This window comes from Zootoca vivipara, chromosome 3, assembly GCF_963506605.1.
Source record: "Zootoca vivipara chromosome 3, rZooViv1.1, whole genome shotgun sequence".
Taxonomy (NCBI): Eukaryota; Metazoa; Chordata; class Lepidosauria; order Squamata; family Lacertidae; genus Zootoca; species Zootoca vivipara.
In genome coordinates this window covers 15,601,105-15,673,193 of record NC_083278.1, presented here as the reverse complement: position 1 = coordinate 15,673,193, position 72,089 = coordinate 15,601,105, and the positions used below count along the sequence as shown (strand labels likewise).

General features: G+C 43.8%; 1 protein-coding gene across 1 annotated transcript; it reads right to left on the bottom strand.

Moving 5' to 3' along the window:
* Nucleotides 1-65,190: 65,190 nt before the first annotated feature.
* Nucleotides 65,191-71,464, bottom strand: LOC118081777 (prokineticin receptor 2-like). Its single transcript, XM_035108196.2, has 2 exons — nt 70,971-71,464; nt 65,191-65,884 (listed from the first exon to the last, which is right to left on the bottom strand). The coding sequence occupies exons 1-2, from the start codon at nt 71,462-71,464 to the stop codon at nt 65,191-65,193; spliced, it is 1,188 nt and encodes a 395-aa protein (XP_034964087.1).
* Nucleotides 71,465-72,089: the final 625 nt, after the last annotated feature.

Genomic DNA, 72,089 nt, shown 5'->3' with positions numbered 1-72,089 from the left:
ACGAAAATAATTAGTTCAATGGGTCACTTCGTCTAGCGAGATTTTCGTCTTGCAGAAACAAACAGCAGACGGCAAAAAAAAGCGGCAAAAAAAATCCATAGAAAGCTTTGTCTTGCGAGGCAACAAAGAATCGCTAGACGCTTTTGTCTAGCGCGTTTTTCATTGCGCAAGGCATTTGTCTTGCGAGGTACCACTTTAGCTGCTCCGTTTAAAATACAGATTGCCTCTTCAAAAGCTTCTGATTGTCTACGCACAAGATACATGTGATTTTTCCACGGGGTAGAGATATACGAGGAGGAAATTGTGTCTGGTGTGAAGTGGCTGCCAATGTATTTTTTTAAAAAAACGTTATGGATTTCGGAATTCATGAACAACAATTTAAACAAGTGTGGCTTTAGAGAAAGGTGTGTTTACATTGTTCCTTGTAACCTGATTCAATATGCTAGTTTGGGGACATTTAACCAGCTGTTGACTTGATGATCTGTGACTGCACTGAGTGAGCAGTAGAACAATTCCTTGCTGATACTAAGCAAAAGAGAAATTCCTCTGGAAGCATCTGGCAAGTTGTGAGAAGGTTACATAACAGAGAACTGCCTCAGGTCATACATACTGAATTTCCATTTCATTACATAAAAAGCAAAGGATCATCCACCACTGTGATTTGCAGGTCCTCCTGGGCCATTGTCCTTGTTTGGAAACATTTAGGTCTCTCTTCTACTTATTTTTTAAAAGCATGTTTGAGGGAGTCTGAGGTTTGCATCTCAGAAAGTCATTGGCACAGTAAACATGCTTTATAGCTTTCGGCAGGCACTGGGCTACTTTCAGCCATGATCTGTTTTAAGCCATAGGAAAAGAGCTTGGAAAGAGATGTTGTGCTTCGTAAAATAATTTTAGTAGTCCTGGTTTTGCTGTATCTCCTCCAGTTGACATAGGTTTGTGCTTAACTCTGCCTCTGAAATCCAAATACATTTGGGCTGCCATATGTCTGCAATTTTCTGGACATACCTGGAATACAGCAGTCGGAAGCAGTGTCCGATCAGAAATCGGCAAAATGTCCAAGAAAATCTGGACATATGGCAACCCATGTTGGCAATGTAGTTTTTGCCGATTTCCCTCAAGAAGTCAAGTTCTTTTTTTGTGATTTTGCCAAAAAAAGCTCAACAAAAAACTTTTTGCAATATGACAACCCCAATTTCTGACTGACGGTCGAATAAAATCTGATTGATTGATTGATTGACAACCCCAAAGTATATAGATTTTTCTTATTAGTCTTAGGCGCGTGTTTTTAATAAGGCTGAAATATGCACATTACCATTTTAATAAGAAATTACATGCCCTGATTGCTTGAGAGCTGGCTTAATCTGCTTCTTCTTTAAGAACAGAACAACAAAAGGCCCGGAGCATATTGCAAATACTTTAGCTTTGTTCTATACACAAGCTCTCCAGTGGCAAAGTAGAAAGAAAAACTGAGCAACTAAGAAGATATGCTAACTAGGCTATAAGGAATTTTTCCCTCTTCCAGTACTGTGTGGATCTCATGGGGCTCTGAGCAGAAACAGGCAAAACGAAACAAGCATTATGTTAGCAACAACAACAACAAAAATGAACTAAGCTTGGGAAAAACATAGAGAATCGATTCAGGGGGGAAATCAGCTTCCAGTATTTAAAAATGAGCGCTCTCTCTCTCTCTCTCTCTCTCTCTCTCTGGTCTCACCTTAAAAGGTATCATTTTCAACTAGGGATGGAAGAATCCTCACCTTAAAAGGTATCATTTTCAACTAGGGATGGAAGAATCCTTCTATTTCCAAGTTGGTTTTCCACCCAGCCAGTCCGGGGGCTACATTTCCTGTTCTTGTCTTGGTGTCGCTGCAATCTTCACCACTCTATTTTCATTCCTTCTGGGACCTGATTCCCCCCAAGAGTTCCCTTCAGGTAACATGTTGTTGAAATAGGACCCTGCAGCCTGCAGGATTGCACCTTCTGCTCACCAGCTATTCTCAACAGGAACCATCATGCAAAACGGGGCAATCTGCATGCATGTCTAAATCAGCGACGTTTGCAATGGTTTGCTCCAGTATCCTGATTCAAAATGGTGCCCAGTGGTATTGTGAAAGAAACAAACTTCACTCTGTATCAATCTATCAGCTCAGAGCCAATGAGGGAGAAATTGCAAGGAGGAGGGGGAAAAAAAAACCCAAACCAACAGGGTTTCCCCTGACAGAGTTTTCTGTTAATCCACCAATACAGCTGTAATTTATAGTACATCAAGGCTGTGAAACATCTGCTCCTTCCTGATTAGACAGAAATGAGAAAAATGAAGAGATGCACAAAGAAATATGGTTATCAGCTTGAAATTCACTCCTCTCTCTCCCTGCTCCCCTCACCCATTGTCACATACGCAATATTCATTCATTGCGGAAGGACTTGGGTTCGCCCTCTTCCACAGTATTAAGTATAGACCAAAAAACACTCCTCCATTCTAGGAACCATTGTGCCAAACTGTGCAAGGTTGCAAGGTGTGCCAATCTGTACAGTTTGGAATGGTTTGGCCCACCATCTTTGATCAAAACGGTGTTCAACAGTTCCCAAACATGGATCAAAACCAAATCTTGTAAGAGGGTAAAAGAGTATTGGGGAATAATTTACAATGAATCAGCAAATAAAGTTTAAAAGTACCATTCTAAAAAAAACCAGAGTCCTTTTTGTTGGGGATAATTCAGAAGGAAATTCCCAGGTGTCAAAAAAGATTATTTATGTATGCTACTAGTTCAGCCCGTGTTTTATTAGCACAACTATAGAAGAATGGCAACTTAAATAGATGGAATACGCGCAGCTCGCAGATTTGACATATAGAATAAGGGAACAAGAATAACATATGTTTAGAGAAGATTGGAAAACGTTTACTGAATATATGGGTGAAAATTGTGTTCATTTAAAAACGCTGATAGCATTAAGATAAATTCAACAGCCTAAATAAGTTTTGATGGATGCAACAATAGATTACTGAATGGTTTAGCTCATGTAAAATATGCAGGGGTTTATGGTATGCAAAATGAACTACAGAAAGAGAAGAATGGAAGTCATTGATTTAAGGATGTTTAAATGAATAGTTTGAAATGTAAATTAGAAAATTTAATAAAAATGATATTTAAAAAAAACCCACACCAAATCTTCACTCTCAATAACTATTATGCCAAATTGGGCAACAGTATCTCCAAAGGCATCTGATCTGGTACGATTTGGCATGTTTTGCTGTCTTGATTAAAAATGGGGTCCAACAGAATCCCGAAATGGGCCAAAACTGGCTTTTCCATCGTGCCGAACTGGGTGACATTACCTTGAGAACGCACTGAGAACAAACTTTCCAAAATCGATAGTAGTTTCTTACAATACAAGTTACATGAATGAGTAACAAAAAAGTGGCTTATGCTAATAAAATGATGTCATGTTGATTCGGGGGCTACCAAATTAATAAATGCTAGAGAATAGACATGGGTGACTGTTATTGATAAAGGAGTGGAAATAAGATTGAGCCATATATTAGGAGCCCATCCAGCATTCTGACTGCTATTTCATCTGACGTGTGACCATGCCCAAAGACTATTTCCGAAGCTTGAGGAAAAATCTGAGATGGATTTGTACAGAATGCAGTTAATAAGAACTGAAAGTGCTGCGCTTTCTTGACAAACCACTCAATAAATATTTCAGGAATTTAATGTATTTGGCAAGCAAAGCAGAGCTGTGGAATTTTATCAGTGGTGCCTGCAGACAGAGAACTCTTAATGGTTTTTTCAGCCTTTGCAAAAACAAGAGGAATTTAATATGACTAAACAAAAGTCTTTTGGACAGCCACTGCATAATTACATCCACCATCTCAATGATTCAGGGAGCTGGGGCAAGCTATAATTTGAAATATTGTGGCTGCTGTACACGAGGAAAGGCTTGTGGTGATAATCATTGGCTAGGTCTGGGCTTTGCTGTGTGGCAACTGAGGTCAAGTTTTTTTACCGTCTCTGGTTACATACCTTTCAACATTTCACAGGTAAAAACAGGGACATGTTTGAAGTTGTTAACACTGCTATTCTCTACTAAGGATTGCTCTCTCTCTCTCTCTCTCTCTCTCTCTCTCTCTCTCACACACACACACACACACACACACCCCTATTGAATTTATTTATTCTGCAATAGGGTTTCTGCAGTGTTTTAAAAGCCAGTAAGCTGAGGGTTTGCTGGATTTTTTTACATTAAATATATGCCAGAAAAATTGCCAGAAAACCTGTCAGAATCCATCTCCATCTGGCCCAGAGATGGAAAGAAGACAAAGTCCCGACCAGAGACGAATGGCTGATAAAGATGATGGAATACGCCGAAATGGAAAAAAGACTGGAAAGATTAGAAACCAAGAAGATAGAAGCTTTAACAAGGAATTGGGGGGGGGATATGTTGCCTAACAGAACACTATAAACAACTTAAAACTTTGGCAGAATTATAACATTTGTAATGTAACAAGAACTAAGGTAAGAATGGATTTTTAAGAAAAAAATGGAGAAACTATATGATGCAGTAGAAAAAGATTGGCAATAGAACCCATGGAGGGGTGGAGGGAAGTCTAAGGATTCAGGGAATCGTGGTTGTTCATGATTATGATTACAGTTTGAATCTAAATGTAAATTGTAAAACTGAATAAAAAAATTAAAAAGAGAAAAGAAAATCTGTCAGGCTCCAATAAAGACAACATGTCTGTAGTAAGTGGTCAGAGCTCTCCCTGACATTGAAACAAACGAGCAAGTTCCTCATTTCATGGGTTGCAGTGGATCTTGTTTGTTCTCAGAACAATCCTGAAAATCAGGTCACTATTATACCATTTTATTCATTATATACACATATATACATGTGTGTGGTTTGTGTGTGTGTGTGTGTGTGTGTGTGTGTGTGTGTGTGTGTGTGTGGTGCGGGTGGCTCTGTGGGTTAAACCACAGAGCCTAGGGCTTGCCAATCAGAAGGTCAGTGGTTCGAATCCCCACGACAGGGTGAGCTCCCACTGCTCGGTCCGTGCTCCTGCCAACCTAGCAGTTTGAAACCACATCAAAGTGCAAGCAGATAAATAGGTACCGCTCTGGCGGGAAGGTAAACGGCGTTTCTGTGGGCTGCTCTGGTTTGCCAGAAGTGGTTTAGTCATGCTGGCCACATGACCCAGAAGTTGTACGCTGGCTCCCTCGGCCAGTAAAGCGAGATGAGCGCTTCAACCCCAGAGTCGTCCGGGACTGGACCTAATGGTCAGGGGTCCCTTTACCTTTACCCAATTATGGTGTGTCCAGAGCCGCCTTGTGAGTGCACAGCTGAGGCACAGTCTTTTTTATATAATTACTTTTTATTGGGATTTTTCAGCGTAAGATGCAGTAAAAATTGAACTAATCTAAAGAAGAGAGTTAAGAAACAAACCGAGAGAAAAAAATAAAAAGAAAGAAAAGAGAGAAAGAAAAAAGATTGGGGGTCTCCCTTAAAAAAAAAAGCTGAACAATATGGCCAACCCTATCTTAAAATCATAATAAAAGTGCTCATTCTATGGCTGCTGCAGTGGATTTAATTGTTTGGTTTTAATTAAGGATCCTCATGCAACATTCTTTACCGGTTCCGCAGGCGTTGCCTGATGGCAACTTACATTGCTGTGTTACAGAACGATCCATCAAAAATTAATCTCCAGAAGCAGCAGATTAGAACAGCCAAATCAAATGAAAGTTGCTTGGGAGTCACTGCTATATATCAGCCATTGCAAAGAATGCCTGGTCCCACAAAAGGCTATTCCTTTTCTGAATGTTGTTGTTGTTGTTGTTAGTACAAACCGCCCCCCTCAAGGTGTCCAATTTGGCCTTGCGTAAAGATGCTTTACTATTTCATTCTTAAATATTACATGGTAAAGCTCAAGAGTCATTTACTTCAGATAATTCAGTAGTTTCCTACCGATTTTCCACTATGATCTAAGTACAGAACCCATTATACAGAAATGATATACCCTCCAACATTTCTCTGATGAAAATAGGGACATTTGGAGGGTATGATACTGTTTTAAATGTATAGGATAGTTGGAGCCTGTTTATTGAGCTAGGCCCGCACATTATCCTTAGGCATTTCTTTCTAGGGTAGCAGTCCTGTTAGTCTCTCTTGCTCCCAAAACAAAACAGTCTTGTGGCACCTTGAAGATTAATGCACTTTCCATCTAATGAAATGGATGGTAGTGTTTAGATTTGCAAGGGGGTAGGTGTGCATGGCAAACACAAGAAAGAAAGAAAAAGAATCTGACCTTTCTAACATCACCCATAGTGATCATTCATCTCAAGTGCATATGTTCCGTGGGGAGGCAAACCTCAATAAAAATTTGCAGGCCCTTCAAGTGTCCCTATTTTCCAGGGATGTCCCTGATTTGGAGAAGCCGTCCCAGTTTCTGATTTGATCCCAGAATGTCCCGTTTTCCCTTAGGATGTCCCTAATTTCACTGGAGAAAAGTTGGAGGGTATGGAGCAGTAGAGAACAGACCCTGGAGGTTCTTGGCTTGACCTCCAAGCGACTCACGAAGGATCCCAAATGACATTCGTATTTATGTTATGGATAAGGACTGACCGAACTATTGAGACTTTGCGTTTACAAGTCTCATTAGTTGCCCCTGTGCTTTTATTCGGATATTCTCGCTGCCATTCTCATACCGATATCTCCATTAATCCTGTGTGCATAAAGAAATGCTTCTGTGCAGACTTTTTTCTGGTTGTGTGTCTTCTAAATCACTGTCAAATTTGACGTCCTGTGGAAAACGGGCACTTTTAAATAAGATATGAGCAATGTTCGGTGGAGTTTAGGAGTCTCTCCGTGATGATAAAAGCTTATTCATTTGCTCAGGTCTCCTGCTGCTGATCTGAATAATTTACAAGAAATAATTTAGATGCATTATTTTAAAGAAGCTAAATTAACCACAAAAAGGCTTCATTAAATCCAAACATTATTGGGAGTGGGGGTGGGGAGCGTGGCTAGATGTGGCAGGCAAAATGCTAAGAAGAGATGTGGTCTCCCCTTCAGTTTTGTGTCTCCCTGAATAGCGATACCCATGACAAAGAGAGGACATAAGCCCAGCCCCCAACCTATGGAAAGCTGCCAATAATCACTATCCTAATTAAATTATACATGTGCATCATGAACAGCTTCTGAGAGGAAAATTACTTCGGATCCATTCACTGGGACTACAGCTGGCTCTTTTTTTGGATCATTCTGTATAGGAACCAGGAAGCTATTTCTGTTTTAGGATTGGAAATAATGAATTGTGTTGAATATTTAAACTCCAGTTCCCTTGCAGCTGAATATTTCAGAAAAGGGGAAGCTGTTGCGGCCATTCCCATTGTCCAGACCCATAAAAATATTACAGTGGAAGCTCTACCTGCGACCATAATCCATTCCGGAGGTCAGTCCAGAGGTTGAAATGGGTCGCTGGGAGAGGCGCTGTTGTGCGCAGCCGTGGGCGGTGACAGCCGCTCTTGCGCATGTGCGAAGGGTGGCAAACCCGCCGGTTACTTTTGCGTTTGCCGCAGACGTTGGGCACAATGGGCGCAAGTGGAGGCTGACGTAAGAAGAGGTTTGACTGTACAGTATTCAAATTTTACCACTAATTTCTCTTCAAAAACAGAACAAAATCATCACAGATACATCAATAACAATATCCATACAATGTATTGTGCTTTCCAGCACAGGATTAGCATCTTGGACATAAAAGATAATTCCAAAAATCCAAAGGGTGTTCAGAGAGACTAAAACAGGCAACTCCAATCAAAATGGAGAATTTGCAACTCAAGACCTTTGTTCACTCTCAGCACAGAGCAGAAAAACTACTTTGCTTTAAAAAAAAAAAAAAGCTCTCAATGACTTTTGTGTCCAGATTTTCACTTTTTTGAAATATGGCAACCTTTGGGTAACCACTGACGTTACAGCTCAGAGAAGAGCTCTTCTTGCTTTCAATATACAGAAAGTCACCAGGTTAAACCTTTACACCAATGCACATTTAGGCATTCTCATTTCAGTTAGAGAATGGTGCTGATGATGCCAAGGTTGCAGGTTCGATTCCTGTAAGGAACAGCTGCCTATTCTTGCATTGTGGGAGCTTGGGCGAGATATTCCCTAGGGTCCCTTTCTAACACTGTGATTCTCTGCTTCTAAGTTTTGAAATTGAACATACAGACTGAAATATAATGTGTGTGTTTTTTGGTTGTTGTTTTTTAAAAGCCATGTTTCTGAGCCAAATGATGTCATTGGGTATGCTCTTAAGGTTTTGAAGCCTGAGTGCAACGAGAAGGAAAATGGTCAGGAAAACAAATGTGCTTGTTTGATACTGTGTGCCCCTGCAGCTATCAGCTGGATGGAATGAAGAATCAAAGAAATGGTGCTTTGTCCGCACACTTGGACATCTGTATTTATTTTTAAATAAATCTTAAAGCTTGAGGGTATTCCGGGACACATCTTTGTCATGTGACCTCTGTAGTTAGGAATCCTTTTGCCAGCTTGCGTCTGGTATGCCAGTTACAACCGTATCTGAACTGTGGCCCATACATTGGTAACCTTGAGACCAGATTGCGGCAATGTGTTTTATGTGGGGTTGTCCTTGTGGCTGGTCTGGAAGCCCCAGCTAGTGCAGAAGGCAGCAACTAGCCTGCTGTTGGGGGGGGGCGCAGAAAGCTGCTAGCATGTAACATCTGGGCTGAAACATCTGCGCTGGCTTCCCACTGGCTAGGAGACCAGGTTTAAGGTTATCATATTAATAGACAAAGGTCTGAACAACTTGGGTCCAGGCTACCATAAGGACCACTTGACCCCTTACATCCCAACTCAATGACTGAGATCATCTGGAGGAGCAGCAAGTCCCCCCCCCCCGCCCCCATGTTTCATCTTCAGCAAAGCGAACATCACCTTGAGATTTTGTAGAGCCACTGCCAATCAAAATAGACAATACTGGGCTTATAATAAGTCAAAGTCAGCTTTGCCCAGGTCGAAGTCTTGTTGCTGAGCAGCAACATGCCCAGCTCAGCAGTGTGGGAGGCCAGGGAACCAGAAGAGTCTCTGATTTGTGTACCTGCCTGGAGGCAGACTCAGCATCCAAAGTCAGGTCCAGCCCTAGGGTTGGGCAAACAGCAATCTACATGGTCAGACAGTCCAGGGATCAGGGAATCAGATGGTCATGGGGTCAAGGGTCAAGATGAGCAGGAAGCAGCAAGGTAGTGCCAGGAATTACAGGCGTTGTTTCCAGCATCTGACTGCTGCTGCAAGCTCTGCTTAGGAAGGCTGAAGCCAGGTGGTTCTCACCAGCTCCTTCTCCTCTATTTCCTTGAAGGCTGATCAGCTGCCGGTGGAGTTCTCCTCCTTCAGGCTGTTGTTCAGCAGGCGAAGCTGTCTCCTGGTCTCATTTCCTCTTCCATTTACTTCCACTAACACCTCCTTCTCCTCGGTTTGATTGCCAGATCATCAATCATGCGGTAATGTGTAAGGCGCTGCTGAACACTTCGCCTCTTGTTCCAAGGTCTCAGGAGGACTGGAGTTGAGTAGGAGCCCACAAAGGGAATATCAGTCTTCTCATCTCCCTTGGGGCGTGTGTTTGGAAAAGAACATTTGAATTCCCTTGTGTCACACACTTGTGATCTCCTGCAAAAGAGAGTGTTTTGACACTCTTGTAGCGGGGAAAAAAAAGGCATATCATCCATCAAATACCAATACTTTCTGGATGTAGGTTTTGGTCTTTGGCTTGCCTATTCCTGTGGATCACGGAATTCTCCTTCAGTTTTGCATGTGCCATTTGTGAAGAAAATGTGCATGTCACATTGGCCCTGTTTCCCTTGCGACACATCATTCCTCAGTAGATGGTTCAAAGGCGCCTGTCATTTGCACTAAATGACACAGAATGTCAGAGCTTTCATGCCTCATCAGATACTGCTCTAATCTTTCCAGGCGCTGCGACAATCTATACGTACCATGGAAAGCATTTCACTCTGTGATTTGAGAGAAAGCAAAGGGGAAAGCGGGGGGAAGGGGGGGAAGAGGCACAGCAGAGCAGTTGGATGGCGATTGGGTTAAAAACCCCTCTCTTGATTAGTGTACAAGAGAGGAGAACGCTGTATGTTTGTTTCTTAAAACTATACCTCAGCTTTCCTCTGGAAAACCCAGAGCAGCTTACACAGTAATCCCTGCTTATCTTTAACCGTATAATAACAGTATCTGCCCTTAGGAGAACATTCTTACTTCATTGACAAAGCATCTTCTCTCTTTCTGTGCATTAAAAAAAAAAAACAAGACAAAACTGTGCTTTGGCCAAGGCTGAACAAGAATGCCTTTTTGGATTAAGGAAATGAAGTCCTTTCTTTCTTAACAGGAGTCTGTCTGATATATGCCACCTTAAATTCTAGGGATAAAGTGTCCTTTTAAAATTTATCCAATTCCTTATCAGTCTTGTCATGCCTATTTGATAACTCATTGTTTTCCAGTTTAAGTAACATCGTTGCATCGTGGTTGTTTTTGCTGCTGCTTATATTCAGAGAGTGTCTAATCTAAAATTTTAGCCAGCACCACAATTTTAGTTAAAATAGCTACCGGTACCACCTTGCCTTTAAATAAACTAGATACTTTAGGTCAGGGGTCCCCCAAACTAAGGCCCGGGGGCCGGATGTGGCCCAATCACCTTCTAAATCCGGCCCGCGGACGGTCCAGGAATCAGCATGTTTTTACATGAGTAGAATGTATCCTTTTATTTAAAATGCAATTCTGGGTTATTTGTGGGGCCTGCCTGGTGTTTTTACATGAGTATAAAATGTGTACTTTTATTTAAAATGCATCTCTGGGTTATTTGTGGGGCATAGGAATTCGTTCATTTTTTTCTTCAAAATATAGTCCGGCCTCCCACAAGGTCTAAGGGACAGTGGAAAAGTTTGCTGACCCCTGCTTTAGGCACTACCCCAAGAGATACAAATTCAAGGAGAGCTTCAACTAGGTGCAAAAACGCCAGTAACAAGCGTCTGGGTCAGATCCAGATGTTCCAATATGGATATGGGAGAGGTTACTAGTGGGTGTATCACTGCTAAGAATCATATTGTGGGAAGAATCTCATAGTAGATAGATATAATTGAAAGTTACCAGATTTTTTTTCAATGAATCCAGGGACACTTTTCAATTTCCTACTAAATAGATGGATTTTGTCAGGGGACTGATTTGTAAATCCGGGGACTGTCTCCGGGAAACGGGGATGTCTGGTAACCTTAATATAATTAGACATTTTGCAGAATGATTGAATGTAATGGCCAGTTTGTTGACTTGTTATACCAGCAACTATGTGATTACTGGTACAGGTTCACAAACCAAGGCATCAAGAAGGTGTTCTTGAGTGTTGCAGTCGGCTGTGCAACGCAGAAGGATTGTGGTTATGTATTGTGGCTTAACAGTGTGGTTCAACAACTAATCCCTCTTCCCAGGGAACTCTGATAATTGTTGTTTCATGAGGGGAATGGGGGTCTCCTAACAACTCTCAGCACTTCCAACAACCTATACGTCCAATAATTATTTGGGGGGAACCATTACTGCTGGTGAAAGGGGAGAGCGCAAAATATGGTCTGAAGCTCAACATCAAAAAAACCAAGATCATGGCCACTGGTCCCATCACCTCCTGACAAATAGAAGGGGAAGAAATGGAGGCAGTGAGATATTTTACTTTCTTGGGCTCCTTGATCACTGCAGATGGTGACAGCAGTCAGAAATTAAAAGACGCCTGCTTCTTGGGAGAAAAGCAATGACAAACCTAGACAGCATCTTAAAAAGCAGATACATCACCTTGCCGACAAAGGTCCGTATAGTTAAAGCTATGGTTTTCCCAGTAGTGATGTATGGAAGTGAGAGCTGGACCATAAAGAAGGCTGATCCCTGAAGAAATAATGCTTTTGAATTATGGTGAGGAGGCAAACTCTTGAGAGTCCCATGGACTGCAAGAAGATCAAACCTATCCATTCTGAAGGAATGCAGCCCTGAGTGCTCACTGGAAGGACAGACCTGAAGCTGAGGCTCCAATACTTTGGCCACCTCATGAGAAGACTCCCTGGAAAAGACCCTGATGTTGGGAAAGATGGAGGGCACAAGGAGAAGGGGACGACAGAGGACGAGATGGTTGGACAGTGTTCTCGAAGCTATGAACATGAGTTTGACCAAACTGCGGGAGGCAGTGGAAGACAGGAGTGCCTGGCGTGCTATGGTCCATGGGGTCACGAAGAGTCAGACATGACTAAACAACAAAACAACAACAACAATTACTGTTTCAAGTGGTATGACTCTGTGTGCCCTCCAACATTTCTCAGACAAAAATAGGGACGTCTCATTCCATAATAACTACTACTACCATACTACCAGTAGTAATTTGAAAGTGAGATGGCTTCTGTAAATCCATACCCACCAACATTTCTCTGATGAAAATATTTCTGATCTATTTACAGTGTCCTCCCCCCCCCATCCGTCTGTAGATCCACCTTCAGTGTAAGGTAGCATTTTATGTTGTATGCTTACAACAATCCTAAGAGGGTGTTTAGGCTGATATATATTGATTGACCGAGGATCTACTCCCTGAGCTTCATGACAGCATGGATTAGAACTCAGGATTTCCTTGTCCAACATTCTGGAAATGAAACTAGTTAGAAGAAGAGTTGTTTTTGTCTCTAACAATATTATATATAGCAGCGTTAAATCAGGCTCTTCAAGGCTTTCGAACGCCTCAGTGCACCAGTAAGTAAGATAATCGGTTTGTGGAGAAAAATAGGTTTGAACAACACAAAAAATGAGGTTAGCATTAATTAAAATTACTCTTAAGACACAGAGCGTGCCCTAGCCTTGCATGATAATAAATAGCATATTAACAGGATTAACTGAACATTGTAATTACCAAGCATTTTCTGCTCTAATGATCAAAGGGGGGTGGTGGCCCAGAGTTCTACATTTAATGAACTTTAAATGTCACAGAGAGAACATGATAAACATAGGGAGGCAATAATGCTTCCACTTCATGGTTTGGGAAAAGAAATAAGAACCCTAGAATGCAAAACATGTACCCTCAGATTGTCCCCATGTTTTTGATAACATTCAAAGATGCAGAATGGAAAGGGGTATATAATTCTGAATGGAACAATGCCAAGGCTCCCCTCATTTCCCGCTTGTGAAGCATTGTGCTGTGCTGTATATGGAAGAGATTGGTCTTCAGTGGAAGAAAGGCACCACAAAGAAGGATGCTCAGACCAGCTGAGTTGGTAGAGAACAAGACTCTTAACCCCAGGGTAGGGGCTTCAAGTCCCACATTGGGGAAAAGATTTCTGCATCACAGGGGATTGGATTGGATGATTCTCGTGGCCCCTTCCAACTCTATAATTCTATGATTCTAGTCTAACAACAGTCACCCAAACAACCAGCTTGGGAAAGGAAAATAGTTTGGTGATACAGCCCATGTTTTCTATGCAGAAGAAGGCCACAGAATCAACCCTCGGCATTGCTCCACAATAACTAACTAATTGCAGGTTGCAGAGTTGGGAAGGAGCCCTGCCTAAGCTCCTCAAGTGTTGTGTGGGGCAACCCAGCCAGAAGAGTGGGGTATAAATAATATAAACCACAGAGCCTGGGGTTTGCTGATCAGAAGGTCAGCGGTTCGAATCCCCGCGATGGGGTGAGCTCCCGTTGCTCGGTCCCTGCTACTGCCAACCTAGCAGTTCAAAAGCATGTCAAAGTGCAAGTAGATAAATAGGTACTGCTCCAGCGGGAAGGTAAACGGCATTTCCGTGCACTGCTCTGGTTCACCAGAAGCGGCTTTGTCATGCTGGCCACATGACCTGGAAGCTGTATGCCGGCTCCCTCGGCCAATAAAGCGAGATGAGCGCCGCAACCCCAGAGTCAGTCACAGCTGGACCTAATGGTCAGGGGTCCCTTTACATATACATATACATATATTCTGTTTTACAATTTAGAATGCTCACTTAAACATCCCGAAAATATCAATGACTGCCCTCCTTCTCTTTCCATGGTTCATTTTGCATATCATAAATTCCTGCATATTTTACACAAACCAAACCATTCAGTATTCCATTTTTACATCCATCAAAACTTGTTTACACTGTTGAATTTAACTTAATCCTGCCATTGTTTTCAGGTGTACACAATCCCCCCCATATATTCAATAAACACTTTCCAATCTTCTTTAAATGTATATTTTTTCTTGTTCTCTTGTTCTATAAGTTAAATCTACGAGCTGTGCATATTCCATCAGTTTAAGTTGCCATTCTTCTTTGGTTGGGACCTCGCTCATTTTCCATTTTGGGGCTAACAAAACACAGGCCGCAGCAGTGGCACCTTTTTTTCACATCTGGGAATTTCCATCTGAATTATCCCCAACAAAAATGACTGGGTTTTTTTATAAAAGTACTTTAAAACATTTTTTTTTCAATTCACTATGGATTATTTCCCAATACTCTTTTACAGGTCCATCACATATGAAGAACGTTCCCTCAACCTCTTTGCATCTCCAGCACTTATCTGATTCAGTCTTATACATCTTAGCATGCCTACTCAGAGTTAAATACCATCTGAAAACCATTTTCAAGTAGTTCTCCTTCAAAGAATAGCATGCTGTAAACTTCAAATTGCTTTTCTTAAGTTTCTCCCAGTTGTTTGTTTGTTATGTGAAACAAGTAAATAAATTCAATGGGGTAGCCATCTTAGTACAGTGGTAACTTCGTTCTCAAACTTAATCCATTCCAGAAGTTTGTTCCAAAACCTAGGCATGCTTTCCCATAGAAAATAATGCAAAATGGATTAATCCATTCCAGACTTTTAAAAACAACCCCTAAAACAGCAATTTAATATGAATTTTGCTATCTAACGAGACCATTGATCCATAAAATGAAAACAATAATCAATGTACTGTACTATAAAAGATATAAGACAGCATTGCAGATGATAAAAAGTAAAATTATTATTTTTTCTTACCTGCACTGATGATAGTCATTATTTGGATGGGCTTTTATCCATTTCCACAGTTACACAATGAATCAATCAATCAATCAGTAGCTGAACTGGGTTCCACACAGTCACAAAAACAAATTAACTGAAAAAGCCTCAAAAACAAAAATGCAAAATAAATAGCAAAAACAAAAGTGCCAAACTTAAACCGTTCCGGAAGTCCATTTGACTTCTGAAATGTTCGAAAAGTAAGGCGCAACTTCCGATTGGTGCAGGTGCCCCGGAAACAATAGCCGACAGCCGCATTGGATGTTTGGCTTCTGAAATCGTTCGAAAACTGGAACACTTACTTCTGGGTTTTCGTCATTTGAGTACCAAGGCTTTTGAGAACCAAGGTACCACAGTATGCAGAAAAATATAAATCTTGTGGCACACTTGGGAAAACACCCCAGAGATCTGATGAAGTGAACTCTGGTTGACAAAAGTTTATGCCATTGGTGGGTATCCTATGGCACTCTAGGATGCTGTTGGACTCCAGCTACCATCACCTCTAGCCAGCATGGCCAATGGTTAAGGATGATGGGAGTTGTAGTTGAGCAACCATCTGGTAGGACCTCTGCTCTATAATCTCTGTATCTAAATCTCCATCTCAAGGAAAATCAGCCTTTTTCTGCTGTTGTTCCTAGAAGATGAGAGAAATATGCTAGATGACGTTGGATCACTTTATTTCACTCGTATAAATTCTCTCCTCTGACACCAGAAATAGGTCTTTATTTCATATTGTTGTTGCGGTTAACGTTTGTTAGATTTGCTAGTCACTTTCTGTGCAAAGGTCTCCAAGCGACTCAGGAGGCAACTTTTCTTTCCCTGACACCAAACGATTGTTTGAGAGTCAATACTGTATTCCACATTTCTAATTCGAGATTTAAAAATGGAATGCAGAATTGGTTGCCTGGGAAACAGGATTTTGTGTAGGTTTAAATCCAAAACAGTCTAACCTGAAGTAGTGAACTGATTTGTGCCTCATTCTCTGGATACATTCTGCACTCTAAAGTAACATATTCACATTTCATTCATCTGTAATCCCGAGGTCAAACTCTGATTTCTTGAATTCTGAAAATTGAGAGATTTCAATTAATTGAGGCTATTATTAGCACGATTGCTCTGAGTGACTGAGCACTGGTCTTTTGGAGCAAGACTAAATCATTACCCATAGCTTTTGTTGCATACATAATTGATCTCGATATTACTCATCACTCCAAAAGTGTCTTTAGTTTCAAAATAGAAATGATCCTTAATGCCTACTACATCTCAGAGATATAAAATGAGCAGCGTTTCTTTGCAATGAAGTAGTTTACTCAACAGATCAAAGTAGGCAGTCCTTCTGATTGTTTGGCAGGATGGATCTGAAATATTAAACGATAACGGCTCCGGAGGGTATCTTGGATCCTGAATGGTAGGGATGGAATTTTGTCATGTGAGTTATGCCCTGTGCAAAGCCAAGATTTGGGGACATCCTATACAGTGGTACCTCTAGTTAAGAACTTAATTTGTTCCAGAGGTCTGTTCTTAACCTGAAACTGTTCTTAACTAGAGGCGTGCTTTCGCTAATGGGGCCTCTTGCTGCCGTTGCGCCATCGGCACACAATTTCCATTCAAATCTCAACTCGAGGTAACTCTTCCAGGTTAGCGGAGTTTGTAACCTGAAGCATTTGTAACCTGAGGTGTTTGTAACTCGAGGTACCACTGTACCATTTTAATATGTGGCTCTTTTTTTGGGAGGGAGGGGGGTGTTATTGGATTATTGTTTTTATTTTGATCTTATATATTGTGATCTTTTCTGTGAACCACCCTGAGACCTCTGGGTATAGGGTGGTATATAAATTCTAATAATAATAATAATAATAATAATAATAATAATAATAATAATAATAATTTGGGGGTACTCTGCATCTCTCACCCACTATTCTGCTCAATTCACTATTTCTAGGGCTGCCATATGTCCAGGTTTTCCCAGACACATCCAAGCTAAAAGGCGTCCGGGCAGATTTTTGCCAGGGAAACCTCAACCATTTCGCCCTGCCCCACCCCAAAAGAAGGCTCGACAACTTTTTTTCACTTTTGGAAATATGGCAGCCCTAACTATTTCATAGTTGTGATACCCTATGGCTTGGTGCCCAGTGCGGTGGAACCAGTCACGGTGCTCTAAATCGGCATTTAACCCAGGCAACCAGCCTGCAGAAGCTGGAGCAGAAGGTAAGTCAAACCAGCTTTTCACCTCTCCTAGGTTGCACTGATATATATAGTAATGATAGATATACAACAGGTGTGATCCTATGCTGTGTTTTTGCTACTATTACTTCAACGGGGCAGCTGTGGACCTCCATACTTGTTATATATATAATTTTTATTAAATTTTCTGTTTTACAATTTTGAATACTCACTTAAGCATCCTTAAATTATCAATGACTTCCCTTCTTCTCTTTCCATGGTTCATTTTGTATAACATACACCCTTGCTTATTTTACATAAACTAAACCCTTCAGTATTCCATTATTATATCCAACAAAACTTCTTCACTGTTGAACTTACCTTAATGCTGCCAACGTTTTCAAGTGAACACAATCACCCCCATATATTCAATAAACGTTTTCCAGTCTTCTTTAAACATATGTTCTTCTTGTTCTCTTATTCTATATGCTAAGCCTGCAAGTTGTGCATATTCCGTCAATTTAAGTTGCCATTCTTCTTTAGCTGGGACCTTGCTCGTGTTCCATTTTGGGGCTAACAAAATATGGGGTGCAGTAGTAGCATACATAAATAATCTTTTTTTGACACCTGGGAATTTCCGTCTGAATGACTGGTGGTTTTTTTTTTTTTTGAAAAGTACTTTTAAACATTTTTCCCCCAATTCATTATGGATTATTTCTCAATACTCTTTTGTGTGTTTAGACCTTTTTGGCAGAATTTAGGCCACAACTTTACTGATTACATCAGGTGAGCGGTTGCATAGGCTCTGGTTCGACTAGCTCCCTGCACCGTTGCAGGTAGCGCTGACCCACGGCACTAGCATAGGTCAGCCTAGGGTGAACACCTGAAATGGCGGAAAGCCAGGGACATGCTATGTCCACTACCCAGATGTCCCCCTGGACTCAGGCACGGGCACAACCACTCTCAGGGTTACCAAACCATTGAGTCCCTGGATTCCTTAACGGAAAATCCTTCACATAGGGATGGCGAGAACGTTTCCCCATCCCTATCACCTGAAGCAGAGCCTATCCGCAGCCTTACAAGTTGTGACTATTTGCTACCCGGCAGGCAAAACCCAAGTGGCACCAGCCAACCAGCCAAGTGGGGAAAATTCCTGCCGTGCCCCTGTCCCAATGACAGATGACGGCATAGCAAGGTCAAGCGCACAAGCCCTGAAAATAGGGAGAGGTGGGCAGGTGTTCCGATGCACTGACCAAAAGAGGAAGCTCTGAGTCACATGCAGGGGCATATATAGGTCCCTTGATTGGTTTGGCTAGCGTCCTATTGGTCTGATTCAACCCAGCGTCAAAAGACCTACCAACAGGGTGTTGTGGCTATCCAATTGTACCTACCCACAACACAGGCTTCAGTTGTCAGGTCGCACCGCAACACATGCCCTCTTTGAGGGAGGACACAATTTACCCTTTTACAGGTCCACCACATATGAAAAAATGTTCCCTCAACCTCCTTGCATCTCCAGCACTTATCCGATTCACTCTTATACATCTTAGCTAGCCCACTTGGAGTTAAGTACCACCTATAAATCATTTTCGATGAGTTCTCCTTCAAAGAATAACATGCTGTGAACTTCAAAACGCTTTTCCAAAGCTTTCCCCAGAGATTCAGATCTGTATTATGTCCTATATCTGTTGCCCGGTGCGTCATGGAGGCTTTGACAAGCCTTGACTTTTGTTTCCCACGGCCCTCTATACTTTTAAGACTCCAAGCTGCATCAGTGGTCAGGGATGATGGGAGTTGTAGTTCAGCAGCATCTGGAGTGCCACAAACTCTCTACCCCTCCTGGGGTATATTGTGTAACCCACGTTTTGCAGCCTCTTCCCACTCCTAATGTCTGAGCAATTTGTTGAGAGCCTAGTTGTTGCTCGGCTAAGTTACTGGTGCCTGCTGACACCACACATAGCGTCGATTATACATTAGTTAACATTTGATATAGAGCAAGATTATTAATTTCAATATAAAACAAATGCAAAAAAGGTGTGATTCTTATTTTCTTTGGGGCATCCTTATCTCACAAGTTATAGATGCTATCTGGCATTCTTTATAAAATGCTTTCAAAATGATTCACGACAAAAGTTACTTTATATTCAAATGTCTCAGCCTTTTTATCACCTTCCTGGCTTATTTTGTTTCCTTCCAGAAGTGCTGATATAACACTTAAAAGAGACAGACCAGAAACTGCAGTTCCAAACTTTCCAAGGGATTCAGACTGTACCCCTTTTAAAAAACAATAGATCTGAAGTAAATAGCCAAATTTCTAAAAACTCCTCCCAAGCAAGATATAAACATGTCAATGTTAATTAACCTTTCTGCCATTAATTTCATGTGGGCAGACTGAGGAGTTTCTATTAAGAAATAATTTTGGTGGGGAAAAGGACACTCAATTATAAACAGAAAAAACTTGTGAGTAAGGAAAGGATTTTCTGTACTCTACCATTTTCTGTACTCTGCATTTCCAATCTTAAATTCAGTTCTCCACATCTCTGCAGCAATTTATGGGTCTATCGACCTATCTACCTATCATCTATTTATTTATAAAATCCTCATGTAAGCTCATCAGCATTTTAATGCAAAAGTCTCCTAATACACTGGTGTCTGCAGTTTTGACTATTGTGCATATTTTTGCAAGCAATTTCCCCTAAATATGCAATTCTTGCCCCCATAAAGAATGATTTCTCAGTATATTTCATCTGAAAATGTTATGTCAGTGGAGCACACTACCATTCATAAACATAGCAGTTTAAATTCCTGCGTAACTGCGGGTTCTTTTTATCTTTTCCAAATAGCCATGCTTCCAAATAAAAAGAACCTGCAAATGTGTGTGTGTGTGTGTGTGTGTGTGTGTGTGTGTGTGTGTCCCATGGGTCCTTTAACAGTTTGTGTAACATCTTAGTATAAGCCTCTGTCATTCAGTCATTCAGTCTCATATCAGGTTGATAGAGCAACTAACTGTTTATAGGCTGGTAAAACAACTCCAGTATTCATGTGATCTACCTCTATGTGACAAATAATTATTTGACATTGAACAGCCATTTGGGCAGGTGGTATTCTCGGAGAATGTTTTCATACGTGCAAGAAAATGCAAGCCCAAAAGCAACTAGAGGCTAGGAGATTAGCCAACCTGCACTTTCATTCATCTCCGAGTACATCAACAGGTTAAGTTGCCATTATCTAGAATTAGTTGAAATAAATGGAGATACAGTATCTGATCCTGTCACACCAGCTTGCATTTGAATAATGGGCTACTAACTGGAAATAGCAGAAAGAAAAACAGCTCACTGAGTTGCTGCAGTCTCGCCAAACCCTGTTACCTCTTCAGGGTTCCCCCGCTGGTTCCTCCCACCATTTTTCTGCTTCCAACCAGTCCAAAATATATGGTGACCAATGTGTAGGATCAGTATAATATGTGCAGACTAGCATGCTCTGTCAGCATCCCGGTAGCCCAGTGATGTATCAGTTGCAGTTCCCAGAGCATCCTGAAGGGCAGCCCCAAACATGGAGAACATGGCAATAATACCGTCCGGATGAAACGAATGCATGAGTCTCTTGAGAGGCATCTTATATAGTAGTAATAGTAGAAGTAGTAGTAGTGGTAGTAGTAGTAGATCTGTCTGGATTTCCCCAGCCACTCTGGGCAGCTCCCAACAGAATATTAAAAACATGATAAAACATAAAACCTTCCCTAAACAGGGTTGCCTTCAGATGTCTTCTAAAAGTCAAATAGTTTTTTTTATTTCCATGATATCTGATGACGGTGTTACACAGGGTGGGTGCCACTACCAAGAAGGCCCTCTTCCTGGTTTCCTGTAACCTCATTTCTCAAAGTGAAGGAACTGCCAGAAGGCCCTCAGAGCTGGACCTCAGTGTCCGGGCTGAAAGATGGGGGTTGAGATGCTCCTTCGAGTATATCACCCACCTTTATCTTGGGGGAAAGGCAGGGGAAATAGAACCAGTTTTTAGAACGTGGCTTTGATTTTATAGCTTCTTCCCAGCATTTGACTTGAAGATCCAGAAATAAACTTAGCAGGGGCTATGTCGCACATTTTTGCCTGTTAGGTATAGTGCAGGTAAACAACTTTCAAATGGGAAAGGCTCCAGTGAGAGAGATCTCTATTTGTTTGTGACTTTGTATATGAGAGCGAAAGAAACCTGGAGAGAGCTTAAATCAATTTGCTGAAACATGCTCGCCACTAATGCTGTTGCAAAGCAGTGCTTTAATCAGTACAAGACTCTACCAATTTCAGATAATTGCTGTTAATCTTCTTCTAACAGAAAAAAAAGAATTGGAGCATGGGCTTTTATCAGTGTGTATGTAGCTTGATAGATGAACCTTTTCTGTTCTTTATCTTGATACCCCATGCACATTGACATGCACCTTCGAAGGAGAGGCACTCATGTTTAATTGCCTGTTCAGACCTTTAAAGCTCCCCCTTAAATAAATTCAGACAAGACTCAAATTTTGGTTTGGTTTTTGGCAGAATTTCGGCCAGAACTATTGATTACAGAAAGTGAGTGGTTGCATAGGCTCTAGTTCGACTAGCTCCTTGCACCCTTGCAGGCAGCGCTGACCCAGGGCACCAGCCTAGGTCAGCCTAGGGTGAACACCCGGAATGGCGGAAAGCTGGGGACATGCTATGTCCACCACCCAGATGTCCCCCTGGACTCAGGCACGGGCACAACCCCCTCACAGGGTTGACCAAACCACTGAGTCCCTGGATTCCTTTAATAGAGTACCCTTCACATAGGGATGGCGAGAGAGTTCCCCCATCCCTATCACCTGAACCAGAACCTATCCGCAACCTTACAAGTTGTGACGATTTGCTACGCGGCAGGGGAAACCCAAATGGCACCAGCCAATCAGCCAAGTGGGGGAAATTCCTTCTGTGCCCCTATCCCAACAACAGATGACACATTTCGGCACAGCAAGGTCAAGAGCACAAGCCCTGAAAATAGGGAGAAGTGGGCAGATGTTCCGATGCACGCACCAAAAGAGGAAGCTCTGGGTCATGAGCATGGGCATATATAGGTCCCTTGAAACGTTTAGCCTGCGTCCCATTGGCCTGATTAAACCCTGCATCAAGGGACCTACCAATTGGGTGTTGTGGCTATCCAATCTTACCCACCCACAACACAGGGTTTGGTTGCCAGGTCTCACAGCAACACGTGCCCTCTTTAGGGAAGGACCCGATGAATCAGCCCATTAATTTACTCACACACTCAACATTAGGAAAACTTCCTTTCTTTCACATTGCCCTGTGGTTACATCTGGATTTTTTTGAATGCATCTATTCAGTGCACCTAACATCCCCATGCCATTGAACACCCACTTGCCATTGATGGTTTGTTCCCATGAGAGACGCAAGGAATCCTATGCATCCCAATTAGTTGCCCCTATTTATTACCAGAGATAGACTGCATTTTCCTCATGTCTACTGTACCTAGTATATCTTTGCCCATATTCTGGCCTTTGGGGAGAATTTGGGTGTGCTGTTTTTAATGTGGGTTACTATTTGCTATTCTTCAGGTTCTAGCTTCTCCTCCGGGGCTTTACATATTTATAAGATAGATAAAAAGAAAGGTTTCAGCTATGAGACCTCAAGATTTGAAAAAGGCCCCACAGAGGCCTGGGACTTGTCGGTCCATTCCCAACAGCAAGGGCTGGCGGACTGGTGGCTGGGCTCCCTCACCTGCTTGCTTGCTTACTCTGAGGCCGCTTCAATTCCTGGCAGCCAGCACCCTCTGGCCAGCCCCAGAGGCACCATTCACCTGCGGAGCTTGTAGCCAGGGCTGCTACAACAAACAGCCGTGCAAACCTTTGGGAGGCAGAGACACGAGAGTTGTTGCCCACGGCACCCCTGACCACCCTTCAAGGCAAGCCAGGGTGCCATGGCACACTGGTTTAAAACCACTGCCCTAATCCCTACAGTCCCAAGACATTGTGAGGCTGCCAATTTCCTCAATTGCAAGTGATGATGGAAGGTACGGCATATTTCAAAATTTAAATGGATTATGTTGTACAGGCAGACAGGCTCCTAACTGCAATTCTCCTTGGACAGTTAATTGCCCAGGATTACGACACGAAATCCATGACAATCCCAGCCGATTCAGGAAAGCCGGAAGGTAAAGCAGTTAGCAAATAGCAATTAACCGTTAACCAGCCCGATTAAGAGATTTCCAAACTGATTAAGAGATCAGGAACAATTTCGGCTGGCCTGGCCAAAGCTATTTATTTCAGAATACTGTTCTGTCCCCAAGTCCCCAACCATTGAATGCATCCTATTTGCCACAGTTATTGGATCATGTATCAGGGATGGGTAATTTGTGGCGCTAGGGATGTTATTGCATTCCAGCAACTATCACTCTCATCCAGCCCAGCTAAGGGATGATGGGAACTGTGGTTCAACAAAATCGGGGGGGGGGCATAGGGTTCCCATTCTTGATATAGAATGGTAAAAGTAGGCCTATATATATATATATATATATATATATATATATATATATATATATCATATTAAAAGCAACAACAAGAAAACTAAATTCAGCCTCCTGTCTTAGGAACCCACAGCTTCCCTCTGGATCATCAAGATGATTGACAACTTGAAGGCTGGAAGCTGATGTCAAGTTTTCATCTGTTCATAACCACATCTGAATAGCACCAACATAATAAGGTTGCTTTCCACCCCCCACCCCCCGTCTCTTTAATCTGTCTCCCAAACAGCAACAACCTTCCCTCCATTTTGACTACAGCAAGAGTTATAAGGTCCATTTTGTGCCTATTTAAAATTAGCCATAAAATCTGCCTGGGCAACAAAACCGAGTGCAGAGAAGCAGGCATGCAGCCAGAAATACAGTGCTAATTCTTTAAAGCACTACCAGTTCCTCACAGCAAACAGTGCGCTCTTGCAGCTTTCCTGCTTATAAGGCAGAGGAAAACAAAACCCCAGACTTCTGTCTCCAGCCTGTCTCTTTAGTCCTGCTTGAGTCTGCAAGTGTGTGCCCAATTTTCAAATAGCTAGTGAAACCAAGATTCACGAATGCCCATGGAGGAAAGTGTCAGTTTGCATTTCTTGGTGCAGAAAGTATTGATCTGATGTGTAGAGATCTTTCCTATTCTACTGAATTCAAGAGGGTTCTGGAAGCTTCTCTGTGTGAAAGAAACAACCAGAAGGTTCATGATATTTGGGTTATTCCTTCAGAGAATCTGAGTACAGCTGGCTTAAACTGGTTGCGTGTCAAGGTACTAAGACATCCCCCCCCCCAATAACTCACACATCACTCAGAATTTAAGTTCAAGGTTTTTGGCATTAATTTGGCCACAACTTTATTTAAATACAACTAAATGTGAGTGGTTGCTTAGGCATTGGTTCCTGCCATCTGCCCCCCCCGGGACAGATCTGACTCCTGCTAGCGAACTAGGGAAGCCAGTAGGTGAGAGCACCCTCTGAGAGAGGATGGGGCAGGGAGCCACGCCCTTCACCTCTCCCTCAGATGCTCCCTGAGGCTCATGCGCGGTCCTAGCCCCTAAACATGTGGAGCCCCAGGATTCCTTTAACGGAATACCCCTAAAGGCAGCAGCAATTTTGAGGGGCAGGTCCAGCCAAATCCTTATCCCTCCCCATCCAATTTGAACCAATGCCTAACTGCAACCTTACAAGTTGTGACCATTTGCTACGCAGTAGGCAAAAACCACAGGGCACCAGCCAATCAGCCAAGTGGACAAAATTCCTACCAGGCCCCTGCTCCAAAACAGGCGATCCCATGACAGGCATAGCAATGTCAAGCGCAAAGAACCCCTAAATAAAGGGAGGGAGGGAGGGAGTTCCGTTGTAAGCAGTAAAAGTGAAACGCAAACTGCTTCCTAAGAATATATACTGCTATGGCTGTCAATCAAAACACTTGCAACATAACAATTCCCCCAGCAACAGCAAAACCCACTAATCACTCATGTGGCCATCCAAACTGACCCGCCCAACAACCCGGGGATGTCTTGTTAACCCTTCCGCAACCCGAGCTCTCCTTAAGGGGAGAACTCACTTTCTCATATTTCTTTCCGTCAAGGTCATGATAACCATAATAATAAGGCCAGAAGGAGTCTGGGTTTCTCTTTCTATCTTATAGTATGCTTAGTGTGAAGGGTTTAGACTTATATGTTATTGTAAGTTTAAGTTAAGTCTGCTGCAACTGGATTACTTATGGAAGGTGCCAATCCTGAATGTATTGGATTTGTGGCCATTATGCTCATTTGCCTTCAGTAGCAGTAAAGCTCTGCTGGATGAAATACAATTGTCTCTGGTCTATTTTTTGGGGAATCCTGCAACGTGTTTCAGTTTTTACTCTGCTAACTATATGTTGGAATGTGCTCTGGATCAATATTGAGTAGAATTAAATGACAGAAAGATTCTCAGTTTGGTCTAGAAGCATTAATTGCAAGCAAGTTGTACAAAGAACAACACATAGCTCTTCATTTGGCACCTTGCAAATAAGACAGTTACAAAAGTTGGGTGGCTCCCCTTCTTTCTGCCAAGCAATAGCAAGATCTGGGGGGGGGGGGTTCCAGGCGCTCACCCTGTGTCTGTGTTCTCTTCGAGAATTGAGACATGTTGGAGACTGACAGAGCTTTAAGGAACAGAATTTATTCACCTATTTACACCTTCAGTCTGAATGGAGGGAGTCCAGATCTTGCACCATGGTCATTTCAAGAGGGGCTTGTTCCCCACAGCAGTGCAGCCCTAGAGTCCAAGGCATGTCTCCCAGCCAGCCTTCAGCCAGCCTGTCCAAGATGGATCCCAGTCTTTTCTCTCCCCTTCTTCTTCTGCGAATACAGTACCTTGTTTAAAAAATCTCTTTCCCTGTCACTTCAAACATACACCTCATCACATTGGCAACATCTGTCTCCCCAGGTCAAAAGATTCTTCTCAGATGGCCCATCAACCCCTTTTGTAATGTTGATTTGCTCTTTGCTAGGCTAACCAGGCTGGTTTGCATAAGCCAGCCCAGGGATTCCTGGTCTGACACAGTTCTGCGGCTCGTACTTTCATAATTCCTGTCTCATTTTATACAGTTGTACCTTGGTTCTTGAACGGAATCCGTTCCGGAAGTTCGTTCGACTTCCAAAAACGTTCAAAAACCAAGGCACGGCTTCCGATTGGCTGCAGGAGCTTCCTGCACTCAATCAGAAGCTGCGTAAGCCGCATTGGACGTTTGGGAGCCAAAACATTTGAGTCGCAAGGCGTTCACGAACTAAGGTACGACTGTATATTAAAGTGCTGTTCTTTAATAGATGCAGTTCCAGTTTTCAGCTAGAATGACCACTCCCAAACTAAATGGGGAGAGACTTTTGCGTGGCCACGCACAATACCTTAACTCCATAGCCATTGTTCCTAAGGATGGGTGGGTGTGCCAGTTTTGGTTTCCCTCATTTTCTCATTCTTCAGTTTCCCACATTTCCTTATCAACATGCTTTTTTAAAAAATGAGGAGAAGAAGTTCTCATGGAAATTCACCAGCTATTTAGTTCACATTTCTCCAAATAGATGCATCTTCATAGCTGCCAAGTTATCCCTTTTTTAAAGGGATTTTCCCTTATGCTGAATAGGCTTCCTCGTGAGAAAAGGGAAAACTTGGCAGCTATGTGCATCTTCCTTGAAACAATGGTTTTTAATAAGTTATTTTCACTAATATGAACATACCTATCCTGATATCTTCTTCTGAGGCCCTTCTCCAGCTCCCCACCCTCTGAGGAAGAGGAGAGGGTCCTTCCAGTTGTGGCTCCCCATCTGTGGAATTTTCTTCCTCGTGAGGTTCACATGATGCCTTCACGGAAACCTTGTCAGCATCAGGTAAAGACTGATAGTCTAGCTTTTGATTCTACGCAGGTCTGCTCAAAAGTAAGTCCCACTGAATTCCATGAGATCTACTCCCAAGTAAGTGTGGATAGGATTGCAGCCCAAAATGATGGTGTTTTGTTACCAGCGTGCTAATAACCATCTTTAAGCTTTAAGCGTGTTGAAAATTGCTTGGAGACCTTCAGGAAGCTAAGTGACTGACTAGTATAATAAAATGCATATTTTATGCACATTTCCTTTTAATCTACATATTTTGGCATACATTTTTGTATACATATGATATACATATTTTGGATTGGCAAACTGCACCACAAAATTCAGGTAAGTGCAATTCTGAGGGACAGCTGTGTTTCAGTCCATGTGGTGTTTTAGTGAGAAATAGATTGGCTTAATTTCTCCCTTTTCCCTACTCAACTATGTCTTCTGAAACACCCTACTCAAAGCTTCCAGAAAGATCTCCCTGGGGAAATGTGGGGTACATCTATGCTAACAATAATAAAGTAGGGTCGGTGCGCTGCTGCTAAGGAGAAAGTGATCTACAAAATCTGTAATTTTTGATCTCCTGCCATGTAAAATTGTATTTTATATTTTTAAATGTCAGCTTCCAAAAAAGACATACATTTATTCAGTGCGTTGTCGATTATCTCGGTAATATATCCAAAATGGAGGGCACATTTGTAGCCATATGTTGCCCGTTCAATTCCTTTGTATGACTTCTGTAGGGCTGCGTCCAATACTTTATCCAAGTCTTTTCGATGCGTCTCTGGTAGTACTCTGGAGCACCATAAGTAAGAATAATTAAATGGGAAGCCGAATTGGTCTGAAATAATGACAGATTGTGTAAATAGGTTTGCTACTGACATTTAAGGTATCATTTGAGATGTAGCAAAGGGGAGGGGATAAATATAGGTTCCTGCAATCAGCAGAACATTGTGTATTAGTAGAATAGCTATTAGAGGAATACAGTTTGATTGAATTGCAAGATTCCTATTAAGCAGCAAGAAAACCTCCTAGGCCGCAAAATGGGTAACAATTAAACCCCTCATTCCAAATTGCAGGTATGCATTTCTTGTTTGAGTTGAAATAGCATAGGGGAAGGTTTGGGCAGTCTTCAGCTGATTTGACATTACAGCATATTCAAACTATCTCGGCACCCGAGTTTCTGTGCTCTGGTCCAGCTTCTGCCAACCTAGCAGTTCAAAAGCACACCAGCGCAAGTAGATAAATAGGTACCACTGCGGTGGGAAGGTAAATGGCATTTCCATGCGCTCCTGCTTAAGCCACGGTATCCCATCACACCAGAAGCAATTTAGTCATGCTGGCCACATGGCCTGGAAAGCTCTCTGTGGACAAAATGCCAACTCTCTTGGCCTGAAAAGAGAGATGAGCGCCACAACCCCATAGTCACCTTTGACTGGACTTAACCGTCAAGGGGCCCTTTACTTTTACCTTTTAATTCAAATCTCAACACCTGAGTTCCTGTGCTCTTGTTTTTTGTTGACAGGATTCGGCTGAACAGTGTTACATTTAGTGTAATGAATCCAGGGATGTCATGGAACCTTCTTATTCATGACGGAATCCTGATGAATCTGCTGCCCTGGTGCTTCTAAACAGATTTGAACCAGACAGCCCTTCCAATGAAGAACACTTTCAAGTAGAGGACTGTCTGGGGGGAGGGCAGGGAGGGGCAGCTGCCCCCCCCACCAATAAAATTCAATAAAAATACACAGCAAACTGAGGTTCTGCTCCCCCTAACAAAAATCCTGGCTACGCCCCTGGGACTGTCCCCTGTAAACTGCCTAAGAAGCAATTGATCTAATGAAACAGGTAGCAGATCTTTGTGGTGTGCCCGGAACCAAGAAAATAAATAGAGCAGGGTATTCACAGATCTTACGAACGACAGATGAAAAAAAATGCTTCTTTCTTATTTATTATCTGGCCACAAACTGGTGCTAAAAATTACATGCTGCCTTTGCTAAAATGTCATGGGTGAAGTATGGCCTCACTCCCTAATGTTCAGAACAAATGTCTGCAATGTGGCAAAAAGTTAACAGTTCTGAGTGCTATGAATGCTGTCATCTGAATAAAGGCACTTGGTGCTCCTTGTGTCAAAAACTGTGCTCTATTCCAGCACCCTGTCAGTCCTATGGGTCGTACTGAATTTCCTTAATTTCAAATAGAAAGGCTGCGAATTGTCCTTTCATCACCAGAATTCTGATATAACAAGTCTACAGGCAACCTTTATTAGCATATACAGCTTGTGTATTTGTTTTTTCTTCCATTTATATCCAGTCCATCTTCCTAAAGAAGCCCACTAAACTCTTTAGTGTTCTTTCCTCCTCTCTGATTTTCATTTCATGGATCATTGTGCATTTATTTATTTGTTCTTTTCTTTTTTAAAAAATAAATTTCTCTATTTGGTTTTTTAAATTAAAATTTTAAAGAGATACAGGTAAAGGTAAAGGGGCCCCTGACCATCAGGTCCAGTCATGTCCGACTCTGGGGTTGCGGCGCTCATCTCGCTCTATAGGCCGAGGGAGCCAGTGTTTGTCCGCAGAATGATTCCGGGTCATGTGGCCAGCATGACAAAGCTGCTTCTGGCGAACCAGAGCAGCACACGGTAATGCCGTTTACCTTCCCGCTGGAGCGGTCCCTATTTATCTACTTGCACTTTGATGTGCTTTCGAACTGCTAGGTGGGCAGGAGCTGGGACCGATCAACGGGAGATCACCCCGTTGCAGGGATTCGAACCGCCGACCTTCTGATCAGCAAGCCCTAGACTCTGTGGTTTAACCCACAGCACCACCATAAATCATAAAAACAAGATTCCAAGGAATCTCTTGGACTTCCATCCTCCCCTTTGTGGGTCCTATTATTAATCATTTCCTCCTGCATCTTTTATGATAATCCAAATCTTTTACATCTCCATTGTGTCCAGAATTCAACCTTAAACTACAAGTGATATTTCAATCCTACTAACGATTTTAACTGTTTACAATGGTCTTTAAGATAATTTATTTGTTATTTTCATTTTTGAAAATAAAATAATGGACCCCTTGGGGTAAACAGTGCATTATCTAATATAGGGCACCATTTAGGACTCAGCTATATAGCTGCAAATAAAACATTTTAGATGTGTTGTAAAGTGCCATATACAAATGTGGCACTAGTTAGCAACATTCAGCTATGCCCAAGGATTGTTTGAGCACTTGAACCAATTTAACATATTTGCGTGATGACAGTCCATGTTCCAATAGGGTGTGAAATGGCCAAAGGAGAAATAAAATAACTGTGGTTCAGATTCGACAAAGCGTTTCTCTCTAGCAGGAGTCTGCACAATGAGTCTCTGTTTGCACAATGGTGGGGTATCCACAGGGCCGGTGCTAGGGTTTTTTTGCACCCTAGGCGAGATCACCTTCTGGCACACACCCCCCCCCCATTTCCCAGAGTTGTTGACCTTTTTTAGAAAAAATAAAAGTGGAATAAAAAATAACATAAAAATAAAATATAGAAAAAATAAAAATAGAAAATAGAAAAAGATAAACAGTAGAAAAAATTAAAATTAAAAATATAAATAAAATAAAAAACAGCTGAGAGGCGTGGCAAGGTGGCCCCAGGCAGCACCGGGGGCGCGGGCGGGCAGTGGTGGGCAGTTGAGTGAAGCCGCTCAACAGCTGACAGGCGCAGTGTAGGCGGCCCCAGGCAGCACCGGGGGTGCGGCGGGCAGTGGTGGGCAGCAGGCAGGCTGGCCAGTGCCCCCTCCATATTGGCGCCCTAGACAGCTGCCTAGTTCGCCTTAATGGACGCGCCGGCCCTGGGTATCCAGGGGACACCAGCAGATGGGGGCGAGAGCCATCAGGCAAGCCAAAATGCTTGTGCTGATGGATTTCTCATCTTAGCATGATGTTGAATTCCACCCTATGTAGATGTTGAAGGGGGACATGCACAAACCAGCTAGATTTCAAAAATTAATTTCCCTAAAGCTATTCAGCTGCAAAATGAATTCACAAATGTGCTTTTAAATATGTACGATGGAACATGCATTGAAACTACAACTAATCCAGAATGCGGCAGCTAGACTGGTGACTAGGAGCAGCCGCCGAGACCACATAACACTGTCTTGAAAGATCTACATTGGCTCCCAGTATGTTTCCAAGCACAATTCAAAGTGTTGGTGCTGACCTTTAAAGCCCTAAATGGCCTCGGTCCAGTATACCTGAAGGAGCGTCTCCACCCCCATCGTTCTGCCCGGACACTGAGGTCCAGTACCGAGGGCCTTCTGGCGGTTCCCTCATTGCGAGAAGCCAAGGTGCAGGGAACCAGGCAGAGGGCCTTCTTGGTAGTGGCACCCACCTGTGGAACACCCTCCCATCAGATGTCAAAGAGAAAAACAGCTACCAGATCTTTAGAAGACACCTGAAGGCAGCCCTGTTTAGGGAGGCTTTTAATGTTTAATAGATTATGGCATTTTTTTTTCTGTTGGAAGCCGCCCACAGGGGCTGGGGAAACCCAGTTAGATGGGTGGGGTATAAATAATAATTTATTATTATTATCATCAATGGATTGCGTTAATAGATGCTGTTTTGGAGATATCGGATGAAGATTTTATAATTTTATTTATTGAATTTATATACTGCCCTATACCCGGAGGGCTCAGAGTAGTTCACAGAGAAGATCACAGTATATAAAATCAAAATAAAAACAATAAACCAATAACACTCCTGCAAAAAGGGCCACATTTTAAAAGGGTATAGGATGTCAATCAGATCAACCAAAGGCCTGGTTTTTGCGTGGCGCCTAAAGATGTATAATGAAGGCGCCAGGCGAATGTCTCAGGGGAAAGCATTCCACAGACGGGGAGCCACTGCAGAAAAGGCTCCTTCTCGTGTTGCCACCCTCTGGACATCTTGAGAAGGAGGCACATGAAGAAGGGCCTCAGAAGATGATCTCAGGGACCGGATAGGTTCATATGGAAAGGGGCGGTCCTTGAGGTGTTGTGGTCCTGAGCCGTTTAAAGCTTTACAGGTCAAAACCAGCACTTTGAATTGGGCCCGGTAACTAATTGGTAGCCAGTGCAGTCAGACCAGGATCAGTGCAATATGCTCAAACCGTCTTGCCTGGCTGCTGAATTCTGTACTAGCTGACGTTTCCGAACCGTTTTCAGAGGCAGCCCAACGCATCTTGGCTAAACAGATTGGTCTTTTCAAAAAACAAAAAAGCAAATGACCATGCGTTTGCCTAAGGCATCTGCTTGACAGTTGCTTTTTATGGGAGGCATGTAATCCCAAACCTTCTCATTTGACCAGTACTGTACCAAGGAGGAAGGTGGCAGTGCAGGAGGAAGGCTGCAGACACATTCAGAGTTAAATAATTGCTCCAATGCTGCGGCAGAGCTATTCTGCAGAGAAGGCAGACAGGGAACAAGCTGCAGTGCATACAGATGAAGGAGCAGGGATGCGAACACTGCAGCAAGAGCCTTGCATGGGGAAGTGCAGGAGCTCTCAGGCGCTGAGAAAAAATGTGTCACCTTGAACTGTACCTCCAACTTCAGAAGTCATGTGCAGGGGGCAAGGACAAGATTTCAGAACAACAGCAAGCGAGCAAAAGCAGAGAGCCCCAAGGCGGATTGTCTTGCGCATACATGCATGGACTAAATAAACAGGACAGGTTGTTATTATTATTATTATTATTATTATTATTATTATTATTATTATTATTATTATTAAACTCATCTGCAGATCTCAGGGCAGTTCACAACATGATAAAAGCAAAAAATGGTCCTACAGGATGTTAGTTCTCATCTTGTGCGTCTCCAGATGACTCCTCTGCTTCTCTCTATCCTGGGACTGCCATTCCTCCTACAAATTTCTCTGCCATCTGCAAATGCCGCACAATGTCCCACTTCTGGTGCTCTATGCATTGTTGAGCTATGACACCCTTTGCCAGCCTTGGTGCCCTTTGGATTCCTGATTGGGGAGGGGGGTTGTGTGTCATTGAATTCTACTCAATATTAATCCAGAGTAGATTCCAATGTATAGTTAGCAGTGTGAAAACTTAAACACGTTGCAGGATTCCCAAAAAAATAGACCAGGGGCAATGGTATTTCAACCAGCAGATATTTACTGCTGTTGAAGGCAAATGAGCATAATGGTCACAAATCCAATACATTCAGGATTGGCACTGTCCATACGAAATCCTGTTGCAGCAGACTTGACTTAAACTTACAATAAGTCTAAACCTTAACACGAAGCATACTTATGTACGGAACACTACACCAGAAGGAAAAGAGATACAGAAAAAGTGAAACCTGGGCTCCTTCTGGCCCTACTTTTATAGTCAGCATGACCTTGACAGAAAGAGATAAGAGAACCCGTTTAAACCAGCTGTAATCAGCGTCTCTGAAGGAATAACCCAAACATCATACGATACGATATGATACGATAATCTTTATTGTCATTGTCCCATACAGAACGACGAAATTGAGAATCTATATCAAACTTACAACAACCATCTGCCTGCTATCCAAAAATGCAGATCGACTTGCTACCCATCCCACCTATACATACATACACCTATACATAATTAACCCCCTAAGACTCTAATACCCCTTCTGATTTGCCCTCTAAACTGCTGATGCCCCACGACTGAATACAGACCCTCCCTCACAGACTGCCTTTCACTGCATTTAAAACCAGAATCACTCTTGGATAGAAGCTATTTCTCAGGCAGCTAGTCCTGGCCTTTATGACCCTATACCAGGCACCCCCAAACTCCGACCCTCCAGATGTTTTGGACTACAATTCCCATCTTCCCCAACCACTGGTCCTGTTAGCTAGGGATCATGGGAGTTGTAGGCCAAAACTTCTGGAGGGCCGCAGTTTGGGGATGCCTGCCCTATACCTCCTTCCAGAAGGCAGAAGCTGAAAGAGATCATTTCCAGGGTGCACACTATCCTACAGAAGATCTGCAGCTTTCTTATAGCACCTGGAGGCATAGATTTGATCCAAAGTGGGAAGAGTGTTTCTTTCACACAGAGAAGCTTCCAGAAGCTTCCAGAGCCCCCTCAAATTAAGTAGAATTGGAAAGATCTCTCACATCAGATCAATACTTTCTGCACTAAGAAATGCAAACTGACATTGTGGTGCAAAATGTCTTGCGGGCACCAGGCCGGTGAAGGCTGCAGCGTCAGAAGGAAATGTTGCCAGGAATGGGATGCTAAAATCACAGGCTGGGATGGGGAATGCCTCTGCCAGAGAGGCAAGGAGAAGTGGCTGCTGTTTCCGGGTTCCGGTGAGATTTTGTAGACCTCTCACGAGATTTTGCGGAAACCCAGAAGCGGCAGCCACACAACCCTGGCAAGCGAGACATCATGGAGGGGCAGTGAGGGTGGCACCTCGGGTGCTGAAGCAGGCCAAGTTGCCCCTGCATTTCAAAAACACGGGACTTCTGTTGGGATTACGTTTCCCTATTTTATCGGTTCCATTGAACTATCTCACAACAGCATCTGACATTTGAAAATAAGGAAACATTGAGGGAATAAAAAGTTTCTTATGCTACTATATAGTGCTCTGCTTTCAGCAACTAAATGAGCCTCTTTGCATTAATATAAGTATGTTGCCAGAAAAGGAATGCTGGATATACCATCGCTATCAAAGTTAGCGAGTCCTTTCAGCTCAAGGTTCGGATTAGCATGAACAGAAAGGGCAAAATTTGGATTCTCGGCTGTTTGCCCTGCGTGTAACCAGAGTCAACATAGCAGCTTTCAGATTCCTGTGGTGCTCCGAACTCGGTGACGTCTTAAAAAGGAAAGAGCACTAAAACAGTGAATGCCTCTGCGGAGCAACTGGAGCTATAAAAATGAAATAGCCCTTGCCAAATTTCTCTAAGTGATAAAAACTGCTTCACTGGACTGACTCAAAATGGGGAAGGATTTTATTTGAAAGGGAAGGCTGCAATCCACAGCTGGAAAGCAAGGTTGCTATGAAGCGAATCAGCTTTAGGTTGGAGCCCAAGGGTTTGGGGCCCCTAACTTATTGTTAAACAACAACAACAACAACAACAACAACAACAACAACAACAACAACAACAACAACAAGTTAATCTGGAATGGTTAAAATAAGAAAGCATACTTCGATCTACTGCCATTGACCATAACTAGACTGGGTAGTTTGTTTCTAGTCTTTCGTGAGCAATTTCTGAATTGACTCATTGGTGAAGATGTCGATTTTTTTGGCTCTAATTACACAAAGAGTTGTATTTTGAGAGGTGGCGGCCTAGATCCCACTACTCAAGAGAATGTCAACCATGAATGTCCAAGTTTCGACCCCAGTTCATGGGTTCCTAAATATTTCCAAACCAATTAGACCCTTTCCTGTTGCAGGGCTTGAGAAGTTAATGAGTTTCCTCCACTGACTTCATTACTGGTGTCCATTTCAATTTGTCACTTGTAAGCTCTGTCAGTTCTAATATCCCTTTAACTCAAGGCCTTCTGCACATTGCACAGATGTCGTATGGATTGGGAACCGGTGGGGCGATGTGTGCATATGGGGGAGGGGTCTTTCAATGCAGGTTCCTGGATAACCCCATGACAAAACCCCCACAAAGTACAACAATAGTGGAATATATGCAATTACAGTGGTACCTCAAAAGACGAATGCCCTGCAAGATGAATTTTTCGCAAGACGAATGCGTCTTGCGATCTGATGGTGACTCGCAAGACGAATTCGTTTTGCGAAAAATTCGTCTTGCAAATCACAGTTTCCCATAGGAATGCATTGAAATTTAATTAATGTGTTCCTATGGGCAAAAAAAGAAATTTCGATGCATTCCTATGGGAAACCGCGATTCGCAAGACGATTTTTTTTGCAAAACGAATTGACTCACGGAACGAATTAAATTCATCTTGCGAGGCACCACTGTACTAGCTAAGCCTCTAAAAGAACAAAAGAGTGATAGAAGATATTGCTAGGAATGCATGCTTCTAGGTGTTAGGCTTTCCTTTTTCCTCCTATCAGTAGCGCCCTCTGCAGCATCTTAGATGGGACACGGTTGCTCTTCCAAACACTGGCTCCTGTGAGGCAGAGAGGTTCGAGGTGGCCCCTGTTGATGTGCTCATGATGTCTATGTGTGTGGCGATCTCTAACGCAGGAGAAGCTTTCTGCTGTTGGCTAGGACATCCCTATTTTCATTGGAGAAATGTTGGAGGGCAGGCAAACATTGCTAGTACAATTTAACTGCCAGACTGTGGAATTGAACGGGAAGCCATCTTGGCCCTCGTTGTGGGTCATCTCTTCTCTCCAGGGTGTGAGAAAATGCCTCGAGAGATCCATTTTGCTCTGCTTAGTGCCACCCTCCATTCGAAATGTTTCCATGTAGGGTTGCCATACATCTGGGATCATTTTGGACCTATAGCTGTCCATGGAGGCGCAGGTCAATTCTGTGTCCAGGGCAGCTGTCTACCAGCTCCATCTGGTATGCAGGCTGAGACCCTACCTGCCTGCACACTGTTTTGCCAGAGTGGTGCATGCTCTGCTTATCTCCCACTTGGACTACTGCAATGCGCTCTACGTGGGGCTACCTTTCAAGGTGACCCGGAAACTACAACTAATCCAGAATGCGGCAGCTAGACTGGTGACTGGGAGTGGCCACTGAGACCACATAACATCGGTCTTGAAAGAGCTACATTGGCTCCCTGTACATTTCCGAGCACAATTCAAAGTGTTGGTGCTGACCTTTAAAGCCCTAAATGGCTTCGGCCCAGTATACCTGAAGGAGCGTCTCCACCCACATCGTTCAGCCCGGACACTGAGGTCCAGCTCCGAGGGTCTTCTGGCGGTTCCCTCATTGCGAGAAGTGGGGTTACAGGGAAGCAGGCAGAGGGTCTTCTTGGTAGTGCCACCCTATAGAACGCCCTCCCATCAGATGTCAAGGAAATAAACAACTATCTGACTTTTAGAAGACATCTGAAGGCAGCCCTGTTTAGGGAAGTTTTTAATGTTTGATCGTGTTTTTAATATTCTGTTGGGAGCCACCCAGAGTAGCTGGGGAAATGAGCAGGTTATAATATATAAATAAATATTATTATTATTATTATTATTATTATTATTATTATTATTATTACCTTATCCGGAATACTGCAGTCGGAAGCAGTGTCCAGGTGGAAATCACAAAAAATGCCTGGAAAATCCCGACGTATGGCAACTCATGCCAGCAGTGTCGGTTTGGGCAATTTTTGTTTTCCTTATGAATTAATTCCAAGGCGAGAGATTATCTGAAAGTACCTCTGAGGTGGTATGAGTCTTATATTCAGCTTCAGCTTAGGAGTGTGATTGAAAACAAAACTAGACTAAGCCTCCTTCGTGAAAAATGTCCTCACGGGCAAGAAAGTAAAACTCAATTGTGAAGCAACGGCAGTGCCAGTTTCCATCTTGGCTCTAGTGCCACCTGCTGTCGAAATATTCCTCCCCATTAAAGACAAAGATATTTGGGGTGAACGTCTTTCTCCTTGCAAATTTTCTGCACCCGCAAAGCTAACCTTTTCTTGCGAGATAAAGTTGTGGTTTCCCGTAATTTGTTCAAAATAAAACTCGGAAAAAATCAATATTTGTGCCTGCGCTACAATGGCTCTGAAAGTCCACATAATTAGGGGCAACCCCAGAGATTGTGTTCCTCTTTCCCTGGCTAAACTTAATCCAGAATTAAATAGCCGTGTATCCTGCTGGAGTGCAAAGATCTTATTAATGAAATTAAATGTCGCTCTCCGATGCTAGGTAAATAGACATCTAGCAAGGAAGACATCATGAGCCTTTCCCAGAAGAACAAAATCGCAGGGGGAAAATATAGTGGAATAGACTTTGTTACTCCAAAATCTAACAAGCTGTGACTACACAGCTTCCCTTACTTAGGAGTAAGTTCCATAGGTCGGATTTATTTCTAAAAACACGCACATAGGATTGAATGTATCCCTATTGTGTTTTATAACTTCCTTGATATTGTATGTGGGCTGGAACTGGCCTGTGACCGAAAAAATAAATTCAGTTCAACACATAGGATTGTGCTAGGTCAGTTAAGAAACCAAGTGTATTAAGTTAGCTTGGCTTTCAAAGGGCATCTTAGCCATAGAGGCTACTGGCGCAAGGCGCCACGGCGCCAAGTTCTGGAGGGCGCTGGAGGGTGCCCCCGCCATGCTGTGCCGCACCTGGAGCCTCCTCCCTGCCGGAGGAGCCGCCTCAAGCCCCGCCAGCAGCACTGCCCTTGCCCGCCTCTTCTCGGGCTGCGGGCGCCGTTGCGGGGAAGCCGGCTGCGAGCCTCCCGTCGGCGCAGCAGCCAGGGTTCCCTGGACGGCAGCACCGCGCAGTCGCTTCTGCCGAGCAGGTGGAGGTGAAGGTGGAGCACAGCTGACAGCATCCCCGCCCGTCAGGCCACCCCCTCCGGCAGCCCGCCGCACCTGGTCGCTGTCGTCGGTCCTGCCCGCGGTGAGCAAGAAGCAGAAGGCACACCATGGTGGCGGGGGAGGAGCGAGGTAGGCTGCAGAGGGGCCCGAGGTGCTGCCCACCCAGAGGGAAACGTGGGGGTGGGGGGCGCCTGAGGGATCCCTGCACCATGGCGCCAGATAACCTTAAGACACCCCTGTTGGCTAGTTAGCCGTCAAACTTTACTGCAGATTCTCGGACTCCTCTCTGGCTCCTAATGAATCGTTTGGAATTCTTGGTCTCTTCTATACTGCAATCCCAAATCCTTGAATTTTGCAATCCCAAATCCTTGAATCCAGATTTTGTTACTGATAAGATCATTTCATTTTTCATTCTTTATGTTGCTCCTCCGCCCATCCACAAAATCATGCTCAAAGAGACTTAGCGGGGGGGGGGGGCAGGAATGCATTTTAAGCAAACACATACTGTATATTTCATTTTGGTTTCATTTCATTATTAGTTTTTACAGTTTACTTCTACAGTTAGCTTGGCTAACTGTATAGTCTACACAGTATATTGGCTACAGTATATTCAAAAATTAATCATAACCATACACATAAAGGATTCCTTGGACTTCACTCTGCCCCTCCATGGATTCTACCCACATTCATTTTTTTTCTTTTTTCATTTTACTGCATCTTATTAAATTCTCCATATTTTTTTTAAAAAATCCCTGTTATTCCATAGTTCTTGTTACATTACAAGTTCTGTTAAAGTTTTTAGCTGCTTACCGTGTTCTTCCAGGTAATTTATATATTTTTCCCATTCCTTAGTAAAAATTTCTATCTTCTTGATTTCTTCCCAGTGATTTTTGCCATTTTGGCATAATCTTTATCAACCATTCTTCTCTGGTCGGGACTTTGTCTTCCTTCCATCTCTGAGCCTAAAGTATTTGCGCTTCCATCGTCATGTACTTAAATAGTCTTTTCTGTTCCTTTGGTATTTCAGTACCTGAAATTCCTAGTAAAAACGCTTCTGGTTTCATTTTGGTTTTATGACCTAGGGTGTTTTTTTGTTTGGTTCTTCCAAGATTTCTATAAATCTTATTTTTCGGTTTTTCCAATTGACAGCAACAATAATCAAATACGATCACAGACATAGCTGTAGTTCTTTGACTTCCCTCTTGTCCTTCCTTGGTTCCCTCTACAAACATTTTCAAAACTGCATCTCTTCCTTAACTCCTTTAGCTTATAACACTTGGTATTTCTTCCAGAGTCACATTTTAACTGCTAAATCTTAAATAAATCCTGCTAATGTATTTAATTGTTTACAATAATGTTTTAAATAATCCACATTTCTCCCCCAATCTTTGTTGAAAATTTGTTCTTCTTGATTTTTAAAATCTGCCACAAGGTTTGCCATTTTTGCATAGTCCATTAACTTTACTAGCCATTCTTTCTGCCTCTCCCTCCCTCTCCCTCTCCCTCTCACCCCCCTCTCTCGCACACACACAGTTGTGCTTTATTTTTCTTCATTGTGCAGAGAAAAACCAGGCAACATATCTCAGCAGGCACTGAAGCCCTGCCTGTGCGTTCATCAAACATCATTGCATCCTCTGCACAGAAATCCTTGGGAATACAGTATACGTCCATGTGACAAAATTTACTTCAAATTCCTTGCTCTCTGCATATGGCTGTAAATGCCCATGTACCGAGCCTTCAAAGGATAACCTCTTAAACCACTTTAGTAAACTGGGACGGAGACAGTTTTTTCTTTCTTTCTCTGTTGATAGTTTTCAGCTCATTGCATTTAAAAGCAATATAAATGCACAGTTTTAACATGATTTGAATTCTCTGCACTGTTAATTACTTTGCCAAACTAACAAACCTTTTGTGTTCTGTTGACTTTGAGTTGTGATGTGGTTTCAAAGCAGAGGCCTAGGGGTCTAGGGGCCCCCGGGTGCCAGGGCACCCCACCCCATCCCCAAATTTGTGGGTGCTTAGCACCCACAACAGCAAACTCCGACACGGCCTCACGTTCAGCATCAGAGCCCTGATGCATTGCAACCTCCCAGACGACGTCTGGAGACTAAGGGGCAAAAAAAATTAAAATACTTCAGCAAGGAATGAAGTTCAAATATTTGACTATGCTGCGAAATTTCATGGCCTGAGAATGTTCCAGTAATTTGGGTGTTCTGTGCCACTGCTTCCATTTCCAAATGGGTTTGTATTTTTCCTTTATAGGCTATTACAAAGGATGAATGGAAGCTATTAAGAGTGGCATTGTCTATCTTCTGCCTGTGTTTTATGTTCCTTTCTAATTTTAGGTTCCTGCTTTTGGAGATGTCACTGTAGCATTCTATATGTCTCCTGTTCCCAAACCCTCACTCGCCACCATGTGGCAAAACAAAGAAACATTCAAATTTGTAATTCTAATGTAGACATATCAACAAAATTGCTTTTTCTGTTAATCTGGTTTCTTGTAGCACCTTGGGGTAGCCTCTCCCCATCCTTGCAAATCCATCAATTTATAGGACTCTGAACATAATACCAAAAATAACCCTCACCATATCTGTTCTGCCCCACAGGGTTCAGTTATTTAGCGATAGGAAATCTGTATTAGCAGGGGCGTAGCCAGGATCAAAACTAGGGGGGGGGCAAGCCATGGTTGTTCAGGGGCGGGGCCACAAAGTGGGAACGTGGGCGGGGCTACAGGGCCAGCTGGCCTGACGACATTGTGGCGACGGCAGCGGCAGCGGCCACCTTGTGCTTCTGGTGCTGGCAGCATTGGCGGCTACCCTGCTTGGCTGGAGAGGACGGGAGGGTCGGGCAGGCGAGAGGGGGTGACAGGGTGGGCGAGGGCGAGGCAAGGCACGGCCGCAGTCACGACGGCTCCGAGGCGTTGCTGCATATCAGCATAATATTTCAACCATGTTGTGGGTTCAAGCCCCACCTTAGGAAAAAATTCCTGCATTGCAGGGGGTTGGACTAGATGACCCTTGTGGTCCCTTCCGACTACAATTCTATGATTCCATTGATATATTACCATAGCATATGCATCATTCTGCTTTCTTGAATTGTCCTAGGCATAGCAGCCAACTCCTAGAGGCCTAGATGCCAATTACTGGTAAATACTGTATTTTAAAGAGTCACCACCCCCCCATGTTGATGGGCTTTCTATGTGGGGCTTATCTGCCCCCCCCCCAGTATTTTATTAAGGATGGAAGAGGGAGGGAAGGAAGGAAGAAATAGAGAGAGGGATAACTCACATTTGTGGGTGCCTCTGGGTGACGCTGTGATGCTAGAACTCGAACTAAATCACTAATATACACTTATCTTGGCTTAGGCCACAATGCTCAGGTTCTTTTTCAAAAGGTTCTCTCATTTACATATTCACTGGTAATACAAATCAAATTCTAATTATTGTTTAAACTAATACAGTAGTACTAAGCCAAGTAGTAGTACTTAGTAGTACTAAGCCAAGATAAGTGGTTTCATACAAATTGTAAGTACTGTCTTTGATATTTGTTTTGTTTAGATGTATATTACTGATTTAGTTCGAATACTAATAAGACCTGGTTTATACCACCAGTGAATGCACTAAACATAAAAGCACAAGGAGAAACTACTGAAGAAGCCCGTCATATGGGCGAAACAGGCAAAAAAATGCCGGCAGCCTGTCTACCATTGATACCTCGTTCGACCTGCTGCCACTTTGCTGACCGCTATATAGCCTCAAAGACTATAAAGACTGGTTTGCCTTTTGGTATTTATTTGTACGTGCTATCTGTTTAACGTTTGATTTTGGCTTCTGTGTCAGCACTTGTATATGGTTCTCTTATTGTTTTCTCTTTGGATTAATAATACTTGATTAAAACTTGATTGAATCTGGTGCCCTTGCGTGCTGCTTGTTTTGTATTGGACTTTTGAAGAAATTGGCAGCATTAGCCCATTATCTCTGTTTTTGTTGTACCGTCAAAAGTGGGGCTGTCACCACCCAACATCACAGTGGGCGTTTTGCTGGTGTTTTGCACCGCTTTGGAATGAATTGGACAATGTCGGGTTTTAGGTGAAACTGACACCACAGGTTAGGGCGCCGAGGCCTCATTTTGTCAGGCACCATGAACCATTTTCCTGGCATTTGGCACTGCTTTGGAGTGAATTGGACGACGTTGGGTTAGCTGACACGTCATTGGAGAGTGTAACCAACCCCCTTCCTACCCAATACAAGGCATTGGCAAAGGGTGCAAGAGCAAAGGGCATCATCATCAACAACATCATTTTATTTCTATGCCACCTTTCCACAGATAAAACAATGCTCAAGGCGGCTCCTGATAAGTTTGGCGCTGGAAACAGAAAGGTTTTTTATCAGAGACAAAAAAATCAGGCCTCGACAACTTAACCTGCGGAAAAACATTTTTTTTGAAAAAAATAAAATGGCCTGAGCAGGCCAGGTCGTCGTCTTATATAGCTGCTTGGATTGCCAAGCCCTTGAAGCAATTAACCAACTTTTTTTCACTAAAAATCTGAAGTTATCCAATTCACTCAAAAATGGTGCCAAACTGTTGCAAATCCTCCCCTGATATGTTTGGCGGTGGAAAGAGAAAGGTTTTTATTATAGGCAAAAAAATTATGCCTTGACAACTTAACCTGCGGAAAAACATTTTTTTGAAAAAAATCCCTGACCCGCGGGTCAGAATTTCACCAAAAATCTGAAGTTATCCAATTCACTCAAATATGGTGCCACACTGTTGCAAATCCTCCCCTGATATGTTTGGCGGTGGAAAGAGAAAGGTTTTTATTATAGGCAAAAAAATTATGCCTTGACAACTTAACCTGCGGGAAAATATTTTTTTGAAATAAATCCCTGACCGGCGGGTCAGAATTTCACCAAAAATCTGAAGTTATCAAATTGACTCAAAAATCGTGCCAAACTGTTGCAAATCTTCCTACAATATGAAAAGATCTACATAATAACAAACACAGTAGACATAAAAATAAATAAAACATTAAAAACTACATAACCAAACTGAACAATGCACACAACTCCATTGTGGAGGCAAGACAGATATCTTTGTCTTTACCGTGATGCCTAAATAAATAATACCGGTACCTAAGAACTTTTTTCCCCCTTCCTGCCTCTTGGTGCCATTGAGGGAGGAGGGAGAGGATGTGAAACATGAGGTTTTCACTGACAAATACTGGAGGGGGGCTTTTTTCCTTTTTTTTTTTTTAAGACCTGCATCCTGGCCGGGCCTGCGACTTTACCCCCATCTCCTGTAGATAAAGGAGGCATCTAGCTCCCAATTTTCCTTCACTCACTTGCAGTTGAGGAAGTTCTGTCCATATAATTCCCAAAAGAAAAGCTTCTGGGTTTTGGGGTTGTTGTTTTCCCCCCAAAGGTTATTTTAAACATACTTTTCATTTCATTATATATCATTTCCCAGTAAGCTTTCACCTTACTACAAGCCGATAATTAAATGTCCTATGCCAAATCTGTAATTCAACAGAGGGGAGATTAGCCTCTAAGCACAAGGAAGCATTTGGAACACGGGATGGGACAGAATTTTTTTCCCCTTAGGAATTTACAGCTTCTTTAGATCCAATCTGAGCACCTTTCCAAATCTGAGCCCCATATAGTAACCGTGCTAGGGGTTCAGCTTTAAACACTTTAAGGGTTGACAGCATGTGATTGTCACCTTTTGTATGGAAAAAGCATGCCAGAATTTTGGCGATGGAGGCGCCTTTTCCTTTGCATATTTCTGATGTGCTCCCCATTACCCTGTTGACTGAAAAATAAGATCAAGGTATTCAAAGACTTTAACCTGTTCGATTAACTGATTATCCATAGACCATCAATGGGCCAAATAATTTCTTGAAAACACCATCTTTTAGGCCCACTTTTGTTTGAGATGGAAGTACCGCATCATCTGCATATCCTATATAATAATGTACAAGTGTCTCTGCGTCCAGATTCCCTGTGTCCCTGTGTCCGTGCTACTGCGCATGTGCCCCACGGGCAGCCGTTGGGACTTGGAGCGCAGAGACACGAGGCATTCGGCTCCCTCCCTCCCTCCTTCCCTCAGTTCAGTCAGAGCTTGAGAGTTGTGTGTTGTTCATTGGCGGCAGCGGAGCAGGGTCTGTCGGGCTGGGGGGGAGCCGGAGGAGCGAAAATAAGTGGGGGGTGAGGGGGAGGAGACTGAGCCTGGCTTAAGCCTGCACGCGTTTACTCAGGAGTAGGTCCCTGTGTTATGTGGGGTCTACTTCCTGGTAAGAGCGCTCCAGACGGCCCACCTGACAGACTTGGAATGCAGAGGCACAGAGAGCCCGGGAGAAAAAGTGAACAGCCCCAGAAGTCCTTGAAGGGGAGCCAGGCTGAGGCGGCAAGGTGGGCACGAGGACCGTTCCCCTTTGCCAGGCGCTGCTGCTGCTGCTGCAGCTGCAGCTTGGGGGGGGGGGGGACGGGGACATATATATTCTTCTCCTCTTCTCCACCACCCCTTGCTTTTCTTATCTGCTGCTGCCACTTGAATGGAGATCAAGAGCAAAGCTGGTCGTGCTGAAAGCAATGGGGAGAGAAAGGAAGAGAGACAGGGGGAAAGGAGGGTGGGGGCGAGTGAAATTGCCCTTAAAAGAAAAAAAGGAAAATCCCAGTGAATTGTATTGCCAGCTCCCTTTCGTCCAGTGTTTGACTGGGGATTGCGAAGTCCTGACAGAGACGCTCCACTGACTCTGAACTGGAGCTATCTCCTGCCTCCACCTCTTCCTCCAATCTCCACCCCAATGTTAGGCTAGCCTTTAAATGGGGGTGGGGTGGGGTGGGAGAGAAGCAGTTTAGGAATATTTCTGAGAGGAAATTTTCCTCTTTGGAAAACATACACATGGCATGGCATGACCATAGCTTTTTAGAGGAAGAGCAGTAAAGACCAGAGAATAAAACTCAAAATGAATAGGATTGGCCTAAAATACTGGCCTAAAAGTACCCTGTTCTATTAGAAATGGCATTGGTTCTCTTGGATGTGCCACAGTTGTTCAGTTCCTTTTTTCCTTTATCGTCTGTGATGCACTGATTCTTTTACAAAGTTTACACCACATATGTTCTAGCACCCGTTATTTTAACGGGCTTCAAGATACTAGTAATAATATAAAGATGGCTTTTGTGGCCAATTTAGGGACATGATACTCTGGGGATGTGAAACTGGACAATATCATTTATATATAAATTAAGCAGTGCGGGAGCTAGGATACAACCTTGCTTAACTTTGTGGCTGGTACAGATCCTGTGAGCTGCCCATTTGTAGAGCAACACACTTTTCATGCTCTGTATTCCCTCCTCCATCACTCTTCTTCAGGGCAGTCTTGAGCAGGCCGGGTGCCCTGGCGCTGAGGGGCGGAGATCGCCCTGTGCCCCTGCCCTCGCAGCGCGTAGCATGGCTTCCGCGTGGCTTTGCCGCACAGCACCCCACCTACTGGCCCGGCGCCCCGCACCACCGAGCCTCTACCTAGAGCCGGCCCTGCTCTTCTTATTTCTAGTAAAATGGTTGTCAAATCAGACTTTGTGTCCCCTTCTGCAATAGATCCTTTTTTCTGACTTGGTGTTGTACATGGGCCTAGAGGTGGGTTTTTTTTTGCCTATATTAGCCATAGTTTTGTCAGCAATGATAGAAGCAGACACACACAGACACAAACACAAACACAAACCAATAACAAAGAGAGAGTGTGAGCGCTCCTTTCTTTTTCTTTTTTGCCAAAGTTTGTAATTATATCCAAATGCCACTAGGTGGAAGGCTTTCCTTTATTATAGGGAAATACTTTTTAAAAAGAAGAAAACCCCTGCAAAGTCTACAAACCCAACTTTGTCTCATTTTTAAAACTCAAACAGAGGTTTTACAAGTTTCCTTTTCCTTTCACCAAAAACAGTGTCTCTCAGCAGGGATCCGGCTTGGACCGGTTCAAAATGGTCTGGGCTGGTTCCAACTGGCCTAGACCTGTTCCAACTGGCTTAGACTGGTTCAAACCAGCTTGGACTGGTTCCAACCGGTCTGAACTGGTTCCAACTGGTCTGAACTGGTTGCAACCGGGCTGGACTAGTTCCAACAAGCCTAGACCTGTTCCAACTGGCTTAGACTGGTTCAAACCAGCTTAGACTGGTTCCAACCGGTCTGGACTGGTTCAAACCAGCTTTAACCAGTTCCAACCAGTTTTAACCGGTCGCAACCGGTTCAAACTGGTCTGAACTGGTACCGGTTCCAACCAGTCTGAACTGGTTCCAACCAGCCTAGACCTGTTCCAACTGGCTTGGACTGGTTCAAACCGGCTTGAACTGGTTACAACCCGTCTGAACCGGTTCCAAGCAGTCTGAACCAGCTCCAACTGGCTGGGATCGGTTCAAACCAGCTTTGACCAGTTCCAACCAGTTTGGACCGGTTCCAACCAGTCTGAACCAGTTCCAACCAGCTTTGACCAGCCGCAACCGGTCTGGACAGGTTCCAACCGGTCTGGACCGGTTCAAACCAGCTTTGACCAGCCGCAACCGGTCTGGACCGGTTCAAACCCGTCTGAATCGGTTCCAACCTGTCTGGACCGGTTCCAACCCGTCTGAACCGGTTCCAACCGCTCTGAGTTCCAACCGGTTCTAACCGTTCTGAACCAGTTCCAATTGGCTTGGACCAGTTCCAGCCTATCTGGGTTGGTTTCTACCAACCTAGACCTGTTCTAACCGGTTTGGACTGGTTCAATCCTGTTTGGACTGGTTCCAACTGGTGTGAACTGGTTCCAACCAGCTTGGACCAGTTCCAACCTCTAAATGTTGCAGGGGGCAATTTGCAGGTGTTTGGCACCATTTTCGAGTGGGTTGGACGTCAAACGTTTGACAAAACCCATTAGGACGCCGGGGGCTCATTTTATGGCCGACCTTGAAACGTGGCGTTTACACGGCCAAATGTTGCAATGGATGATTTCAGGTGTTTGGCACCATTTTTTAGTGAATCCGATGACGTTAGATTTTTGGTGACACCTTCATACCACAGGTATGAAGGCCAACTGTGGAACATGTGTTTTGTACAGTCAAACGGTTCAGGGGACCATTTAACACTGTTTTCAACAGAATCAGATTTTTGGCCGTGTAAACCATATGTGGTCCAATTCAACTGATGTCTCATGGGAAAAGCAACAAAATGGGAAAATAACTTTCCTGCTTGTATATGTTGACAATATACAAGCTGAGAACTATATACAAGCTGAGAACAAACAAGATTGTTCAAAAAATCTTGATTTTCCAAAAGAGAAAGTTTTGAGAATTTACGGTAGATCAAAATTGATGAATTAAAATTAGGCACATTGAGAAGGGGATTGTAAGAAAAACACTGGGGCCTAATTTGAACAGTAGAGTGCTTGGTATCTGGTGGGCGGGGCTTGTGTGCTTGGCTCCGCAACCAGCCCCTCCCTTCAGTGTGTGTTCAGTTAAGAATGTCAATTAAGAGGGAACCAACTCTCTCGTTTTGTTTCTTGCCTCAGGCTTGCCTCTTATTGCTGTATTTAGTTTCTCTTGTTATGTCCTTTTGTTCAAGTGCAACCTGGGTTCATCTGTGGCACCAAAGGCTTGGACACAGAGGCTTCAGGATTAGAGCAGGCCTGCCATAGAAAGGTTTGGTGAGAGGGATGGAAATGAAACCTTGTAAAGTTGACCTGAATTGTGAAATAGCCCAGCTGGGGCCCACAAGCTTTGGAAGTAGGTTTGGGATGCCTCAGCTGGAGTAGGCTCAGGTGAGGGTTAGATGCCTCATAATGCCCAGAGGATATAACAGGAAGACCGTCCTGGCCAGGCCTGCTTGTCCTGGTCTACAGTGAAATGTGGGTTTTGCACCGCCAAACGTTGCAGAGGACAATTTGTAGGTGTTTGGCATCGTTTGTGAGTGAATCGGATGATGCTGGGTTTTTGGCAAAACCGTGACCTTGCGGGTTAGGGCGACGAGGGCTCTTTTTATGGCCTGTTCTGAAATGTGGTTGTGACACCACCAAACCTTGTAGGGGGCGATTTGCAGGCGTTTGGCGCCACTTTCAAGTGATGGTCCCCTACAACATTTGGCAGTGAAAACGCTGTGTTTCAGCGCATTCCACGGCATGAGCCCTGGGTCGTGATTTCGCTGAAAACCCGACGTTATCCGATTCACTTCAAAGCAAAAGCCCCCCTGCAACATTTGGCAGTGAAAAACCCCATGTTTCACAGTGCCCGACAAAATGTGGCCTCGGCAGCCTAACCCGTTGTCGTGGTTTCGCCTGCAAACTCCGGCAAAAGGCCCCCTGGCTCAGGAAAGGATGAATGAAGAGATAACCAATACAACGAACAGACTTCAAAAGGAGCTTGACATAATCAAGACATAGATAACACCAGCAATTTTCAAAAGAAATATGGCTAATAAAATTACATGTCTCGGCTGAACAAACATAGCTAAACAAATATATTATTAGTCAGTATTGAAAGCAGAAATTGTTACAGGGGTATAGAGAATCTTTGCATAGGAAGAACACCTAGTGCGCAAATTTCATAGAATCATAGAGTTGGAAGAGAACACAAGGGCCATCCAGTCCAACCCCCTGCCGAGCAGGAAACACCATCAAAGCATTCCTGACAGATGGCTGTCAAGCCTCCGCTTAGAGACCTCCAAAGAAGGACACTCCACCCCACTCCTTGGCAGCAAGTTCCACTGTTGAACAGCTCTTACTGTCAGGAAGTTCTTCCTAATGTTTAGGTGGAATCTTCTTTCTTGTAGCTTGAATCCATTGCTCCGTGTCCGCTTCTCTGGAGCAGCAGAAAACAACCTTTCACCGTATTCTATATGACATCCTTTTATATATTTGAACATGGCTATCATATCACTCCTTAACCTTCTCTTCTCCAGGCTAAACATACCCAGCTCCCTAAGCCGTTCCTCATAAGACATCGTTTCCAGGCCTTTGACCATTTTGGTTGCCCTCCTCCAGACATGTTCCAGCTTTTCAATATCCTTCTTGAACTGTGGTTCCCAGAACTGGACAAAGTACCCCAGGTGAGGTCTGACCAGAGCAGAATACAGTGGTACTATTTTAAGGGCTTAGGCCAGGGGTTTTCAAACTTTGTGGCAGTGAGCCTCCTTAGATCAAGGCTGATGTTGCCACTCCTAGCAGAAGCCTCAAGGAGGCAGCAAAGGACTTCTTTGCTTGCTACTCTCATCTGTTACTCAGATGGAGAAGCTCACAACAAGAAAAGTACAGTAAGGGATTATAGCTGGATCCTAAGGCTGGTTGGTTCCTTCATTTCTCCCTCCCTCCCTCCCTCCCTCCCTCCCTCCCTCCCTCACACACACTGTGCCAAACTTCACTCTCCATTATTCAGTACATGACAGATACTTGCAGTCTCATCATAAAGTGCTTTACAGCAGAACATCGTTAGCAGCTGTTGCAATATGTGACCTTACTCGAATGCAGCATAACTTATCCGAGGGGATAGGCAGTGACCTTGCGGAGAACCAACTTGGCCCATTTAATCTGATGAGGTTAAATAGATTAATTTCCCCTTTCTCTAGGGTCTGGTTCTGTGCTGCACCCCACCCCACCCTCAGGTTAATGAGAAAAGATAAGACAGTGTTTTTGCTATTAATAGAGATTGCTAGAGCAAGTAAAATTGAGAGTGCAAACAATCTTTTAATAAATTCGCCCAAATGCCTTCTGTACTGCTGCCCTGGTTTTTGCATCTAATCCGGCAAGGGATGATATGAACAGATTATTAGGATTTCTGCTGACCTTTTGGGCACCCCGTGGCATGTATAGACTGTAAATGGAGGAAGAGTTGATGCGCTTAGAGAGCAGATCTGTCTTTGTATAGAAGTGTTGAGAAGGAGGCACTCCAAAGTGTCTCAAGAAAGTGCTGAACAGGGCCGGAGGCAGCTGCTTCGGGCATCATATTTGAGGGGGGCCGAGTGCACAGAGCTATGTATGTCATGTGGCCTGGCCTGGACCTAGCCTCAGGAAGCACGCCAGTGCAAAAAGATAAATGTGGTGGGAAGGTAAATGACATTTCTGTGAGCTCTGGCTTGCCAATAGGAAGGTTGGCTGTTCAAATCCCTGCGACGGGGTGAGCTCCCACTGCTCTGTTCTAGCTCCTTCCACCTTTGAAGGTGACCCGGAAACTGCAATTAATCCAGAATGCGGCAGCTAGAGTAGTGACTGGGAGTGGCCACCGGGACCACATAACACCAGTCCGGAGAGATCTACACTGGCTCCCAGTACGTTTCCGAGCACAATTCAAAGTGTTGGTACTGACCTTTAAAGCCCTAAACAGCCTCGGTCCTGTATACCTGAAGGAGCATCTCCACCCCACATCATTCAGCCCGGACACTGAGATCCAGCACCGAGGGCCTTCTGGCGGTTCCCTCAATGTGAGAGGTAAGGTTACAGGGAACCCGACAGAGGGCCTTCTCAGTAGTGGCACCCGCCCTGTGGAACGCCCTCCCAGCAGATGTCAAGGCAATCAGCAACTATTTTACTTTTAGAAGACAACTGAAGGCAGCCCTGTTTAGGGAAGTTTTAAATGTTTGATGCTGTACTGTTTTTAATATTCAGTTGGAAGCCGCCCAGAGTGGCTGGGGAATAAATAATAAATTATTATTATTATTATTATTATTATTATTATTATTATTATTCCTGCCAACCTAGTAGTTCAAAAGCATGCCACTACTGTGGGAAGGGGAATGGCTTTTCTGTGCACTTTGGTTTCCATCACAGTGTTTGATTGCGCCAGAAGTGGTTTAGTCATTGTCACAGGGTGTGCGTTGTGAGTACTCTAGAGTAACGACTCTGCACGTTCTTGCCTTTTCATGCTTTTATTATGTGCAGTCTATTTACAGTGATAAAGCTATGCAGGATACATCCTTCTAGTCCGAACCAGAACCCTGGAATGGTGCGCTCCGCGTCTTCTTCCAGCATAAGAGTCTGGGCATGCCAAATCGCCTTCCGCGTTTTCTCCTGCGTAATTCCGGAACCGGAGGGGAAAAGGGCCTCCTTTCCCTGTTTTCCTTCTCCCCCCTTTCCCCCTCGCTCTCTTCCTCTCCCACGTGTAGCAAGGGCTCTCCTATGCTGCCAGAGCCCCGTCTCCTCCTTTCTCTTTCCTCACTTGACTCTTCCCCCTCCCCGCTGGCACTACTGCTGGTGGAGGAGCTGCTCCTCAGGATGGGAGGGGGCTCTCTGTACGCTTTGCCCCTTACACTCATGCTGGCCACATGACCTGGAAAGCTGTCTGTGGACAAACACTGGCTCCCTCGGCCAGTAAAGCGAGATGAGCTCCACACCCCATAGTCACCTTTGACTGGACTTGACCGTCCAGGGGTCCTTTACCTTTTTACCTTGCTGTGTATGTCATGTGGCCTGGCCTGGACCTAGCCTCAGATGCAGCAACCATGTTGTCTCTTTGCTAGCCACTACTGAATGAGCCCATCTTATCTTTTGCCTCAGGCAGCAAAATATATTGGGCCGGCCCTGATGTCTGAGGCTTGAAATTATGGTAGGCAACATAGGAATATATTAAAACAAGAGGGAAGAGTGTATCAATTAAAATAATTTAAGGAATTATCAGGAAAATTATCAGGAAAACAACACGGATCCAATACCATCATTTGAATGAAGTACAGTATTTAAGGAAGATAGGATACAAGAGCTTGGGGAACAAACATCACGACTGGAGAGAGACCTGTTGGAAAGTAATGTTAAAATGTTGTTCAAAATGTAGAAGATAGAGACAAAGGATAAACAAGTAAAATCCTCAACGATACATTGGGCAATAGATATTGGTCATAATATAGATATGGAAGCATGGGAACGATAGTGGAATATCACCCAGAGATGGAAAGAAGATAAAGTCCCTACCCGAGAAGAATGGCAGATCAAGTTGATGTATTATCCAAGGGGCGTGGGCGCGATCACCCACCCCGCCCCCAAAATGCGCCCCCCACCATGGAGTGCGTGTCATGCCCCTCCTGGAGGCAAGCCCCGCCCCTGGAACGCGACTGAAAAAATTTAATCTGAAAAACCACAGAGAGAGAGAGAGAGAGAGAGAGAGAGAGAGAGAGAGAGACTCGTGTCCCCTGCAAGACCAACTTTAACTTTCATTTTTCTGACATTGCAGTCCACAACAAGCACTTTTGGACAGGCTAGTGCAGCAGATCTCAGGTTCAGGCTGTTAATCGACCATCACAATAACCCTGGAGCAAGCAGGCCTTTCTGAATTGCTCTTATGGCTTTTGATTCTACCTGGAGCTCTTAATTCAATTCTCCAGACACCTCTCTAAGGAAATCAATTAAGCTTGCAGAATTGCCGTTTCACTCTTGGCTCACAAAGGGCTGGAGCTGCCTTCCTGGTGCTTATGTGCAGCTTCCACGAATGGTGAAAGATAGTGGGCTTTGCAGAGACCTTTGCTCCCTGTAAAGCTCAGTTTACATGTTCAGTTGGACACACAAAGGCATAAATCACATATGTTCTTAGAAGATGCAGGAATCCTGACAGCTCAAGGCTCCAAATAGTAGGGAGACGTGTTTATTCAGTTTATTAGTTTATTCAGCTGAACACTGAATTTGAAGCCTCCTTCAGACATCCCCACTCAATGTGGGAAGATTGTGGGTGGGGTGGATGGTTTGTGTCTTTTGTATAGATTGATTTTGGAGTTGCATACTAAGGATGAACAGGTTAAATCTGTAATGATATATTGGGCAAGGGATTTGGGACATAATATATTGCTTTCATCTTGGGAAATGTTACGGGAAACTGATTTGATATTTTCGGCATGCTGCACGTTGAAAGAAAACTATAGGATGTACTGTTGGTATCTGACTGCTAGTAAGTTAGCAAAAATGTATAAGACAGGTGCAAATATCTGCTGGAAATGTAAATAAAAAGAAGGCTCCTTTTTATCATATGTGGTGGTCTTGCAAGGTAATAAAAGCATTCTGGGAAATGATATATAATGAATTAAAAAAGATGTTTAAAATAACTTTTATTTTTTTATTAAAAAAAACCAGAGGCTTTTTTTATTAGGAATTGTTGGTGCTGATATTCCAAGGAAGCAGGAATGAGTTTTTATGTATGTGACGACAGCTGCACGGATGCTGTTGGCCCAGAGATGGAAAGAAGATAAAATCCCTACCCGAGAAGAATGGCAAATTAAAATGATGGACAATGCTGAAATGGCAAAATTGACTGGAAAGCTCAGGAGCCAAGAAGATAAGGAATGGGAATTTTTTTACAATTTATCTTGGAGACCACTGTAAACAGATGAAAATATTAGCAGGATTGCAATAACACTTGTAATGCAATGAGAACTATGGAGACAATAGAGTTATAAAAAATATGGATTACCAAAAAAGATGCAGTAGAAAAGGTTTAATAACGGAACCCATGGAGGGGAAGATGGGAAGTCCAGAGATTCGGAGGAATCTTTTAATTGTGAATGTGTGTTGTGGCACTTCTGACACCGTGACGAAAGCCAGAGTGCAGAGAAACGCCGTTTACCTTCCCGCCACAGCAGTACCTATTTATCTACTTGCACTGGCGTGCTTTCGAACTGCTAGGTTGGCAGGAGCTGGGACAGAGCAACGGGAGCTCACCCTGTCGCAGGGATTCGACACAATTCAATCCTCATCGCTCGAACTTGCAGTTGAGCCGACTAAAGCACGGGACTTACGTAGGCAGGAAACACGCCATAGACTCCTCCTCTTATGGTGGGCATCAAACCACTCCTGCAATCTGCCCAATCTGCGTGAGTGAGGTGACACCAACACAGATTGTCCAGCCTCCCCCTTTCCCCCTGAGATTGTGTCTGAGATCTGTGCCTGTTATTCCTGCCTTCTGTCTCCCTGTGAATTAATGAGAGGCATTCTAGGAGAGGAGGGGCTCGATTTCCCCTCTGCCTGTACAGAAAGCAAGCCTTTGTCCCTTTCTGTCTCCCCTCCCCCTATCTCCTCATCTTCTCCTCTTTCATTCCTGACATGACCTTCTGATCTGCAAGCCCAAGCAGCTCAGTGGTTTAGACCACAGCGCCACACGCGTCCCATGCTAGCAGCAATAGCAACATCTGGAGAGCCCAATTTTTCCCACACTTGTCTTAGAATTAAGTGGAAGCCATAGAGCCAGGGTAGATGGTAGATGGTCTGTCTATGATGGCACATTGTAGAATGCCACATTCAGTATCTGGTATTAGAACTCACACCTCTCAACACACACAACACCAACACCAACCAACCTGAGGAAAAGTGAGCACAGTGAACCTCATACAACCTGGTCGGCAGAAGGTAGACTGGGATCTGCTGGAAGATCTCTTGGTGACTTGAAGAGGATCAGCTGGGGTTTCCAGCTTGCTGTTGTTTAGCAATGGTAGCAACAACAACAACAAAAAAGATGATACCACCAACAATATACTACTGAAAAGGAGAAAGTGGGAGGTCACCAGGAGTGCATTTTTGTATGGAATAACTCAGTTTCATTCTGGTTTTCATACACAAATTTCCTGGTCCAGAATGCTTTAATGCTAATGTCTATTGCATCCTGGCTTGTACACACACTCATGCACACAAACACACACACACACACACACACACACACACACACACACACATTTAATGTGTATTAAATGATTTTGCATGCACCATGAGAATAACTATTTGGAGTGGAGCAATAGTAGGCCAGGGCAGGGTTGTGTTTTTACTTCCTCCTGCCCCTTCTACATTCCCTGGAGCTCACTGAAGAGTTTCTCCTGATCTAAATCAGAAGTACTGTTTTGGGGGGCAGGGGGCGGGCGGGTGTGGAGGACTCCCTGGTCGTGAATGGGGTAACTGTGTCCCTGAAGGACCCGGTGCGCAACCTGGGAGTCATTTTGTACTCACAGTTGTCCATGGAGGCGCAGGTCAATTCTGTGTCCAGGGCAGCTGTCTACCAGCTCCATCTGGTACGCAGGTTGAGACCCTACCTCCCTGCGCACTGTTTTGCCAGAGTGGCACATGCTCTGCTTATCTCCCGCTTGGACTATTGCAATGCGCTCTACATGGCGCTACCTTCGAAGGTGACCCGGAAACTACAACTAATCCAGAATGCAGCAGCTAGACTGATGACTGAGAGTGGCTGCCGAGAGCACATAACACTGGTCTTGAAAGATCTACATTGACTCCTGGTACTTTTCTGAGCACAATTCAAAGTGTTGGTGCTGACCTTGAAAGCCCTAAATCAGTGTTTCTCAACCTTTTTTGGGCCACGGCACACTTGTTCCGTGAAAAAAATCACGAGGCACACCACCATTAAAAAAGTTAAAAAATTTAACTCTGTGCCGCCCTATATTGACTATAATTATGACTGTAAGAAACACTTGCCAATTGCTGTGTTGGTTGCAATCTCCTGTAATAAGGCTTCACAAGCCGTCCGGCGGATCAGTATTGTCTATTGGCGGCCACCAGGCTCGTTTGCACTGAGCTTTGGAAAAGAGGAGGAGAAATATTGCTTTTCGGCAGGTCAGCGATGTTTATTGGCGGCCGCCAGGCACGTGACAATGCAAATCGCCCTTCTCGCCGCCGCATGTCGCGGCACACCAGCCAGCGTCTCGCGGCACAGTAGTGTGCCGCGGAACAGCGGTTGAGAAACGCTGCCCTAAATGGTCTTGGCCCTGTAGACCTGAAAGAGCGTCTCCACCCTCATCTGGTGGTTCCCTCACTGTGAGAAGTGAAGCTACAGGGAACCACGAAGAGGGTCTTCTCGGTGGTGGCGCCCGCCCGATGGAACGCCCTCCCATCAGATGTCAAGGAAATAAACAACTATCTGACTTTTAGGAGACATCTGAAGGCAGCCCTGTTTAGGGAAGTTTTTAATGTTTGATGTTTTATTGTGTTTTTAATATTCTGTTGGGAGCCGCCCAGAGTGGCTGGGGAGACCCAGCCAGATGGATGGGGTATAAATAAAAATTATTATTATTATTATTAGGCAAGGGCAGGGTTGTACTATTACTTCTCCTGCCCCCTCTAAATTCCCTGGAGCCCACTGAAGAGTTTCTCCTGATCTAAATTGGCCACTGAGATAGTGGCAGAAGCGTTGATGTACAACAGGGATCAGCAAACTTTTTCAGCAGGGGGCTGGTCCAATGTCCCTCAAACCTTGGGGGGGGGGCAGACTATATTTGGGAGGGGGGGGGTTGAACGAAATCCTATGTCCCACAATAACCCAGAGATTCATTTTAAATAAAAGGACATGTTCTACTCATGTAAAAACACGCTGATTCCCGGACCCTCAGCGGGCTGGATTTAGAAGGATTGGGCCTCATCCGGCCCCTGGGCCTTAGCTTGACTACCCATGGCATACAGTATGCACAAAACATTGTTTTTTCCAAGGAACACTGGGCAAAGTGACTTGCCTCTCTCACTTGCTTCTCTGTTCACATGTTAAGCCAAAATCCCATGCCGTATGCTTTGCAGATACCTAGACATCTGGAGGAACCAAGGTCATATTTAGGACTCCTGTCTATATTCTGAGGAATTTAGCTGCAGGCAAAAATGGCATTGGTAGTTCTCTTCTCTGCAGCTGCCTCTTGTGAACCATTTCTTAGTGCAGAGCTCTAATTAAGGATCCACAAATGCCATGATATCTAACCAACTGGGTACTTATCAGATCCCATTTAACACAATTCCTTATCTTTATGAAACAAAACACCTGCGCAATGCTGTGTAATAGGGATGCGTTTCAGATTCAGGTGAATTCCAAATCCCAAGTCAAGGCAGGGAGCCTCGGAGGGATGGGGGCTTGCCAGAGGCAAATCAGAATCGGTACAAGGCAGCGTTCTGCCCCAAAATGATTCCTTAAAAAGAAAACAACAACCAACCACCAAACTTTAAAGGTGCCCAACAAAAAAAAAGCCTCTAAACCTATTTGCCTGTACTCTTTGGGCTGGCATTCTTCAGAGATGCTAGAAAGCCTGTTAGTATTGCCCACTTCTGTCAAAACGGGGGGGGGGGAGCTATAGTCATTTTTAAATGTCCCAATGCAGGGGAATGAAATGAGGCAAACTCAGATTGATCCTGAGTCAAATTGGGCAGCCCACAAAGCACCTTGGGCTGAGGTGGGCTGTTTTTTGAAGAGCTGAATCAGGGTCTCTCTCTCTCTCTCTCTCTCTCTCTCTCTCTCTCTCTCTCTCTCTCTCTCTCTCTCTCTCTCTCTCTCTCTCTCTCTCTCTCTCTCTCTCTTCCCCCCTAAATTTTCTGCTTTACATTTTAGAATATCCATTTAAACAACCTTAAAATATCAATGACTTCCCTTCTTCTCTTTTCATGATTCATTTTGCATAACATAAATCCCTGCATATTTTATATAAACTAAACCATTCAGTATTCCATTATTACATCCATCAAAACTTATTTACACTGTTGAATTCATAATGATTTTTTTTGGGGGGGGAGAAGGGGAATTCAATACTCCCCCCCCAAAAGCCGGTTCCTTTTTGATGGGGATAATTCAGACGGAAATTCCCAGGTGTCGGAAAAGGTTATTTATGTATTTATACCCAAAATGGAAAACTTTAACTGATGGAATATGCTCAACTTGTGGACCTAACATATAGAATAAGAGAACAAGAACGTATGCTTAAAGAAGATTGGAAAACGTTTATTGAATATATGGGGGGGGGGAATTGTTTACACTTGAAAACATGGGCAGCATTAAGATGACTTCAACTGAATCAGGCTTCTTAACAAAGGCTGGAGTTTTTTGTTTTTTTTCCCCCAACAGTGCAATATGTAACTGGCATCCTATGTAAACGGCCCCAAGCTCATCTCCAGTTCCTTTCCAGCAGGTTGAAAAGCAAAGAGAGAAGCATTATATATTGCAGAAAAATAAAGGGGAGAGGGAAAGAAAGCCCCAAGCTTTTAACTTTGAAATCCAATTTCTGAGCAATTTCCTTTCCCTACACGTTAGGGTGCTCTGAGGAAACATTCAAAAGATGCAGGCTTGCTCAGCCTGACCCCTTAAGCCCTTAGTATAGAGATGATAAATGGCTTTTCATTCACTAAACACCAGTGATAGAAGATGCTACTCCCAATGATAGCACAGCGGTTTATCACGAAACCTCCCACAAACTTCGGACTGAACCTAAGCAACTGAAAGAAGAAAGTTGTCTTTCTGCCCCCGCATGACACAGTCCTAGATGGGATTCCTAAATCACGCTGTCTCTAACAGAACTGCAGTATAATTCTCCTGCAGAGATGGAAAACTATGCATAGAAAAATTTGCACATATAGACTTGGGGGAGGGGGATATGATGCATTTGTGACTGACCTAAGTATGGTCAAGAGACATAACAAAAAGACCATGGAGTTTTTGTTCTTCTTTATTAACTTTGTATACCGCCCTATCCCCACAGGTGTTATTATGTCAAGAGACACAACTAGCATACTATCTGTGCTAACAGTATCATGAAACACAAATTATTTTGGGGCAGTGGATCCAGCCTCCAAGGAAAGCATGGCCCGCTGCTGTGGTGGGAGTACTGCCGTGGCATGCTCCTTTGAGGCCAGATCTACCGCCTCCTCGGCAGCCCATATCGCCTCTACAGCAGCCTCAGGAAAATGTGGAGGTTTCATTATATATCATTTCCCAGAATACTTTTGTGACTGTAACAGGGGCCGGAGTGGGCTACTTCAGAGTAACGACTCTACACAGCTCTGCATTTTATCTTTTTATTGGTGCTGCGTATTTACAGTGCTAAAGGCAGTGCTATTTATAGAGACACATCTTATCCGCTTGAATCAGAACCTCCGAATGGCGTTTGGCGCGTTTTTCTCCAACATAACAACTTGGGGAGACCCATCCTCTTCCCCCTACGTTTTCTGCACAATTCCGGAGTTGGGGGGACAGGTCTGCCCCATTGCTTCCCCCTTCCTGTCCCACCTGGGACGCTGGCTCCGCTACCCTGTCTGAGCCTCGGACCCCACTTCCTGCTTCCCCACTTGAGACGGAACTCTCCCTGCTTTCCCCTGCACTCGGGGATGGGCTGGAACTCAGGAGGGGAGGGACTTCGCGATATCCCCTGTCCCTCACAGTGACTTTACACGTCCACCACATGTGATAAAAGGTGCCTTCTTTTTCTTTACATTTCCAGCAGATATTTGTACCTGTCTTATACATTTTTGCTAACTTAAAGGTAAAGATAAAGGATCCCTGACAGTTAAGTCGGTCGCAGACAACTCTGGGTATGCGGCGCTCATCTCGCTTCACAGGCCAAGGGAGCTGGCATTTGTCCACAGACAGTTTTCTGGGTCATGTGGCCAGCATGACTAAGCTGCTTCCAGAGCAGCGCACAGAAATGCCGTTTACCTTCCCGCTGGAGCGGTACCTATTTATCTACTTGCACACTTTTTGTCGTGCTTTCGAACTGCTAGGTTGGCAGGAGCAGGGACCGAGCAACGGGAGTTCACCCTTGTCACAGGGATTTGAACCGCCAACCTTCTGATTGGCAAGCCCAAGTGGCTCAGTGGTTTAGTTTAGACCACAGCGCCACACGCATCCCTTTTTGCTAACTTAAAGGTAAAGGTAAAGGGACCCCTGACCATTAGGTCCAGTCGTGACCAACTCTGGGGTTGCGCGCTCATCTCGCATTATTGGCCGAGGGAGCCAGCGTATAGCTTCCAGGTCATGTGGCCAGCATGACAAAGCCGCTTCTGGCAAACCAGAGCAGCACATGGAAACGCCGTTTACCTTCCCGCTGTAGCGGTTCCTATTTATCTACTTGCATTTTGACGTGCTTTCGAACTGCTAGGTTGTCAGGAGCTGGGACCAAGCAACGGGAGCTCACCCCGTCACAGGGATTTGAACCGCCGACCTTCTGATCGGCAAGCCCTAGGCTCTGTGGTTTAACCACAGCACTACCTGGGTCCCTTTTTGCTAACTTACTAGGAGTTAAATACCAACAGTGCAGTGGTACCTTAGGTTACAGGCGCTTCAGGTTACGCATTTTCAGGTTGCGTACCGCAGGAAACCCGGAAGTAAGTACCAGAAATGATTACTTCTGGGTTTTGCCACTTGCACATGCGCAGAAGCGTCAAATCGCATCATGCACGTGCACAAACGCGGTGCTGCAGGTTACGAATGCTGCGAGTTGCGGATGTGCCTCCGTCACGGATTGTGTCCGCAACCCGAGGTTCCACTGTACATCATTTTCATATAATTCTCTTTCAACGTACAACACAGGCTTCCTTCCACCCCTAGGTGGGAAATGTCGCCATGCCTTTACAGAACAATATGATTGATTGATTGATTGATTGATTGATTGGTGCTGCCACATTGGGAATACTGTGGTGGAGCTGTGGTTTAAACCACTGTGCCTCTTGGACTTGCGAATCGGAAGGTCAGTGGTTTGAATCCGTGCGACAGGGTGAGCTCCTGTTTCTCTGTCCCAGCTCTTGACAACCCAGCAGTTCAAAAGCACACCAGTGCAAGTAGATAAATAGGCAGGAAGGTAAACGGCGTTTCCGTGCACTCTGGTTTCCATCACGGTGTTCCGTTGCGCCAGAAGCAGTTAAGTCACACTGGCCACATGACCCGGAAAGCTGTCTGTAGACAAACGCCGGCTCCCTTGGCCTGAAAGCTAGAGGAGCACCGCAACCCCATAGCCCCCTTTGACTGGACTTAACCATCCAGGGGTCCTTAACCTTTACCTTACCTATATGGCATCCACTTAATTCTAAGACAAGTGTGGGAAAACATGGGCTCTCCAGATGTTGCTGCTGCTGCTATTCCTATTATCCCCAGGAAGCATGGCCAATGGGAAGAATTCTTTTTACTGGTGCTAGAAATAAAAGGAAGTATCTGTTTCCCCCCCACATTTCTAAACCACCCCCTCAAACATCAGACAGATGGACCACCCAAATAACTAAGTTAAATTACACAGTTCTGACTGTTCAAAGGGGATGTTATTGGAGCTGAATACACACCTGTAGAGGATTTTGTTTAAACCTGTCAAATCCCTCTCCGAATTTCATTGACACGCCTAACATCTGAAGGAGGTGCTTCATCCTCTTCTGTAGTGCAACTGAATATTCATGATATGGTTTTGCGAGGAAGCAAGTCAAAAGTATTTCATGATGAATGACTGCTACTGTGTCCTGCATTTTCATATGGCTGAAATTGACCATGAACTGCCCGATTTCATGCTGTCCGTGTGCATTTCAGGCTGCATTTGAGGTGCGGGCAGCAACTAGGTGAGATGCCCACAGTCAGGTGCCGAAGGAGTGCAGGTGACTCCCCTGAAAAGCCTTTTGTGGGTCAGTTACACGGACTGAGTGTTACAATCCTTATTGAGTTATTGCTTTTGTTTGTTACTATGTTACCGTATTGGCCCGAATATAAGCCACACCTGAATATAAGCCGCAGCTTTAAAATTGGAGGGGGGGGGAGTAAAAATACCCAAAAATCAGCTACTTCCTTCCTTGCTGCTCCTGGCTGCATACTGACGGGGGGAGCCCCCCTGTGTTGCTGGCAGCCTTTCCCCTTCCTTGCCCTCTGTCCCTTCTTGTCCTTGGGGAAGAGGACAGGGGACTACGCACGCAGCCGGCACCGCTTTGCCTGGCACTGTTTGCCCCCTGCTCCTGGCTGCATGCCATAAGGTCATGAACATAAGCCGCATTTTAGCTTTTCACGGTCGAAATTTGGGGTGAAAGTGTGGCTTATATCCAGGCCAATACGGTATGTATTTTTGTGTTTTTTATATTGTGAACCACCCAGTGAAGTGCAGTTTAGATTAATAATAATAATAATAATACAGTGAGCAACAATTTCTGAATCCTTACCTGTAGAAGTGCCTGTTGAGACTGACACCGCAAAATATAGAGTAAATTCAGAGGGAGGCAAAAACTTCCTCCAGGTCTCCTGATTACCGGTTCTGAGATGAGGCAAGAATGCTACAAATGCTCCGACTCACAAATAATTCCTTTAAAATTGCCTGCTGCTTCTGCCAGCTTGTTATGTCACATCATTTTATTGAGCAATAAGAGCTTTCTCTCCCGCATAGATTCAGGAATAGACAAAACCATGTACAAAAGTTCCACTGACTTCAAAAGTAGATACCGTCACACATTTTACAAAAGGACAAATGCAGCAGTACAGTACAAAGGTCTTCTCTTGTAACAAACAGAGCAAAACAATCCTGGTTTCGGTTAATGTACTTCGTTGACTTCTACAATCTGATATAGCTGTGTTAATTCATTTAAAAGCTGGTCATAGAGGAATATAATAATTGTAATGACAACGGACTTCCAGAAGGTTGTGCAGAGTTAATCAGACTCAGATTACGCAAATGTATTGTGGTCTGAACCTAAACTGAAACAGACCATTAACAATGCAATAATATGCATGTCTACCAGGAAGTAAGCCCTCCTGGGTATGATAGGAGTTTCTTCCAAGTAAGTGTGAATAGTCTGAAACTACGCAGTCTGAAACCAAGTCCTAATAGATTCTGTGGCATCATTCTGGGTAAGCTTGCACAGACACTGAAGCAAATGTTCAGGTATGGTGGGAATCCAACAACATCTGGATAGCCACAGGTTCCCCATCCTTCCTTTAGGAGCTGAAGGCCCAAATATGGCCCTATCTTTAAACCGCCTTGGAAAGTTAGAATAAGCAGGGATCAAAGCCAGAACTCTTCTGCCCAAGTGCAGAAACCCTTCTTTGGGTTGCTTGTGCATAATGCACCTTAAAACATGTATACCTGCATCTTATAAAGCACAGCTTTAAAGGAAGTTTGAAGAACACAATAAAGCAATGCCTACATAGCCCGGGAAACATTTTGACCTGTCATATCATGAATTTCCTATTAAAAAGAGTTACTTTAGATGTATGGATTTGAGTCTAAAATGTGAAGGCTCAGTGCAGCCACATTCTCATATAAATTCAGTCCTGTGAATAAATCCGTTTCACCAGCCCAAGGATTATTCTTAGGGCTGAACCAAAAGGAAAGCACTTTTCACTGGAGTGTTTTTCGACTCCAAGAAAGCACTATGTTTTCAGCCATTTTAGTTCAGAGAGATGCTGCAAAAGGGAGCAAAAGGCAAAAGCTCATTCAGAGCAAGGTCATTGTCCTCACTTTGTTATGTCAAGACATCTTGACATAGGATCACTTTTTCAAGACGATGCCCTTTGTTAAATATAGCAATGAAGCATTTGCCAATTGGCTAGCAAACAGCCCTCAAATCACCGGCAAGAAAAGGTGGGCAACATTGGGGGGGATTATTTTGACTGCCTCTGAAAGCACTCTTTGTGGTTGTACCTATGCATAGCCCTAATCCTTTGAACAAAAACCAAAAATAATTATCTTGCTAGAGGTCCTCTGAAGATTAGGTATTTTTTCCTTTAAGGATTGGGTATTCGCCAAGACAAAGTACCACTATCATAGCTATTCTATACAAGAAGGTTTCGTTCTGGATCTCTGTCGTTCTTACTACCATAGCCATTGGTCCTTGCAATCCTGTTGGATCTCGAGTTCCTAGGACAAGCACCTGGCTGGCACCCCCGGTCCAGATTGAAAATGTTAACAATAGGAGGTTTCAGACAAGCTACTGAAAACTTTGGGACATGTGATTTACAGATGTAGGCATCCAGCTTCCCCCTCATTTGCACGGGTAGGTTACCATTATATCAATCACTAAAAATCCGGATAACTCAAGAGACCGATTGCAAGAGACCGATTGCGGCAACATGTCCCTGCTCCATTTATCAAGAACACGAAGATACAAGAAAAAAATAACATTCCACCCATGAGTCTGAACTGGGCCAAAGTGCTGCATTTTTTTGTAATAAAATAACATACTCAAGTGGAGAACACTATTACAGAAGAGATTGTTTTTTGACAGAAAGGGAGCTTGGTTCCAGAAATTCTAGTGTCCATCAGGAAGAAACATATGGAGTTGCTGGGGCATGTACAGAAAATACAGGAAGCATATGTGAAGCATAAATATTTGATCCATAAAGCATCTTGCTGATCTTAGACATTCGTCAGCCTTCTGTTTGTCCTAGAAAAGCCATGAGTTTTCTTGAAGTTAACCTAAGGAAAAAACAAAACAAAATCGGGAAATTCTGGCGACAGTCAAGATGGAATCCCGTGTTTGTAAGAATAACATTTTCTTTTATTAAGGACTGGGGGGGGGGGGGGCTTTTAGAGTGCCAAGGGTAAATAGTATAGTCTCATAAAAGGGAAACTGGGATGTAGCAAATTCAGGGCGCTTGTGTGGCTGCACAATTTCATTTCCCAGTGATTTGTCCAAAGTCCGTTTTGGAGGCCTAATCCGGCCCACCGGTCTGTTTAATCAGGCCCCTGTGGCAGTTTACTTTCTGGTGTAAAATCCTTTAAAAAACCCCTCAAAAACAACTTCAATTCTAAAAGAAGCTCAACAACTCCAACCCTTAAAAAACCTCCACAACTTTGGTTGGCCCTCTGGTCAGCCCCCACGGCCCTTCGCGTCATCAAATCTGGCCCTCTTTGAAAAAAGTTTGGACACCACTAGCCTAAGAGAACATGGAAAGTTCTTCTGCCCATGCGAAGAAAGAAAAGAAAGTCAGATGAAACCATGAGGTCACACACCAAAAAGGAATCTTTGCCGTGAGGAGATTTCTGGCCAAATTTCACTTTAGCCTAATGCAATCCACCTCTGTCACAGGCATGGCGCTAGTTCTGATGTCGGTATCTACGCTAGACTTGGCTCCATGGTAGGTGGACCTCCACCTGAGCAACATGATCTTCTTGAAGTACTTTATGGTGTTGTTCTTTACTGTTACGAAGCACATGGTGTTTATCATGCTGTTGCTCATGGCTATGCATTCCACTATGTAAAAGGCGGTAAGGTAATGCTTCTCTTTCACAAACACGGTGGGGAAAAAATCACGGACGATTGTGAATCCGTAGAAAGGTGCCCAGCAGAGGACGTAGGCTGTCAGGATACACATCAGAACCAGCACTGTTTTCCTCCGGCAACGGAGCCTCTTCCGGATCTGTTCCGTCTGAAAGCCTGGGACCGTTTTGAACCACAGTTCTCGCGAGATCCTGGCATAGCAGAGGGTCATGGTGAGAACGGGTCCGACAAACTCGATGCCAAAGATGAAGAGGAAGTAGGATTTGTAATACATCTGCTGGTCGACAGGCCAAATCTGGCCACAGAAAATTTTCTTTTGGTTTTTGATCATGAATAATTCGGTTTCCGTCGCAAAATACGCGGATGGGAAGGCAATGATTAGAGAGATGATCCAGACAACGGCAATCAGAATGGTTGCTGTTTGGTAGTTCATCCTGGGTTTCAGTGGGTGAACGATGGCGAGGTACCTGCAAAAGACAGATGTTGTTTTCAAATTCTTATTAGCTTCATGCATTTGTTTATAGCTCAGTCAGAAGAGCATGAGACTCTTCAGGGTCATGAGTTTGAGCCCCATGTTGGGCAAAAGATTCCTACATTGCAGGGGGTTGGACTAGATGGCCCTCATGGTCTCTTCCAACTCTGTGATGCTATGATTAACCTTTTTATATGCAATTTTCATTAATGCACACATTTTTGCAAGCAAAATGTTCCCTAACATAATACATTTTTGTATGCTGATTTCTATTATACACACTTTCATCTAACATTTTGTAACATTGTTGGGCAGGAGAATGGCATTGCAAAATTCTGAAGCTCCAAATTTTGAAGGATAGCTGTGCTCAGTTCTCATATTGTTTCGGAAAGTGCAAATTCGATAGCGCAAATTTGGATTCAAATGGTACTGAATTGAATTTCTCTTCCATAAGGACTCGAGTATCGACAGGTGTCGGTGAAGATAGAAGCTGAGGATTGGGTAACTGGAGAGCAGGGGAAGAGGGAGGGAGTTGGGGGGGGGGTAAAATCCACGGGTATAAGAAAATAGCATGTTTTAAAACTTTTTTAAAAAATCCAGATGGAAAAATGCTTAAGATGAAATATTTCAGCTTCTGTGACTTTAGTTTCTTAAAAATTGTTCTGCAGGTGAACTGGTAATAGACAAAGCCATTTCCCGTTCCCGGGGAGATGTCGTTGCGGGCTGGGAGCAAGCCCTCCCCATGCACGCAGGGTGGGATTGCCCCTGCGCCATTAAAGGGTCCTCAGCCACGTCACCCTTAGGCCATCCAATTCGGATGGTCTGGGGGCATGGCACAGGCTATTTAAACTGCCCACGGCCAAGTACTCATCCCTCTTTTTCTCCCTCCTCAGCCAGTTCTCCCTCCATCCCTCCCTCCCTTAGGTTAGGCTCCTTTATTTCTTGACCTTGCTATGGACCTCGGTTGGTCGTATGGGTTGTCCAAGGGGCCTGGTTGGAATTTGTCCACGTGGCAAATTGGCACCAGCCATTTGGGTTTCCCCCCCCGCCTACCTCATAGCAAATCGTCACAACTTCGTAAGGTTAGGTGGTTAGGCATTGGAGTATTAGGTTGAAGGGAAGGGGAGGTAGTGGCCATCACCTACTGCTCCTAATTCAAGGGTATTCCGCTAAAGGAATCCGGGGGCGTGGTCTCCGTCCGAAGCCCCAGACGGGGGGCTAGGGCCATGGCACAACCCCTAGCGGTGACCCTGGGGGAGTCCCTAGTTGATGTGCATCAGCAGGGCTCCCCCTGCTTGGTTAACCCTTCCAAGACTCCTGCGGATGGACAGGAGTCAGATATAGTTGTGTGGTTTCCAATGCCTAAGCCAATACCACTCACATTCTGTAACCAATAAAGTTGTGACGTTTTTCGCCCATTAACCAAAAATACTGTTTCGTGTGTCCTTATTCCACTCCCCGGGAGGGTTTGGGACCTGGCCACGCAACAAGCACTGCATGGAAGTGACAATTAGGATGGTGACAGTTGTTCCACCAATGGCTTGCAATCGACTTCTACTAGCTCTTGAAGGAGTACCAGAATGCACTGTGATTTTTAATTCCCTTTCTAGGTTACCACGGGCCTCTTATCAGAGAGGAGAATGCTACATAAAACCATTTTCAAAGCTACATTGGTGTTTTACAAAGCCAGACTGCCCATTCCCCCCTTCAACTTACACTTCTACTGAATTTTCTTCCCAAAGCCTAATACTTTGCATTCTACTAGTCTCACTCCCTGAGAAGCATGTTGTTACTCTTTATTTCTGCTTCAGAATTAAAATCTTGGACATTTCTCAGTGTAGTTCTTTTTCTGTTATGTGGCTGTATAATAAAAACATTTCTTATATATCAGTCTGGCCTATTACAATGGAGGAGCATTAGCTGTAGATTTTCCATTGCTGTTACAAGCCTATGTTTTTATATAAAACATTCTGAAAATAAATTTCCTTGGCATAAAACATAGTTGCAAACATAATATTGGTCTCTCCAGAGCTGAGTCAGGCTGAGAGAGAGAGAGAGAAGATTGCTGCTCTTCAGATTAATATCCCATATTGCGAAGATATGGCTGTTATCACTAAACAATAGTCTGTAGAAATGGATTTGTCAAAGGGCATTTACGTTTATGCGCCAACAGGTCTCCAATATTATTGGTAATTTCAAAAGATGCCAAGAACCCCAAAGACGCTGTTCTGACCTGTCAAAAATAGGTTGTTATGCAAAGAGGAGGCAAAGTTTATTTGGCTGTGGGGGCACTTTCAGACTGTTGAGTGGGATTCAACCACATGCCAGGAAATTCAGATTGCACAACCACAGTTGATTAGTACAACAAATCTGCTTTCACTGCTTTGCACTGGAAAAAGTGCTTTGAGGCAACATGGTCTAGCCTACCCCCCCCCCAAAAAAAAATCAGGATAAATGATCAATAAGCAAGTTGCTTCGAAGTGCCCTTCAGTACAAATACTAGTTATGTGACCCTCAAGCTCAGGATGTTTTTAATATTTGCCATTTTTTAAATGTTTTTATATGTGCTGGAAGCTTTTCCAGAGTGGCTGGGGAAACCCAGCCAGATGGGCGAGGTATAAATAATAAAATGATTATTATTATTCTTTTTATAAAGGAGCATAGACTCTGCCAATTGCTGTGTGCTTCTAGTTTTGCTTGGCAATTTTGTATATTGATGGCATACACTATCCCCACCAGCTCCTTAATAATAGTTATTGCTAGTTCCCAAGGTATATCTTTCAAAACACGCTCAGGTTTCGCACTCAGAGAGGATATTTGTTTTAAAACTTCAAGATGACTAGAAACTTGTTTTTGAAATAAGAGGATGGCTGGAGGAGCCACATGCAGCAAAAGCTAGCTTTGATTGCAGACATTTGACCCCAGGACTGAAATCCTCTGCAGTGATTATGAAGTGTTCTCGTAAATTGAAAAAGAAATCTTTTTTTTTGCTTCTGCTGAATCATGCTTTGAATTGGAGACAAAAAATAATCCACTGCAATGAATCCTTGCATGCTCACAAGCTAACCTGCAGAGCGATTTTTAATATTAAATAGTAATGAAATGAAATGAAATCAATCCTAGGCATTTATTTACTGTATCTGGATTTTTGTTTAAACAAAAGATTAAGAGATAAGGTATTTCTTTCATGGCTTTTAAACCTGCTTTTGGTACCCCTTCTCTCTCTTTCCTCACACCTGAGGCTAAAACAGCCTGGAAAGATAGAGCACAGGGACCTGGAAGGCTAATTTGTGCAAAACAATGGGCTGTCTGAGAAGGTGTGCAGGGAAAAGGAAATCCCTCTATTGATACAGTATTGCAAGCCCCAGGGCTGAAACAGGTTGCCCTTCTGCCATGAGAATGCTGATAGCCAAATGGTGGAAGGGAATTACAATACCAACTAAAATGGAGTGGCAAGAGAAATTATTTGATTATGTAGAATTGGCAAAGATGACAGGAAAAATTAGGAACCAGACAAACCAAAAGTTCAGTGCTTTTTTTCTTTTTTTAAAAAAAAGTTTAGAGGTACTCTCATTTTCCTACTCATATTGAAATACTGCCCCTCAATGAGGCCAAACTTAGATTCACAAAATGTTAAGGGGTATGCGTCCCCCCAGAATAAAAACACTGCAATGGTTTAACAAAGAATAGGATATATGGCTCCCAAGTTGCTAGTCATGTGGAAATGTCTGCATATGCTGATCCTTAAGCCTTCCTTAAGGCAGGGTTGAGTCCAAGCGGGAGAGGTGAGGGTCTTTGAAGCGGAGCGGAGACGGGGAAGATGGCGTTGAACAGGATTCTGGGTATTGCAGCTGTCAAATTCGGTCACCCCTCTCTGTTCATTAATAATGGTGTCCCGATTCCCCCCCCCTATAATTTTCTATAACATACCAATTATATTTAAAAGAATGTTGTCCATATATGAAATCTTTGACATGCTTTGATTAACTCCTGCAATGTTATATGCTACAAAAATTATAGGTAATTAAAGGTCATACAATATGCAGTCAACAAGGAAACGAAGGACCCATACTGAGGAAGACGGAAGTCTTAACGTATGGAAGGATTTTATTTTATATGTAACATTTTCTTTGTATTTGATGTGCTTTGTTTTTTCTTTTGTTCTTTTTGCGGTGAATGGACTTAATATATAAAATCAATAAAGATTATATTGCAGAAAAAAGAAGAATCAGGTTGCCCTTTGCTGGGAATAGAGTCTGCATCATCCACTCTGCTAAGCCAAAATGTCACGAAGTCCTTTCACCTCAAGCCTCTGAGATGCTGGGAAGTGTTTACACTGTGAAGTGTGTTGCATTTTGGAGTACGGTATTCATAGATTCTGAAGTGGAGAGACGACTTGAGTGCCCAATTAACTGTCCAGTATTTAAATCGCTAATGTGTTTTTAAAGGGAAAATCTGTTTGGATAATGACGATCTTAAGCAGGAATATAGAATTCTTGGTGACTCCTAGGGATGAGGGAGAGACTGGATTCCATTCACATTTAAAGGTGAATCTATCAAGTTTTCACTTTCTGAAACAAACCTAGAACCAAAATGAGCATGCCTTAGAAGCTCACAGAATTTTGCGATGCAGTTCTCAAAGCAATCGTTGTTGATAAAAATGCATATGTTAGGGAATAGTGTGCATGAAATATATTCGAAAATATATTCCGCAATATAGAACCAAAAGACGCATGCCTTAGAAGTTCACGCAATTTTGCGATATGGTTCTCCAAGGAATCATTGTCGGAAAAAATGCATACATTAGGGAATGGTGCACATAAAAATCAGTACATTACTGAAAATAACATCCAAGATTGCATTCTCTTAGGGAAATTTGCCTGCACAAATGTATACATTAGTCAAAATTGCATATAAAAATGAGTTTATTAGGAGGAATTTGCACCAATGCTGAGGATTTGAAGAAGAAGGAAAAAACAAAAATTGGGTGGAAAACTGAATTTAAGACGTGGGAAATGAGAAATTGGCAGATCCTACCCTCTCTAGCTACAGGCAAACCCAATTCCAATGATCCTCCTTACCTGTCCACAGCAATCGCCAAGAGCGCATTGGTGGAGACGTAGAGTGAGACAGTGCGCAAGTAGTTGACCGAGGCGCAGAGCACATGGCCATGCTCCCACGACAGCTGCCGGACCACATAGTAGTCCATCTCAAAGGGGCAGCAGACGATGGCCACAATGAAGTCAGAGATAGCCAGGTTTGCAATGAGAAGGTTGGTGAGATTGCGCAGCTTCTTATACCGGGCCAGAGCGGCGATGAAGACAAAGTTGCCGATGCCACAGACCAGCATGATACCAACCAGCGCCACACCGATGACGATCTTGGCGGCAAAGAAAGTGCGGGTCTTGGTCACGTCGTCACCGTCGTCCAGGGGTAGATCATAGTCGTTGTAGCTGAAGTTGAAGGGGAAAGTGTAGTTTGGGTAGAAGGGAAAGTCTCTGCTGAAGTGGCTGTATATTGCAGCAAAGTTGGTGCTGGCGAGCGTGATGTTGGTAGGGTGCCCTTCATGCCTCATGATGTTGCTCTGGTCAGTCTCCTCTTATCTCACGAGGAAGCTGTTGTGAGCTTAAGTCTTCTCCCAGGAAGGTCCAGCCAAGGAAGAGAGCTTACACTTCTGCAGATTGGGATCTTTGACAGCAATCCAGCCATTCCTCACCTTTTAAAATCAGAATAGAAAAGAGAATCAGAGGGAGCAGCAAATGTATGGGAAAGCAGAGGCATTCCTGTGCCAAAGACTTCTTCTTGAGAGCCACAGATCAGGAAATGAGTAAAGCTTTGGCAGCCCATGTGTAAATATTTCCAACTGCTCTGCATTTATATCCCTTGCAATAAATATTTGAGATGAGCAGTAGCATTTTGAAATAACATATTGGGGTAGGTGAGAGAGGTAAAAACAAATCTTTTCCAGGTTAGGTTATGCTCCTTCTATTCTATCTATTTGTCTAGCAATTATATAGAGCTGGGTGAAGCTTCCAGATGTTTGTGTTGTCACCAATACTGCCTTGTTAACGGTTGCCAACACAGTAACAAATTTACTCAGCTGCCTCTCTGGAAATTGCCACTAGACTGTGTCATCTCACTTCAGAGCACATGTCATGGACTTTTCCTTCAATTCTTTTGCAGTCTGCTAAGGGCTCAGA

Excerpts from the sequence above, each read along its gene's own strand:
- LOC118081777 (XM_035108196.2), bottom strand. The coding sequence starts at position 71,464 with ATGAGGCATGAAGGGCACCCTACCAACATCACGCTCGCCAGCACCAAC. Across the intron at positions 65,885-70,970 it reads TTGGCGATTGCTGTGGACAG|GTACCTCGCCATCGTTCACC; the intron begins GTAAGGAGGATC and ends TGTCTTTTGCAG.